Below are 71,546 nucleotides of genomic sequence, written 5' to 3'. Positions count from 1 at the left end.
GAAAAAGTGGCAGAGTACAATCTCCCAGATCTATGCTAATAGTACCCCATTTTAACTAATGCTGTGTCCACACTCAATCTGTGAGTGGGAGGAGATTGTAGCTTCAGACTGCATGCCCCAGAATGCTACACTGAGAAGAAATGCTGACCTAAATACCTTTCTGGCCTCTGTGCTTCATAACTTTGGTTTCTACAGCATGGTCTCAAATCTTTTTATTCTGTAGTGATTATAATTCTGAGGATGTTTCAAACTGAAATATTTGAAATAAAAATATACCACAGGCTGCCTCCTGCACCTGCTTATATTTAGGTAGCAGTCCAGTGAAGTGAATGAAAATACGCCTATTTACTTAAAGATTGAACCTGGTCCAAAACGGGTTGTTTTTCACATAAAGATACAATTCAGTAAAGACAAGTGGGTTTTTAATTTAATAATACTTTGTGTAGTTACTTCATTATAACGCATGGATTGAGTCACCATACTCTTGTCTCCCAGCAAACTGAAGATAGAAATGGGAGCTGGTTAGATGGGTGGGAACAGACTGTGTAAGTAAAAGAATCACTTCTGGGTTTTGTTTCAGATTCATTTGCCCTCTGTCAAGACAGTTTTGTTTACAAATCAGCGAGAACTTCTGGTGGTTATAAATTAACCTCACTTTTACTCTTACCAAGTTTCTTAACTTTTCTAAAAAGTGACCAGGTTCCCACCTGAACTGAAAATTAGTGATTCAAATAATTCTAATGTGCTTGGTGATTGTGGTAAGCTGCTAAAACTGATATTATAGTATTTATTTAACAATTGTAATGGTAAGAATAAAAGCAATTGCAATCAACATGAAAAATAGGTCTTTTCAAACAAGCCTAACTTCATTTTCTGAGAAAATTAAAAGTTTGGTTAAGGAAAGTAACCAGATAAGGAAAGTATGTAGGCTTCTGTAAATCTTATGACTATTACATAAAGAACATTATAGTTTGTCTATATGGAAAACATTAAATAATTAAGAACTGGATGATGGACTTGTCTTGCAATAGCTGTCAAAAGAGATTTTTGTCAAATAGCAATGTTTCCAGGAATGGTATATATCAATGTGAAGCCTGGCATTAATCAGTATGTTTCACTGTAACATCACTGCTATGACACTGTTGATGGCAGAATGCCAACCGAGGGCAAACCTGTCCTTCCAGGTGGCTTGGATTGCAAAGTAGGATTGGAACCAGAGGAATAAAATCTTTTGTTACATACCCAAAAGCAAACTAATAAATCAAGAAGCAGGGACTATGAACCGTGCCTGCTGATTAAAAGTGGTATTGTGCAAGCAGATACTGTGAGCACAACAACCCCAGGCAACGCTACAGGCTTGGGGATGAGTGGCTGGAAAGTTCCCCCGCAGAAAAGGACCTGGGGGTGTTGATCGGCACCCGGCTGAATATGAGCCAGCGGTGTGCCCAGGTGGCCAAGAAGGCCAACGGCATCCTGGCTTGTATCAGAAATGGTGTGGCCAGCAGGAGCAGGGAGGTGATCATGCCTCTGTACTCGGCGCTGGTGAGGCCGCACCTCGAATACTGTGTTCAGTTTTGGGCCCCTCACTACAAGAAAGACATGGAGGTGCTGGAGCGTGTCCAGAGAAGGGCGACGAAGCTGGTGAGGGGTCTGGAACACAAGTCTTATGAGGAGCGGCTGAGGGAGCTGGGGTTGTTTAGCCTGGAGAAGAGGAGGCTGAGGGGAGACCTTATCGCTCTCTACAACTACCTGAAGGGGGGTTGCAGAGAGGTGGGTGTTGGTCTCTTCTCCCAAGTGACTAGTGACAGGACTAGAGGAAATGGCCTCAAGTTGCGCCAGGGGAGGTTCAGGCTAGATATTAGGAAAAAGTTCTTTACCGAGAGAGTAGTGAAACATTGGAATAGGCTGCCCAGGGAGGTGGTAGAGTCACCCTCCCTGGAGGTATTCAAGGAGCGTGTGGATGTGGCATTGTGGGATGTAGCTTGATGGACATGGTGCTGTGTGGTGTTGGGTGGGTTGGTTTTTGGTGTGTTGTGCCTTGTTGTTGTTGTGTGGTGGTTGGCTTGCGTGGGTTGTTTGTGTGGGGGTTTTTTTGTTTGTTTTTTTTTTTTTCAGGTTGGACTTGATGATCTTGCAGGTCTTTTCCAACCGTAGTGATTCTGTGAAATGTGTTTTGGTACCAAGTGGAGAAGCAACTGAACATATGGCATATGTAGTGCAGCAGGAAATGGCATTAGAGATGGTGTTCACCTCTGTGCACGGCACGTCTGAGGCAGTGCAGGACTATAGCATGCAGTTTTAGCATTAGATTTCTAAAATTATACTAAAAATTGGGAAGATGTAGGGACTGAACAGCAAGGGAGATGATATATAGGTTCAGTGGATCTACAACCACAGGATCTATAACTGATACAGTCCTTATAGATCCTGTGTCCATGTGTGTGTCCATGCAGCTGTAAACTAGATGAGATTTTTCTCTGATCCTCATTTTGGGGAGAGCCTTAAGGGACAAGGATTCCATCTTCCAGGTTTTGCATTGTTGAGTTTTATGGTAATTGAGTCTTATTCCTCATTTCCATGCAGCACTAAGCAAAATTATTGTTCTACTTCATTACCTTGGGTCTCTCAAGGATAAAAACGAGCACAACTTAAGTGAAACTGAAGTGTTGAAGATACTAAAAGCAGTATGAGTCTTCCAATTTGAACTATGTTGTTAAAAAAAAAATTACTGCAGAAGTTGTGGTATCTCCCAGCTATATCCTGAACATCCCCAAATTCTTCTGCACTGTGGCCTGTTAAACAATTAAGTGCATGTCTGTGTAAAGGCACTTGGGAACATTAATTCACAGCTACAGTTCATTCAAATGAATTTTCCTGAGGTTTCCTGTTTAGGAAAGCCTAAATTTATTAGAAGAGGTCTGGCTAACAGCCCCAAAATGGAACTTATGTCAAGAATAAGCTTTTCTATGACATTCCTGTTACAAGCCCTCACCACTAATATTTTTCCTTGAACTCCCTGCCTCTATATCCTGGAAATAACACAGGTAAATCCCTAGTCTTTTACGCATATTGAAAAGCCTACTAAGTGAAAGAAGTACCATAATAAATGATCAAGTATAAAAAGGTACTTTGGATTAGATGTTTCCCAGAAGTTACACGACAAAATTAAAATCAACTGATTCCCTGGAAAAACACTAATATGTGTCACTGCAGCAATTCCTCAACATGTTTCTCTCAGTTTAATATAGTTCCTGGAATAGCTTTTTAGAGTGGTTTTCACAGAAATCACTGAAGGAAGGAGATGTTACCTGAATGGATAATAACAAAAATGCACTAGGCAGATGGTACAGAGCTCTAGGATCTCATTTCTGCCAGACTTCAAATATTGCCATTCAGCTGCCTTTATGTTTTCTATGTGAGGATAACAAAACCAGCTTTGGAAAACTCACATCTCTCCCTATAAACTTTAAGCAATTTCTAAGCAAACATCTGAGATTTTTTGTTTTCTTTTGACAAAGGAACGTTGGTGTTGGTCTTAGAGCTGTCTAAAATATTTTGATGTGGAGCTGCAGTACAACTTTCACTTGAAAAATTTAATTTTCTTATAGAAAATCCTTGCAGTTTGTGGGTGTTTGGGAAGTTTCCAGTCTTTTATTTTTTTGAAGAAAAGTAACATGGAAAGAGTAATTACTTTCTTCCTGAAAATGAGTAAAGATTGACATTAAATTTTTGATTCACAGTGCAGCTTTTTTTTGTTATTTCTATAACTGCCCTCTTATTTTTCTTCCCCTCTATGCACTTTGTTAAATTTTGATTCTGTGTCAGCATTTCATTATTGTTTTAAATCCCTCCCTTCCTCCCTCGTAATTTTAAACCTCTCTAGATTTGTTTGACTACTTTCCTTTCTTTTTTTTCCTTGTCTTTATCCTCGTTCTTTCTTTAATGTCTTCTTTCATCTATTTTTTGCATAAGCTCCCTTTTTAAAAATTCTGCAGTTTCTTGTATGCTTTTCTTTCCCAGTGGAAGACCAATAGTCAAGAAAGCCAGGAGAGTGCTGCTTTCTTGGTAGTTGCACAGGGAAACTGCTCACTTGGGAAAGAGGGTGCTGATGGATGGGAACTGGAGTGTCAAAATGCAGGCTGCAGTTTAACCTGCATAGAGCAAAGCAGCTATCTCAGCTAACAGATATTGAAGGTTTGGTTCTTTTTGCAGAAATGAGTTTTTTTTTTAATTGTGTATTTGAGTACTGCAGCCTGTAGATAGCAAAAGTGGAGGAGCTGGAAGTCAGAGGACAAACCAACCTGTGGACATCAAAAAGCACTTAGCTGTCTGAGTGCTGGTCAGGGTTAACATGCGTAGCTAGACATTTCAGTAGCCTCCTCTCTTAATTCTCCAAAGAACACTATTTTTATTGCCATTTCCTTTCTTAATTTGCAGATTCTCTTTCTTCCCTGATAACATCTCTGACAGTCAGTTTTGCTGTGTAGGTATGGAAATTACCCATACATTTCATCAGTGTCAGGGCTCTCTTGATATGCCCTGGAAAGTTTTGACAAATAAAATAGAGGTAAATACCAAGTGAAAAACCTGTGTCTTCCTGAGGTGGCCCTAAAACAGAGTAAGTATTTTTTCCACAGTCATAAAGATTGAAGAGCAGCCCTTTTTTCAACAGTTCAGAGCTTCCCGTTTCAGTCTTTTGAGGCTACAAACCTTAAAGTCATCACTAACTCCTGTACAGGCAGACACCTGTGGAATCTCTGAGAAATGATTCTGTTTTGGAGCAGGACTGGATGTTATAATCAGCTTGTGTTGCTGAAATTCTTTGAGTTTCAAGCTCTACTGGCAAGTTCCTGCTAAACGCCCTTTCCAATACTTAACTTCGAGATTTGTAAAAATAGGCCAAAAATGTGTCCTGCTATTCTGAAGACCATACTGTTTCTTTAGTAAAATGCATGAAATAGACAGTTCATGTGAAAAAAAAAAAAAACCACCATAAAAGAGCTATTGTTTTGAATACAAGAGGCGCTGTTTCTCTGCAGGTGTTTTGCGTGAGGGAAAGCTGTGAGGATAGCATTTGTGAGCTTTAAATAATGAGTGCAGAACTGTGTATCTTCCACAATCAAATATTCTTCCAGTGAATATGATCATGAAGGAAACTGAATTCAAAGATCAGTTTATTCCCATTGTAATTAGTGCACTCTCTGACTCTCTTACAAGATAACAGTAATTCAGACAAAATCTAAATCAAAAGCAACTTCTGTTTGTTTTTGGTGGTTAAAATTGTAATTGTACTTTGGTTATTACAAATAGTACTATTTTAGAAGCAGAACACAGCCCTAAGAGTATGTGTGACTGTGCCTTTGGAGGTAGGGACCGGATTCAGGGCTGGCGTTAATTGGTGGTTCAGCCCAGTGAAGCTAATGGCCATAGAAGCTGCCTTGGGGTGTCTGTCTGTTTATGTAGCTCCACTCTCCCCTAGGTTACTTCCTTGGCTTAATCCCTCCCCTCTCCAGGCTAGAAACGCATTTCTTTTTCTTGTTTAAGATTCCATAGACCCTTCGTATTTAATATTAGGATAAAGGGGAAACAGAGCCCCAGGAGGAAGATCAGAGTTTCTGTTCTGTTGAGGCATCGGAGTCATTCTTTCCTTAATGAAGAACAGCAGGATGGATAAAAATCAATTACTTAAAATAAATTGGATTTTTAATTTAAGTTTAAATAGTTTTACTCAAAGATTTTATTTTAAAATTAAGTTTTAAACCTATATTAAGTCCAATTTATTCTGATGTATGAAATCATTCAATGTATAAAGAAAAAAATCCCAAAACATGTTGCTGGCAAGGTTTTCGCATCGGGCCAGCGAGTCACTACTCATTAGCAGTGAAGAGAAAATAGTTCTTGTAGGTTCCACTTACTCACTTAATGTCATTCAGTGACTAAAGTCAACACAAAGAAAATTGAGATATTTGTTTTCACTGTGTACTCTTCAGTTATTTTCCTAAAAAGATAGCAATATTAAAATTTTTCCTTGGAATGAAATATATCCATTTTGCCATATCTGGCACTCAGCACTGAGTCTCTGAAAAAGCAGGATGCCTATTTTCCTCTACCACCTACGGTTAAAAAGGAAGTATAAGATGAGACCTCCTGATTTTAAAATCTTGAATGACATAATAGTCAGAAACAACCACTGCAGGTCACTTTAAGCCTTCTTTTGTTGATTAAAATTCGTTTGAAAAGCAAAATATATTGTGATAACTTTACATTTTCCCTTTGGGAAAACTTGCATTAATTTGTATTTATAAATATTGATTTATAATTAAATTTTTGTAGATTATTATCTGCTATAGTTGCTTTAATAAATGTGTATACTTAGAAAAATATGTATGCAGATATAATAAAATGGCTATACTTAGTCATAAATCAACATGTTTTAAAAGTTACCAGCCTGAGATAATCAGACTGTCTTTAGGAAAAGAACTGAGAAAGTATTGATGCAAACCAAGACAAAAATAAATCAGTTTTCTGCTTGCTGACTTAAAGGTCACAATTCTTCATTGGGCTGTTCTGTTCTAAGCCTTTATATAACTTGCTAAAAAGCCCCCAGGTCTAGCTCATCAGGGTTTAATATGTGATCAACCAAGCAGATGTGATAGCACAGGTTATTCACAGGAAAAATCACAGTGCTACCACCTTTTGGCATGTCTGTGTCAGTCTTGAAAAACAAAAGCACGTTCTCTAGAGATCTGCCACGAAGGAGGTGTTGAAGGGTGTGTGTGTGCTGTTAGGAGAAGGCTATGTAGGAAATGAGCCTGCTGTTTGATTTGCATGCATCTTTGTTTTCTGTTTAATTCAAACAACTGAGACTGCCTCTCCTACCTTAGCAAGATGCCTATCTATTTGCATTTGACCATTATCTGGGTTAGAGAACACATATAAGCAGCCCCTGCGGATAAGATATTGGTCAACAAATCTGTAGAAGCAAATTAGAAACAGGAATTGGAGGAGGAATTTGCTCAGAAGGCTGAGCAGCTCTTCACAGCACAAATTAAAATCTTGCCACTTGTTTGGGACTGGTCTTAATGCACACACACTTCATTTGATCCATGGGGTTTATTCCAGTCATTTTCAGTGTGAGTAAATGGAAACATATCCATGGTTTTAGGGCCTGAGGATGTGCTAACTGCTTTCAGTCCTCACTGGAATGAGGGCCTTTGCACTAGGGGCAAAACACACTTTGAAACTGAAAACAGTTTTGCTCTGGCAGATCTTGAAAAAAGTAATGTAAACTGTCATTCAGCACTGAAGTCTAAAGGCCTAATCTGGATTTGGATGCTGATTTTTAACACTGCTGTACCATGGTCGGGGGGAAGCTATATGTTACCTTTTTGGCATGTGCAGTGTGTGTGGATGAAAGCAAATACTATTGCACAAAGAAGTGAGGCTCCACATTTGCATGTGCAGTTGTTTCAGGATTTACCCCGATACAGATTATTGATGGGAGTAGTATTTCTACTTACTCATCAATATCCTGGTTTGTTTCTTTTGTAAAAGCTTTTTCCTCCCTCCTCCCCCACTCCCATCCCCCTGTTGTCTTTGTGCCTAGTATTTTTCCACACTTTACTTCCTAAAAGACTAGCAGGTTTGACGATGCATTGTGATTTCTTTTCTACAGGGCTTTATGAAGGAAGCTGGAGGCAGTTCTCATTAGTCTCACTGACATCTTTTATCACTTATCAGAGGAACAAGCAAACGGAGAGCAATTCCTTTGATCATGGCAAAAGTAGAAAGAGTATTAAAAAGCCTATGAAGATTCACTAAGTAGAAAGTGGAAAAGACAGTCTGTGGCATGTTTCAAAGAAGTAACATGATTTAAAGTTGCCAGATTTGCTTGTATATATTAAAGAATTGTTAATGATGCTACATTTTACATGCATCCTTAGGTTTTTGTTTTTTAAAAAGAACAGGCAAAGGAGTTCTTAGGTAGAATGGATGGATTAGATCAATCGGAAAATATCTCTAAAAGGTGAGCTGTGTCAGAGAGCAATTCTGTGGTTCAATGAAAATTCTTGAAAATAAAAATAAGGTTGTAACAGTGGCACAATGGATTGAAAAAGAAACCTGCTCTCATGGGAGAATGTTAAAAAAAATCTTAAGAATTTCTTTTCTTTTCTTTTGGAGGCATTCTGTGGTGAATCAATGTATGTTTGTAAAGACTGCATATAGGAACTGCAATGCTTGCAATTATCCATGTATACCTGACTACCTAACTCTGACCTCAGCGTGCCACTGCTTCTTCATTCTATAGAAAAATAAGGTTTTTTTGTCAGTGGTTCTGAGTATTGATTCACCTAGCATGATGCCCTCGTCTTGTGCCTTGCATTATTACCAACAGGGCAGGGAGAAAAGAGAAGCCAATATACCCTCCTACCCACAGCTATTGAGCATTATGTAGTCTAGATCTACTAGTGCTTTTCTGTACAGTTGCAGCTTGGTTATCCACTGCTTATAAATCCCTTCTTGATTTCTGCATGTGATCAGCTCATATTTCAAAGCATCAGATTCTAATGCCCTTGCAGGCCCTTGTCTTAACCTGTGAAAATACAGAGACCACAATTATTTAGGCATTTTCTTCCAGCATAGACTCTGTGCCAGCCTTGTCCCTGCAGCATTTTTTACTACCATAACTAATTTTTAACTATGTTGAATTTGATTTGGATATGATGCAGTGTGGTACATTCCTAGAGCACCTTTTATGCAAGCATCCCCAGAGCATTTTCTGATCAAGCTAAAATTAGCTCTGAACTACATACAAATTCCTAAAAGATTCATTTTAAAAAACCCAAACTGGTAAAGAGAAGGTAGAAATGTATGCACTCAGTTCAAAGTTAAAACCAGCAGAGGGGCAAGTTCTTCTCTGTTACACCAGAGTAACAGGGGAGGAACTAATTCAGTGTATTGCTTTATAACAGGCTTGGAGTGTCATTCTCCAGATTAGTGCAATGCACTGCTCAAACAATACTGACCAGAATGAATTGCATGAATGCTGTAAATGACCTGGAAGTGACAGGTGCAGCAATACATGGGTGGGTTATCAGATCTCCCTTTATGTACACATTGTTCTAACATTTGCTGCTTCTGATACGAAAAGGAAAGCCACACAATTCTTTGTGATACATGACCTCAGTCATCCAAGAGGAAGATAGTGGGAGGAATAAACAAATAGCTTTGAGGGACATGAATCATAGATCCAAAATGATACAAATCTTTTTGCCAGAGCAGGGGCTTGGAGATAGAGCAAACTCCAGTTGGTTTCTCAGGATTAAATAAAGCAGATTGTGGCCAGAAGTTGTCAGGAGGGACAGGCTGACATGCTGAGGAAGGAGGCTAAGAGTTAGATCTTTTCCTAGACCTAGAGATCTTAATGAAAATCAGACTAGCATATGATCTCTTTCATTGTTGTAAGACTTTATGTTGATCCTTTTCTTTTAAAGAAATAAAATGTTTCTTTAAGGCAGTACTTTGATCGCCATGATTGCTCCTTCATGGAAGAGAACTGTAGGGCCTGAAGATGGATCAAATGGGCTGAGAAAATTAGAAGAGGGATTGCTGCCTGAGACAGGTGGTGATGGTCTGAACTAGCAAGGAGAGAACTGAACATAGTTCAGTGGCCTTACTAATGGTCATGCATGTTTGTTAACAGCTCTGCCCCTACCAAAGGTGGGAGTCAGTCTGGTGGAAGTCCACCTCCATGGCTTGTCCCTGCTGTTTCCAGAGCAGTGAGGCAAAGGGCATCAGTATATTATGATGTGGCAACCTCAAATCATGGCAACTGTGTGACTAGTGCAGATGCTTGAGGGTCATCTGCAACAGGCAGGAAATCCTTAAATGGCAGTGAACAAAAGGAAGAGAAATTTTATAGCCATGTGGTTAGGAAAGACAGTATTTGAAGTCTGGCACTTGTTACAAAGAACGATGAAAAAAAAAATCTCTAGAGAAAAGTCAAAGTCAGGTTTTTAAATACAACTGTACAAGGAAACATAAGGTCTTATAACCACAACTAATAGATTAAGCAAGTAAGTTGCATTTTCTGTGGAGGTGTGCCTACTAACACTTCACGGCCTCAGGCTGTAGCTGAAAACTTATTAGGGGGTGCAGCTGAGCTGTACTGCAGTACGGCAGGAAAGACAGGAAGTGTGCACGTCTGGAAACTTTATCTTAGGCGGAGGTTTTTAGATCTCTAAGGCTATATTGCTTTTGTGAAATAAAGAACTTTACCGAAATAGGAAGACAAAATGTGGAGGATGTGTACATTCAGGCTACAGTGTTCAGTGAATAAATCCCACCTGGGCCTGAGGAAAGACCAGCAGGACAGGGCAATTAGGAAGTTAAGGGCACCTCTGGAGCCTGTCCTGCTGCAGCCAATCCTTTAAGCTGTGGTGAATCAGTTGTCAAATGTGGCAACAGTGAGGTGAGAGATAGTTTCTCAAGTACATTGTTTCTGATTTAGAGGCCTTTCCATAGCTAGCAAATTGATCTATTTTGCTCCAAATATAATGGCAGTGTCTGAGGTAGAGAGAATGGGATGGGAGGAAGGAGCAGAGGGAAGGTCTGTGGAGCCACATGGTGACGTTGTGAAACAGATGCAAAATAGTAGCTATAAATACATCCAGTGGAAAGATTGAACTTCTGGACTGACACACAAATAACGTGCCCAGCTCTACCACATGCTTCCTCTGACTGTGATTAGCTGTGTCATTGTTCTTTGTCTTGGCATTCCTCTTGTTGTTTGTTTATTACTTCCTCATCCTCTCTATTGTGAGCATCAGTGGCATGCTACAGTGTGGCAGAAATAGGGAAAACATACTGAGATCAGATAAAGTGTCTCCCTCGCACTGCCTCTTAACTTAGGTATTGAAGGGTTTTGGGGTGGCAGCAGCAGACAAAGGCTGTTTCAGAGGGCTCTGCCTTCCCGAAGGGAAATTAATTCCTTTCCTATACAAGAGATTTTTATGGCAAATTAGGTCAGTTATCATTAAGCTACTGCACGGGAGGACAAATCATAATTTTAAATACGTTTAAAATACGTTCTGATGCAGTACAAATCAAGCCTCTTACAGTTGCTATGTGGACCAGTTAGATGAACATGGAGCATAATAATCAAGGAACAAGTTAGCTGGGTTTACTGCTGCTTGTGAAGACTATATAATTTATACCATTGTTTATGTTTACTTACAACCAAGTATCCTCACTGCTATCTTCTCAGGATAAGAAAAATGTAAGTGCATAAATAAAAACCAGTTCTTCCTGTCAGTCTCTCTGAGTTACTGTTTTTACCTTAAAAGTCTGCATGACTCTTTGTTCTCCAGAGGAGATGAAATGAACAGAAACTTATGCCCTTCCTTTCCCAAAGTTTCCCAACATCAGCCCTAAAAATGCAGCCATCTGTTATGCAAATGACCAGCCATTTGTTTGCTTCTTCCCAGATCGCTTTTCTCTCTTCATGATTCCCAAGTAACAAACTTTTCTTCCTGGCTGTGCCTATTTTGAGTCTCCTTTTTTGATTGTCACAATTTAGTTTCATGGCAGACTTCATAATCTCATGGGCACCAGAGCCCTCTGCCAAGGTTTATGCAGATTTAAAGCCTGGATTAATCTGGCCCAGTATTTATAAAAAGTTATGAACATGTGAAGCACTATAAAAGCACTGTATATTATTACTGAGTCCATGGAAGTCCCCCCCGCTAACTCAGCACACATTTAAACTGCTGTTCCTGCAGGTGAGGTGCAGTGATAGAAACAACCAAATCCATGTGTAGTCTTCTGAGATTGTATCTCTCTCTCTTTTCTTTCTTTCTGTCTCTCTTTTTTTTTTTTTTCCCCCTTTTCCTTCCAGGATTTCTGGAAGAAACTGAATAGGAAGGAGGGATTTCGCCTCCTGAGAGTATTCTTTCAAAGATTTTTGGCATACGCTTCCTGCTTTCTGCTGCTGCTGGACTGCCCAGTTCCCTCATGCTGTTTCCTAAGTACTTTTAAAAGCTGGCAGCCTCTGCAGAAACCTTTTGGAAAAAAAATATCGTGATGCAGGGGGAAGCTGTTTTCAAACTCTGGTCTGCAGCTGGCACTCAGTGGGGGGAGAAGCCAGTCTTCAAACCCAGGCCATCCCAGCAACTTGATAAAAGTCACTAGCACGACTCAGGGAACTGTAGGCCTGTGCTAGCCAGATCTGCCGTGTTTTTCAGGGGCTGGTTCCAAAAACATTTCTATGTTTTGTTACTTCAAGCAAAGATGAAGGAGATGACTGGCAGCTACAGTCCAGGTTTAGTCATCATGTCTTCCCCTACTGTGTTACCAACAAGGGGACAAAGCTCAAAATCAAATGCCTATACGTATAGTCTTTGGGGTATATTTATGCCTTTATATAATTAAATTGATGGAGCTTTAAAATATTTTGTAGTAGTTGGACTCAAAACAGGATCAGCTCTCGTTTTCACATTTGGGAGTGCGGCTATCTAAAATGGAGTCAATAAACTTTCCCCAGCACTGTTCAGAAGGCATTATGGGGCCATTTATCTTTACTTCCCTCCCCCTGTTATTTGATAGTTCTTTTAAGAGTTGTGAGTTTTACTTGGTTCCTTTTGATCAGAAGGAAAAGGTACTGTAGGAACTGAGACACTGCAGTGACTCTGGCTTTGAACTCACCAGGTCTAAAAGCCTGCAAGAACATTTTCTCTTTCAGCTTTCTATCCAGCTCACAGAGCTGGCTGATAAAGGGGTGCGTTAAATTGTCCTGAAGGATGGCTAGAAAGCTGGGCGCTACAGTCTGAACTCACAATGGAATTGATGTATATATATTTAGTTTAATCATATTAAAATTTAAGTGTTAGACTTTAGAGTAAATTTATTAAAAAAATTTCAAGTCATTAAATCCTTTTCGTTTAAAAAAAAGTTTATTTTCCATTTACTTCAACTTGCGGGGGTCGTGAGCTCCTGCAAATGCTGCAGCTCCATCTAGTGGCACTGCAGGCAGTTGTCAGGGTGGCGTCAAGTCTTTCAGAAATGCTAGTAACGAAGAAAAACGTTAGGATTTAAATTTTGTATTTTCAGTAAAATTCTTTAAGATTTCCTTTCGGTTATCACAGTTAGAGTATACTCCAACACTGTCTGGAATGAAGCAATATTTAAATTACACTAGTTTAGAGAGATTAGTATATGAAAGTCCATCCAGTCTATTTCTCTTCAGTATTTTTCTTGCCTGAATAATCACAGACTTAGAGATGTATTCCTACTTCTAATAGAAGATGGTAGTATGTTTAAAACTATGTATGTATATATAACCATGTGGTACTTGTAAAAGTAGCTTCGATCCAAATTTCTTAAAACACTTGGCAAACGTTTATTAAGCATCAAAACATTCAAATTTGTTTGCTCTGTCCACTCATCAATCTATCTGTCCATACACCCATCCATTGTGTACAGAGATTGTGCACATGTTTATATAGACAGTAGACCTTATTCTGCTCTCAGTTACATTATAACTTAATTTATTTCAGTGTAGTTACTCTCAACTCTCACTGGTCTGACATGAAAATTAGTGTCTTCTGTATCTGTATATAGAGCAAATATATACTCACAAAGTGCGATGAACATATGTTGTAATGTGATCTTAATGTAAATAGGTTAGTTCTTTGGGGTTCTCACCTCATCCAGATGGGAATTGACATTCAGTATCTTACACCATTACAACTGTGTTTAGTTTTTCAACACATCTTGCTCCTGTCTTTGATCTAACCAGAAAATAAACATTCTTGATTTGATTTGCTCAGCTGCTGTCTGAGCCACAAAACCTAGATTTCATCTTGTGTCCTGAACTCGACTCCCATGCTGCTTGTACAAATCTGTTGAATTCAATAAATGTATTTAGCCTTATTAAGATTCAGGAAAGCAAATATTATCCTCCAGTGATGTAGCAGATAACAGGAGTTAATAACAAGTATGTGATAAAGATCACAGGATTCCCTGTAAACAAGATGCTGCATTGCACAGAGAGCATCTTGTCTGCATATGTTTCATAAGTAACTAGGCATCCTCATGGGCTTCTTTCGTTATTTTAGAAAGTTGTGTAAACAGTATTATCTACTTAATGCCCCAAATGATATAATAATTGATATGGAAATGGGGCAAAGCTCAATACATCGTAATACAACTCTCCATGGACTCTTGGAGATGATCTGCCCAGATTTTATTTAAATTTTCTTCTAGCTTGTATGTATGCAGCCTGTGGTTTGTCAGACATGCTAGGCAGATGTTGGCTGGACAATATTTTCTTTTTTTGACCTTTTTTTCTGGAAAAAAAAAAGTGAGTTTATACTTGGATTGTTATCTGTTGTAGGTATACTTCAGAGGTGTCAATGACAATGTGAAGAGTAAGATCATACTGAAAAGCTCTGATGCATTGTGTGCTGTTGTTGAGAAAAGTGGAAGATAACAGATTGCTAACATGGTACTCTGTAATGGTTGTGTGATTCTTCTTGTTTAGACCGCAAGAGCAGTGGAAAGAAATACTAGAGTTCTAAGAAATGCTTAAAACTGGAAAAATGTATTTGAAAATATTTTTCTGTTCCTTGTGGAAAACGATATTGAAGCCTGGAGATTTTTTTTATATATTCTAAAAAATCTCTTATGCAAGAATTCCTGCTTTGTTATTTTTATAAAGTAGTGGTTAAAAAATTTTCCCTATTCAACCACTTATAATCTTCGAATATATTAATCAGTCAGACTTACTCAACTGTTTTCTCTTCAATAAACACCCCATGCAATTGTCTCAGATGTATGATATCAGGCAAAAATTAAGTTGTGTTGCGGTTGTCCATACAAGATGAACTTAAGAACGTGCAACAATGATGTGTCTCTCTTTTGCAAAGCTGTGATGCCAGTTGTGCTTAACTCTTTCTCCAGACAGTTAGAGTGGTCTCCAGACCACTGTATTAGACTTTGGGAAAAATTACTTCTCTTATTTGTACCACAATTCCCCCAGCTGTAAAATGGGGAAAATGGTACATTGGAATGTACTGATAAAATAGAAGTAAAACATAGCTTTATAGAAGAGGGCAAAGCAATACTGGTATTCAAAAGAAATCTGGGATTTGATGAGACTTGATCAAGGTCACTCAGTGGGCTTGTGACATTGCCAAGATCAGAGCTTGGGTCTCCAGACATTCTGTCTGTTGACTCCAGCTGCCTTCCAGGTACAGAGAATGGCTGATGAATGTTAATAATGCAAGTAGGACAAATGCCAGCAACTGCTTGTTTCCGTTTATTTTATTAAAGCAAAGAATTTATTGTAAAAAGCACACATTGTTTTGGGAGATAGGAAATGGATGAAATGGATTTATTTATAAAACAGGCTTTTATCACTCAAATATTGTACAGAAAGGAAGAGTGGAAGTAAAATGGCTGTCTGGAAGCAGGAACCACCTGCTTACTTAATTTATGTTCTGTTCTTGCATATGTGGTAGTGCCAGAGTTTTCTTCTTCCAAAATAGCTTCATTTGATGCAGTGCTACTCACTTTTGCTGGCCCAGCACCTGGAGAGGTGGGATGTGTACTCTGGGGACAGCATGCAAACCCCACGGAGACTGCACGTTTCTCCATTGGCTTCTTACAAGAGTTAAGGAAGAGCAATAGATAAGCGAGACAGGTAGATGTGGATGCAAATGTTAGCTATTTCCTTTTTGAGCCATTCTTAAAACATTATTTTTATATCAGCCGTTAAAACTGGCTGGATGGCCGGGCCCAAAGGGTTGTGGTGAATGGAGTTAAATCCAGCTGGCAGCCAGTCACAAGTGGTGTTCCCCAGGGCTCAATACTGGGACCAGTTTTGTTTAATATCTTTATCAATGATCTGGACGAGGGGATTGAGTGCTCCCTCAGCACGTTTGCAGACGACACCAAGTTGGGCGGGAGTGTTGATCTGCTCGAGGGTCGGAAGGCTCTGCAGAGGGATCTGGACAGGCCGGATCGATGGGCCCAGGCCAATTGTATGAGGTTCAACAAGGCCAAGTGCCGAGTCCTGCACTTGGGACACAAGAACCCCATGCAACGCTACAGGCTTGGGGACGAGTGGCTGGAAAGCTGCCCTGCAGAAAAGGACCTGGGGGTGTCAATTGACAGCCGGCTGAATGAGAGCCAGCAGTGTGCCCAGGTGGCCAAGAAGGCCAACAGCATCCTGGCTTGTATCAGAAACAGTGTGGCCAGCAGGACTAGGGAGGTGATCGTGCCCCTGTACTCAGCACTGGTGAGGCTGCACCTCGAATACTGTGTTCAGTTTTGGGCCCCTCACTACAAGAAAGACATTGAGGTGCTGGAGCGTGTCCAGAGAAGGGCGACGAAGCTGGTGAGGGGTCTGGAGCACAAGTCTCATGAGGAGCAGCTGAGGGAACTGGGGTTGTTCAGTCTGGAGAAGAGGAGGCTGAGGGGAGACCTTATCGCTCTCTACAACTACCTGAAAGGAGGTTGTAGAGAGGTGGGTGTTGGTCTCTTCTCCCAAGTGACAAGTGATAGGACAAGAGGAAATGGCCGCAAGTTGCGCCAGGGGAGATTTAGATTGGATATTAGGGAAAAGGTCTTCACTGAAAGGGTTGTCAGACACTGGAACAGGCTGCCCAGGGAGGTGGTTGAGTCACCATCCCTGGAGGTATTTAAAAGACGTGTGGCTGAGGCGCTTAAGGACGTGTTTTAGTGGTGGACTGGAACCCAGTCCTTGCAGGCTGTCACTCCAAGTGGAAGATAGTAGGGTCAGTATGGGAGCAGGAATGCCATTACCTTTTAGTTTAGTAACATGTAACTGCTGAATACTCAATTTGCTGTAAAAATCAAGTGAAAAAGAATATGCAGAAACTGAGTTTTGAAATGTGAGCAAATGAAAGCAGCATCCAACCAGTCTCTGAGAGTACACAGCTAAAAAATCAGAACTGGCTGATTGCCTATGGAGCTGATGAGTCAGCATGGTCTTATTACAGTCCAGTCCAATAAATAGACAATTTTGTAACTTCTCTAGTGTATAAGGAAAGTAACGTCTGATTCTAAAATAAGACTGCATTAGTAAGAAACTATGCAATCAGCAATAAGCACACAGGTTTGGCAACTTACTGCCTCTACGTTCTCTTCCATTTCAAGATATCTTCCAGAAATGAAATAGGCTTCTATAAACCAAAATTGCCTCCATCCCAATGCACATTTCTAAGTTAAATGTTGGAGTTAACTTATTTGGTCAAGTTTCACAGCTTTTCTGTTCAGTGAGTACTGAACACCTGAATGAGGAAACTTTTCTGGGGAAGTACTGGGTGAGGAAATAGAGGCACAGAGGCAAAGTTAACTTGTGCAAAGTTCAGACCAAGTCTGTGGCAGAGCTCCATGTCCCGTGGGTCCCCATTCCTTGCCGTCACTGTACTAGCTTTCTCTTTCCAAGGATTTTCAATGTCATCTCTGAAGGGATTAATAAATCTGAAGGTCACCGGCTCTCTATTTGTAGGAAGGGAACACATACATGATTTGCTCAGGGGAGGTTGAATTGTTGGGGGAGATTTTAATTTTGTTGTATTCTAATAGTAATGAAATCATAAACTGATTTTATGAACACTGCACTTGACCCTTTGATGACACATGCTGTAGGCTCTGCGGATTCATACATGAAGTGGCTTGACTAGAAGTCTCAATGCAGCAGAAATTGAAAGCTGCCCTTTGAGTGAGGCAGATGATATGTTCTTCCTGGATAGCTCTGAAGACGTTGTGACTGACTGGTTGCCACAGATGCCCCACTGAAAAGGCTCTCCATTAAAGAAGTTCAGCGTGAGGGAATTATCCAACAGCCACGTTGTTCTTTCTTCACACCATTACAGTATTTATTTCCCCCCGTAATACAAGGAGACTGACCTCTGTCTTCTGGTGGATAGGGACGAAGTGACCTATTCTAGGACCATTTTGCTGACAAAACTCTGCTAGTACATTGTATCGAAAAGCATTCTCAGAAGAAATTTGGCTTACACCAACAAAACAGTGGGTTTTTTTGCCACTGTTTATTTTAGTGGCTTTTGAATTATGTACATTTTTCTCTTAGCCAAATAGCAACTCCTGATATTCCTAATGTGCAATACCATGCCAACAAAAATTGGTTAGCTTTGGATCAGTTAATCCTTCAGAGATGGGAAGTTATAGCATTACCATAAGTAAAGGTTAAGTAAGATCTCTTTGATGTGCCACTTTCCTGGTACTTGTCCTTGCTAGACAGCATGTACTTATGGATCCTCTAATCTTGTAGTCAGCTGTAGCGTGAGTGTTTGTGGACACAATTAGCTACTTATGTACAGTCCCATAGGAATCTGCAAAGAATCCAAGGCAGTTGTGCCTGGGATGCTGCACACAATGAGGGGCAGGAACAAAAGGGGGGAAATTATTTTTCCCTACTTTTGGTCTTTCACCAGAAACTGCTGTGGAGATAGAGCAGCATGATGGCCATGCTTCCTTTCTGCCTTAACTCCAAGTCACCTGAGTGTGACGCAGACCCCAGACATGCTTTCTTCTTTGCCACTTTGTTACTGATTCAGACATTATCCTCTAAGAAGGTGTTACCTTTGATCCATTTTAACTGTCCTACAGTATGGTATGTTATGGGAAGATTAGTCCTTAAGTCTCTTACTTAATTACTCTTAATTCTCTTACTTCTGGCATAACTAGAAAAAAAAAATTGTCAAATAACAAATAATCCACATATTTTGAGTTTAATACCTAGCTGTTAATAGCTACTTAAAATTCTAACTTTCCACCTTAGACACTCCTATTATTCTGTATTTTTTCCAAGCCATCCTTCTTGTGGCAATGCACAGCAATGTTTTTCAGGTTCAGTGCACTTTCAACTAGCTGATTCTTCTGTGTGTCTGGGCGGTAAATTAATACAGTTATTCTTAATTTATAGACAGTGTTATTGTGGAGCATGCAGTTTCTTTACCTGGAGTACAGGCCTGAAAGTACTCAGTGGACTACGTTCAGCAGAGAATAATGACCCATGCTAGCATTACATGTTAATTACAATATTTATGATCATTAATTGACTAGATTATTAAAATAAGCGTGTGGGAGAGATAATAATAGAGTTGAGGGAAATTACAGAAGTGGGTAAATAGAGACTTTTTTCAGCTCTTAGGAAGCTTTCACAGGAGCATTAGGGCCAAGACAAGCTTAGTATTTTTGTATGTGGGTTGGATCCCTGAACAAATTAGCTGTAATATCACAGTGCCACCAAGATGATATCTGCATGGTGTACCAGGCTGTAAAACTAAGGCAACGCCCAATTTACATAAACCTCTGAAAGGCAACAGGGAAGCACATGCTTAACACAGACTGTCTGTTAACCATGTGTCTCACAGCTTGATAACCAGAATTAAATGCTAGCATTATATTAGCCAGATGTTCTCCTCAACAGCATCCTTCTGTGGTTCCTTCCATTAGGTATGTACGCATGTGGTATGAATTTTCTACCCCGGTCAGAGCTGTACTTAAAGATCACCCCAAACAAGAATGTGCCTTCAATGCAAGTTATAAAACTGTATCAGCTACAAAAGGGAAATGAAGCATATTCCCTCATCTCTGATGGAATGATCATCACTTGTATTTTTTGCTCCTACCGAAGTTGATGGTAAACCTTCCCCCCAGGTCCTCCTACCCACAGCAGTTGACTTCAATGGGAACAGGACCAATCCCATCATTCTCTGAAACGGCAAGTGTTGTTTGACCAGGCTTCAGCTGGAGGAGTAAAAAACTACATTCAGTGTCTGAAGATGCATCCTTTAGATTGCATCGACTGAGAATGTATTTCCCTTCTTGAAAGGAAGTAGTTTCCCCATGAGCAAGCAATGCCTCTGATTCTGCAGATTCTTAAGTGCTTTATTCATTGTATTTTCCTATTCTGACTTTTCACACGAAATAGGCTATGTTCAAAATAAGCAAAGCATAAATGATTTTTGTTGCAAATTTAATTCCAAAAACCTTAATAAGCTTAGGTGTTCCTCATACCTGTAGAGTAAATATAATATTTTCCAACATAAATGTTAATGTCCCTTTTGAACATGAAAGATATTTAATTTTTTTCTATTAATATAAAATTATGGTAGCCAAACAGGTAATTTCCAGTTCTTACTCTTTCAAGAGTTTGTGTTTGGGAAAAGGACCTGGCAGCTTTGCTCTTTAATGAAATTGTTTCTTGTGTTCATTGTACGTACTCCCGAACTGCAAGTTCTTTGAGGGTAAAAACCCGTATGGGATCTTTTTTTGCTTTCCATTCTTCCAGTTTTTCTTGCAAAGACAGAAAATCCTTGCCAAGTTCATACGCCAAAGTGATCATTGTTTCTAATAATGGAATATAATACCTGTGGCAGGTATGTGCATGAAGGTGTGATAGAGCTTTTTCTCCATATTCAAAGGCACTTGCTGGATTTTCCAGGTCCTTGTGGCACACCACGATAGCACAGAGAGTAGGGACAACAGAGACAGGGTTGCCTCCCGTCAGCCTTTCCTGCAGACCAATGACTTCTAAAAGGATTTCCAAAGCTTTGGTGTACTGGCCACCCCGCAGGCAACCATATGCTTCCTGAAGCTCCGGCCTTGTTAGAAAGTCAATAAATTTTTTTGATCTTTGGATATATTTCATAGAATATAGAAGTCTCAGGTAGTCCTTGAAGGCTAATTTTCTCTCATTGATTATTTCTTCTGTTAAGTTCCCTATTAGAGTTTTTTTGGGAAAGGTCACATCTTCCATTTCTTCACTAAACTCCTCCAGCAGATTTCTGTGCAGTTTCTCAAAATCTGAGTAACGCCGTTCAATTACAGACTTGTTGCTGTCAAAACTCCCTGTTTGCAAAATTATGATTTTATACATCTAAACACAATAAAACAGAAAAATATGTGTGAGAAGGACCATTCTAGTCCCAGTGCAGTCAGATTTTGTCTGTTATCGCTTTGAAAAGACTTTGTGCTTGTGTATTCCATCAGCTGAAACCTTCCTGCACCAATTTTATGTGTGTAATGTCGTATACTCCTGTGGCTTGTAGCAGTGCTGCTAAATTAGTTGCTGCCTGAGATTATGGTGCGTGCTCAGTGTAGGCCTGATCTTTGAAATCTGCATCCATCAAATTAATAATTCCCACCTCCTGCTGTTTTGGACTTTTGGCACCACACTAAGCCTTAGCATGTAAATAAGTTGTAGATAAACAATATACTAACAGATCCCATCCTGCAAGGTGCTGGGAATGGTGAACTAGCATCAGACTGAAGGAAGTAAAATCACTTGCAAAGCATTTCTGTAGCTGTACTTTGTTTATAACAGCCATGGCTGCTGCAATCAATCATCTTCCGTGAACTGAATGGATTTCCCAGACTTAATACTGAATGTAATGTATTTTACATTGGTCGTAATACTCAGAAATGTTGTTGGTATCAGACATTTCTAGGGATTTGGGGGTGTTGTTAATGCTGTGAAAGAAGAGGGAGTATTTGGCAGTAGTATTTGGTGTGTGCAAAAATAAGATGGAGCAACTCTAAAGCCTTTTTTCCCCTCGAAATCATTGTCCTGTTATTCAAACTTTCTTGGCATATAAATAATGCAAAAACAAGTGACATTTCTACAAAAATCTGTTTGCTATCCAAAATCCTTCGCTAACAGCAACGGTGTCCCACATTAACAGTACTCAAGAGTATGTCTTCCTCAGCTCTTCACTAGCCTCAAAATGACTATAATAAACGTGATATTAGAAAAATAGCTGCAGAACAAAATTGTGTGTTGTGTTGTACAAATAGATTCTCTTCTGGTCTTGATCCAAACATAATGATGTTGAGGAAGGGCCGAATCCCTAATGTGCGCAAACCAGTGGAGCTCCACTGAGGCCAGTTTAACTGTATCATCGTACACCAGCTAAGGACACGGACTGTTGACCTTGCCAGCTTTTGGACAATGACCATGTTCACATTCAACTTCATCCTGTTTCCATTGAATTATACAGGAAGCGGAGCAGTTCTACTCATGCCAGTTGTTTTCTTTGCTGCTGTTGAAGGGTGCAGACCAGTACTACCACTAGTGTCTCTCTGATTATCTTCCTTGTTTTTTCTTAAAGAGAAATTCTCTCTTTTAATCTTCATAAATGATCTTTACAGGCACTCCTTGAAAGGTTTCTAATTTTGAGCTGACTTCTCTGATCTCTTTCCATTTGTAAGCACTGTGACATTTTCCTGTACTTTGTCCTGCTCCCTGCTGAAAAGTGTATATATGCCTGATGCGTATCCAAAACAATCATAAAAGCAATTTTTTAAGCTATCATTTTGCCAAGGGCAGCTAAGTGAATAATTTACAAGTAGTTGGTTTTTTATTTGTGGAGTGTGCATGGAAAAGGGAAGAAATACCATTTAATTAGACTATCATTCAAATTGGCTAAATTTTGTTGTAATGTAAATCTCTTTGCCTAGGCGTGTAACTTATGACTAAGTTTAACCACTTGCACATACACTGAATGATACTCCTGTTCTCATACAGTTATACTAAAATAATTTTTAACTATTCAACAAGTTGGATACTATTGAGTGTATGCAAGAATGGCAGCATCTAAGTAGGTGTGTATAGCATGCAACAAGATCTTAGGACAGTCTCCAGAACATCTACCTGCTTCAAATTCTACCAAGCTGCATCACCCAGTATCAGTAACACTAGTATGATTCTTAGCATTTTTCATCTAGAGATCTCAGAGGTTGTTGCAGACAAGGAAAATCCCTATCTGAATTTCACAGGAGTACTGAAAGAGACTTGCTCTAGATCAGTCCTCCTGAAGGCCAGGAGCGGAATCAGAAATAAAAAGCAAGTGTCAGTACTGTGAGTAAAGGTACAAAAATCCAACCCGTTCTGTTGTTCCTGTCCCTCATACTCATGTTTCACCTTAAAAATATGACAGAAACATGCGATCTAATGGAGCTCTAGGTGGGGAAGGGGAATGATCCCAAGCGATCTAGCTGGAGGATGTCTTAGACTTTGTCAACATCAAAGAATTTTGCACTTGTGCTAACATAAATCTCTGATGTGGAAGTTATATAAATGCAATGCAGCTGCTACAGCAGGCTAGCTCAGTGGAAGTGTAACTGTACTGATATTTTTATATTTGTGTGAATTTCCTCAATGTTGACAAGCCTCTGAGTGTTAAGGATACTGAAGCTACTAATTTACTTGATATCACTTTTCATATCACTTTTCCACTGCTGCAGATTTTGTGATCTGATTGTCGGAAGGTTTTTTTAGTGGCAGATTCCACCAGCTATGCTCACATGATCAATGAGAACAGGTTTTACTTGGTATGATCACGGCTTGCAAAGCTTGGCCCTCAGTAAGGCTTTCATGTAATGAGGCATGCTGTGTGCTGTGCAGACCCCTGTAGAGTGAATAAAAATTAATGATCTTCTTACATATTCATTTCTTAGCTTACCACATATCTAGATAAGTGGTGCTGTACAATTCTGGCTGATGGGATTTCAAAAAGGAGTTTGACTTGTCTGTGCTGGCGTTTTTCATTCCTCCAATATTCCTGAAGCTCCTTAGTGGTCATTGAAGAGTTGGGACTTAGGGATGCACTGGAATCTAAAAACAATATATTTAGTATTTTAGATTATCATCTTCGCATTTGGAAAGAAAACTCTTATGCATTTATTGTGAAGGGAGAGCCTAGAATTTCTGTTGCTGTTACAGCAAGACCTAAAGACTGATAAAATAAGTGATTTCACTGCTAATAAAAACAACGTTCAGATTCTTTGAGGAAAGCTATTGTGGTCTGAAATTTTGCAAGACACTAAATCGGCTGCAGAATACAAAGTTATAGAAAAAGTACTGGCAAGAAGTATTGTATGTCTAGTTTGTAACCTCGGGCACAGTCTGAGCAGGAGGTACGCTTCACCATCCCAGAAGTAGCCCTAAGAAACGCTGACTCAGTCTTCGGAATCGGCTGTTTCTCCAGGCTTCCTTGTTGCTAAAAGGAGGAGATAATACAATGCAGCTGCAAATTCAGACATATATTCAAATACTGACCCTATTCAAATATTGGGTTTGTGCAGTAACAGCTGAAAACGGAGAAAACATGAATATCTTGACCTTAAAGGAGAAACTTGGATAACTAGCTCAGCTGAAGGAAGAATTCTCACATCCTCTTTTTCTTTTATAGCTGAACTGATACCACAATTCAGCTACAAATATTTTATATACCTCCCTCCTTCCTCTCTCTCCCCCCACAGTCACATATACACACACACAAGTATATATACATCCGCATATATAAAAATGTAGAACAGCTGGTTGAAGAGTTTGCTTACAGGGGAATTTGATGTAGCTTTTCAAAATGGTGATTTCTCTGTCTTTGAAATCTACTGACAACCGTTTTCATCAGGTAGCATATAGGCTAGCAAAGCGGATAAAAGAAACGGAATATTTGTATTTCAGTGGGCACACCAGTCCCAGTTTCCAATCAGCAATGTCTCTGTCAGTACAGTCAGCTGAAGTTAGTCTGCAATGTATCTAACATTCAGACAATGGAGGGGAATGACCACAAATGAATGGGAAGGTAACAGCATGATGCAGAAATAGAATTGTAAAGGCACCATAGTACTCCTTCAGTGGCCCCACTTTTACATGTTCTTAATCATTTGGCCATACAGTTTCAATTATCAAGGCCTTTGGGGTTTGGCTCAATCTCTACAAAGCATATATTTGCTAAGAAACTTGGTGTTTATGACATCTTTGCAGGCTGAAAATCTTGATGAGATTATATATATTTTGGATTATATGTAACATTTTATTTAATAACAGATGACAGCAATCTTAGGCATAGTAAAAGTTCAATCCTGCCTCTTCAGAAAGGCATGTGAGAGACTACTGCTTGAGATTAGCTTCAGTCTTGGTGTCCTTGCTGATACTGCCAAGAAGTTCAGATTTTGTGATGTACAGAAAGTGCACTCTGAAGACATGCCATCTGATGATCACTGGTTTGGTCCCTGGTGTGTACATTAAATCTGGAACACATTTTAGGTGCAAGGGATTTAAGAGGAAAACTCTGTGTGTGTATATACACACCAGGATGTGCATCAGTTTCACTATTGCTACATTATTACTACAAATCTAAGCAAGGCTTATTTTCAGTGGGGTATAGCAGTGTAAAACTGGACTACTGCTGCAATAAATAAAGCAAAGGTTTTTATATAAAAGATTAATAGCATAAATAGCTACATGAAAAATAAAATTAAAGGATAGCATCAACCTTGCAGGTCATCTTTTTCTGGGTTTTCTTTTCTCACTTGACATGAAATTTCAGCTTTGGGTTGATTTTCTTCTTCATGAAATGGACTTGTGGTAGAAAATGTAGCAATCCTGCTTACAGTTTCCAAGACTTCCCTTTCTGCTGTGCAGTGTGAGTCTCTGTCCATTGCAAGCTATCACTGAAAGATTACAAAAAATACAACATTTCTTAGTAGCATGCCTTTAAAGGATCTGGTCTAGTAATCTCTTTTATTGACTTACTCATTGTTCTCCATGAACTTGTATGAGGGTAACTGTAGTTTCATAAAAACTAAAGTAATAAATAGAAATATCTACATAGCTACCAGTGAAGAACCATTCCTATTACCATTACCACTGAAAGTGTTTGGATATCTTTTTGGCAGATTAAAATCAAACATGAAAACCACAAGAAGTTATGTTGAATAAGATTAGGTGGGGAACTCCATTCTTATCTATGAGAATTTTGTCATAGACTTCAGTGGGGGCAGATTTTTTCTCCTTGGATTTTGCCCTCAAGCTTGCAAGTATGAGTTCAGATGAACTAAAATCTTGGACATAATTAGTACAACTAGCAGCCTGGCTCTCTTGTACTCCTAGAATTTACTGTTCTCAAAAATCCAAAACTCACCATCTGTTCTTAATCACAACCTGTAGGGCAAAATAGGGCGATAGCTAAAATAGTGTACTACTTTTGTCATATTTCACAGTTTCAAGTTCTCTCCAGAGACTTGTCTCTGGAGAAACAAAACAACTGAATCTGACAATGCCTAGGTGGAAGGAGAACTGAGTTTTCTAATTATTATACAGAAGCATTTTCCCTTTACTTGTGTTTTTAACCTATATACTGTGCTTGTAGTAGATCTGTATGCCTGTTCTGCTAGGACTACTATTTTACCACATACTGATAAAATGCCTAACACAATACACTCCTACTCCATAGACCAGATTGGCCATTCTGCTGCATAAATGCCCCCAGGATGTTGTGGGGTTTTTTTTAAAACCTACCTGTTACATCATTGTGTTATACTGGCAATTGAAAAAGCTCTAAGAGCATCCTAGTAAGTTTGCCAGGGCGCTGCGTTCTGTTAGCTAGCATGAGAGAAGTGCTGCTCACAATTCAGCCAATGGGTAAAAATCAAATAACAGAACAACCTACTTTTAAAAAGAAAAGTCTTCCTGCTACAAATGTAAAAATAATGCCCAAGCAGTGGTTATTAACTAATGAGAGTGTTTAGGACAGGGGATGTTACTACACATCATTTTGTCTCCACTTCTCTACCACATAGTTATGCAACGCTGGATACAGAGGTGAGGAAACTCCTTCGGCAGACCTATTGGTTTCTGGCAAACTGCAAGGCTATAAAAAGAAAAGCAATTGCTTTCCCCACTGGAAATAGTGGAAGTGCAAACCACTTTCCTCTAACAGAAACCCTTCTTTTGCCTGGCTTAGATAAGCAAGTATATACATGTTGTCATCCTCCTTAACAAGAGCATCATGGAAGCCCTTATTTTTGGACTTCAGACTAGGAGGTGAAAGTTCTCACTGTTCTTCTAGTCCTCCTTAAGATCTGCTTTTTGAACATGAAGAGTAGCCACTTACTTATTGTCTAACTGTTCAGTCTTTTGAAAATCATGAAAGTTTATCCCAAGAGAATAAAATTGCAAATATTTATCTTTAATTTAAAGGTAATCTCAAATATAGTAGATTAAATAAGGAATCTAAAAATGGCCAATCAAATTTAAATGACAACTTTTTTCTTGGTTGTGAGTCGGTATAGCCTTAAAAGCAAAATTGTATTTGTAGTGAAGATATATATATTTATATATATATAACTTTATATACATAAAATACGTATATATATAAAAATACCACTTTAAAACATGATTTACCAGAGAAACACAACACACTTTTAAATAGAAGAATGCAGAAGTGAACGTTATGATATACAAGTCTTCTGCCTTGAATATATCTGCCTTGAAAACCATCTGTACTTCATATAAACAGTTTCATTTTCACAGCTAAAAATCATTGTCATCTCTTTTAACTAAGCTACTATTTATTTTTACATATTAAAAAAAATCCAAAACAATACAAAAGCCCTGCAACAAATGACACAATTTTACTTCGAACAGACACTCATCCTGTTCCGTTTCAGGGTAAATGCCACTCCAGCTGCTTCACCGCGTTGTAAGTAACACTAGAAATCAAAGCGCACAGAATACTCACCTGGAAACTGCTGAAGAGCTTTTAGTTATAGTCTGTACAAAGTCATGAAAAGCCTGCTTTGCATTTTCAAAACGCAGAAAAATATGTCTGTGTTTTCTTCCAACAGGCACATTCTGTGTTTTACAAAAAGGAAGGAAGAAGCCTTGATTAAATCAGACTTCCTCATCCAATTGGCTCACTGGTTCAGTGCTGACTGATTACGCACGAAATTTCCTATCTGCCTTGAGCAGCCCTTGAGCTGCCTGCGGGTGAGGCACGGCCTGTTGCCCGCAGCTCCAGCAGCCGGGGCAGGTTTGCAAACGCCAGTGTCAGGATTACAGGTGCAAACACAAAGTCTGGCAGAGGAGAGTTCAACAGTAAATACAATTACAAAAATCAATGAAAACTTCTTTGCATGGATTTCTGAAACAAAAAACCCACACTTAGTGAAAGAGAGATTAGGAAAAAAGAGCCAAATATGTAAATGTACTTGTGTGGAAAAATATGCCCCTTGGGATATCTTTAAAGTACAGACTTAAGAACCAGTTCAGAGAAGAAAATGCAGATGGCACCACAATAAATAGCCCCACTCTACGTAAACTTGCACTTCTGACAGAAATCCCAATTCTGCACAGTGCTTAAACATATGATTAATTTCAAATATCTGCTTAATTAAAGTTCAAAAAGGAGTATTATCATATCTGACATGACAACTAAACTTGAAACGGGCTTATGAGTGTGCCTAAAATGAATCCTGTGCTTAAATTCTTTGTTGAACTGAAGACAAAGTGAAGAAGAATGACGCATTAATCCACATGTCCTTTAGCCCAGATGCTTCCTTTTGCAGTTCACTTCACCTTGGAAATTGCTTTAAAGCATCAGGATAGCTATTTCTGGGGTAAATAATATGGACGCTATCTTTTCTTAGTAATGTAAGTTTCCTCATTGCCAAAGCTCACTCACTGAAAAACCAAGCGATTTTAATGCAGCACAAATGTGGGAGGCAAACATCCAAAGGACCACATGGATCCTGCCCCACACATTCCTTTAGAACAAACAATTTAAAATAATGTAAAACCAGGGCCATAAACTGGCAATGCTTCTCTTCTGCTTTATTTGCAACATAAAACAATGCCAACTTTAACTTGGACTCAGTCTAAATGTGGAAGTTTTGCCAAAATAGCTGTCAGAATGATGAAAAATCACTCCCATGCAGCTACAGCCATACTGGCAAAAGCCCTAGTGTAGATGCCGTTATACTGGCAGAGCCAGTTTAGCGTGTTCCATGTGGAAAGTGATTTAAGTTACACCAGAAAAGAAATCTGTGCTTGCCAATACAGCTCTAAGGTGTTAGCTATACCAGCCAACCCTTTTAAGTGTAGACAAGGCGTGGGTTTCTGGCTCAAGTCTCATTCCTTTAAAGTTAGATTTATGGGTTTGGTTACAATTGTGAGCAAAAACGAAGGGGGCTTTCAGTGCATTTCACTCACGCTGACAGTTCACAGATGTATCTAAGCTTTGAATTTATTGAATCTGTTAATTTATGTGTTGCCAAAAAGCAATGTATTATTTCATGATGCTTAGTGGTGTTGTCCTGCTCTTGATAAAGCTAAAAGAAGAGAGGAAAGTATATTTTTCTGTATACTAAGTATTACCTCTACTTTCAATTATTTCAGAATAAGTTAAGTCCTAGTCAAATTAACGTGGATGATTAAAAAAAAGTGCAATCTGTTATTATGAGCAGGGCTGACTGATACAAAATAATTTACAAATCAAGGGTGTTCTGCAAGAATTCTGCCTGCCTCAGTAGAGCCAGCTGTTATGGTCACAGCCAGTTCTGGAACAGGTTCCCCGTGCCCAGGAGCTGTGACATCCACAGCGGGTTTAGCAGACTGCTCCTCCTCATCCTGCTCCCATGAGCTTAGGCTTGGTACAGACAGCCCCTGGCCCTTCACAGGGACCCAGTGTTGTTAGTCTGGCAGCATTTTACTTTCCTAAATGTCTACTTGATTAGTGCACTGAAAAAAAAGTCTACAGGATACAGTGGTGTTTGCTAGCAGAACACAGAACTAGTATCTTTATTTTTATATTCTCAGTTCCAGTTCCAACAGTCAAATACTGTGTAAAGGGTTAAGCAGTGGAAAAGGGGAATTTTCACAATGGCAGCACACCATTCTGAGAGATGGGCAAGCGTACTTACACCATCAATTGATTTGACTGTTCCTAAAACTGTGGTAAATTTTAGTGGAAAAGCATGTTCTGTCATAGTCAAGTGATGGAAAAGGGATCCTCATGCACCGGCTCACTCAGAGTTTGTATTCTGTGAAAGCACTGACTTTGGCATACATAAAAAGCACCGTGTTAAAATGCTCCTGCCAAGGGATATGGAAAAAGAGTGCTCTGCAATAACATAGGAGCAAGGCAAGGTTAAAATTGTAACACTGCAGTGCATAAAAGTGGTTGTCATAAGAGTTAGGTCCTCCATACTGATTTAAGATGAAAAGAGCCATTTTAGGAAGCCGAACCTGAAAGTTTACGTCTAAAACTTGGTAACCAGCCACCAAATGAGCTAGCCTTGCGATGCCATGTTAAGGATGCCTGTATTGAAAGACCGTGTCTGTGCTTTTGATAGTTAAAGAACTAGAAGGGATTGCTGCAATAGTGTAAAACCGCCGGCCTTGATTTATACCCTGATTTGGGCACTTCATGTTTTCCCAATCAGATAGATGACATAAACCTAGACAGACACAGTATTTAACCATAGAATACAAAGCTGCTATCAGCTTGAAAAATTGTGAGATAAACCAATGTTATAAACAAAGCACAATGTACTGCCAGATTTTATTCGCATTTTATTATAGGCATAGCAAGGTCTTATTCTTGTTAAAGAATGTGGCTGTAATATCCTTATTACAAAATACTCTTCAGCTTCTGTCCTAAGAAATACAGCCTCAAGTAACCTCATAGACTCTGTGCTGCTTTTCCCTCTCAGGCCCCAAACTATGTAAGTAAACCTTATTTATTTTACCAAATCATTCATTGGAACTGTAGATAATGAGAAAAAACACGAGGAGGCAGAAATACCTAACATATTTATCCAAGTCCCCTTTTATCACATAATTATTATTTAGAAAGTGCTGTAAATACCTCCCATTTCCATGTTTGAAGTAGCAGAAAAATTCAACTGTTCTGCATGAACATTCTGCACTTTTGGGGTGATGCTGTGATAAATGAATACCATACTCCTATCCTGGCACAGCACAAAATTCTGTTCCGTGCTATTTATATAATGTTTAATTGCATAGTGTTGTGTCATTCGAAAATGGAATTTGTTTACAATACGTCATTATTACAAAACATGTCTCTCTTAACAAGAGCGTGGTTTAAAGAAATAATTCTCCATTTAATGGCAAGTACCTCATGCTGGTGTTACTGACAGGGTTTTCAGCATGAAAGAAACGTAACAGGCCCATTTTACACTGCCAAAGCCCTCTTACCACTTTACAACTCCTTTATACTTCTGAAGGAGTATGAAGGAGCTTCAGAGTAAACAACAGTCTTGGCCTGCCTTTCATCTGTGGTCTGTCAGTGACACAGAGCTGTAACGCAAGCCCAGTGGGTCAATAGGATATTAACTTGGGTTAAACTTCACAAGCACTATTCTGTCTGTAGAATGACAGACTTTCTAAATGGCCTATGTTGGTCATTTTTCCTGCTGAAATCATAGAGTTAAGTACATAATTATGTGGACTAGTGAAATATTTTTAAATATTTTATTTTGAGTTATTAGGTATACCATATGTAGTCATTCCTGTCTAGTATTTTGATATTTTATTCTTATAATGTGCCTGTCCCCTTTTCTTCTCAAATATAATTATGGTGTACTTAGGCTAATACTTATAGTCACATTCCATGTGTAATTTATTTATACCCAAAATGTAAACATAATGAAATTTGGGTAACGGGATTTACAGGAGACATGCTAATGCATTTTGTAGTCGCATAAAAGGCAGCTCTACAAATGGAGGAAAACACAGCTGCTGTGTATAGATAGCCACCTTGAGGATTAGCAGAGCATGACTTGGGTTGACTGCCCTTCTGCAACATGAAGAAATGTAATGCATAAATCTTAGTATCTTTTCACTACTATTTCTTCTTTAAAAGTTGAGTTTAAAATGCAATTTGCTCTTAAGTGACTAAATAAAATGATCAGCACAAGCATTCATTCCATAGTAGATGGAATCTTGTTTTCTTGGGAGTTTCCAATAAACTCCTGCTGGTTTCTGACACTCCGACCGTGTCCTTTCCATCTTGCACATACCCACGCTAACACGAGCCTGTGTCGTGCATTCCCATCTTCCTACCAGAAGCCGTGTAGTGACCCACGTCGCTTCAGAGCTCAGAAGTGGGCACTCCAGCCCCTGTCCGGGGCTGCATCAGATCTGCTTACTGCCTCTCCAGGTTCTGGAGATCTATAGGGAACAGGATTAACTAGAACAGCATTTGATTTAGCTAATGTTGACCTGCATGTTACTAAATTACATAAAAACACGTATTAAAGGAATGCTAAAGATGCTAAGAAATGAGGAAAGTGTTTATTTGCATGTCAACATTCTTGTAACCGCCTTAGGTACATGACCACATGCTATTTTTTTTTTCCCAGAGATGCTTCTTTGTAGGAAGTCCATTTCTAGCAGCACAAAATTGCAGAAGTGTTTTTAAAATGACATTTAAAGCACCAGTTTAGAATACTACATGATTAAAAAAAAAAGTCTTCTGTGAAAATAAATGTTGTCTTCCGCAAATGCTGACTGCATGAATAGAGCCTTTAAACATAACTGTCCTGTCGAGCAGTTCTTTTCTATTCCGGAGTTCATTCTCTCATTCATTATTTAAGAAGAGCTCACTATATAGAAAAGCACTGATGCTAAGTGGATAAAATAGAACAGTATTAGATGACAGTCACAGTCAAAAGTAGGTCGGTTAAAGAGGAGCTGTATCTGGCTTTTATTAAAGCAAGTATTCAGCAGCATTACTTACATTTCTCGAGAGTAAAAGTATTTCAAAACTGGACATTGAAGCCAGACCACGTTTGACTTCACGAACAGCCTCTGGGTAACTCTACAGCCGCCTGCTTCCCGGGGGATACCTGAAATCACCCCCCGAGGTTACTAAGCGGTTGAAAACGCTGCACGCTGGGGAACGAGCGAGCAGGCTGTGTAGCAGCACCGCGACAATCACTCCTGCCATCTTCTCAAGCAACCACGGAAGGGCAATTGCATTCAGTCGGTAGTTTTAACTCGCAGAGGTTTTGACCGCCAGCTGGGCTGCGGGAAGGTCCTCGGAGTCCCGGTTTCTTCCGTCTCCACGCGTTGCGTCTGCAGGGCTGCCGGCTCGCCGGGCAGCAGGCAGCGCCGCTCGGCTCCCGAGGACGCCGGCCCCACCGCCTGCCGCCCCGCCGCACGTCTCCCGAGCTGCGGGCCGCGAGCCGGCAGCCGCGCTGCGGAGCCAGAGCGAGAGGCGGGCCCGGCTGACCCCACGCGAGCGCTGAACCGCTGCCGAACCCCCCCGCGCGCTTCCCCGGCACGCGGGCCCGAGGCCGCGCTTCGCCGCGAGCCAGCAGGCGGGACTGTCGCCCGGCGGGGCGAGCGACGCCCGCTCAGTCCACGGAGCTGGACGCACGCGCGCGCCCCTTCCAGAGAGCGCTTGGAGAGATGAGACCCGACCCGACCCGTCCCTCGGGCAGCTGAGCCCCGCGGCAGGCGCGGGCCCTGAGGGACGGGACCGGGTCTCCTGGCGCCGGCGGGGGGAGCGCCTCCAGCCACACAGCCGGCGGCCGCCGCTCGGGCCCCCCTAGCCCCGCCTCCGCCGGCAATGGGGGCACGTGCACGCACCATCAAATCAGCCCCGCCGTAGCTCCCGACGTCCCGCCTTCGCGCTCTGGACGACCAATCAGCGCCCGCAAGGGGGAGCGTTCCGCCAACCGCCTCTTTCTGACCTCCCCGCCCCCTCCTTTGCGGCTCATACAATCTTCGTGGAGTGGAAACCCCCGAATCACCTCGTCACCTGGCGGCGCTCTTCGCCAATAGCGTTACGAAGCAGTGGCGCCGTCGTGCTGTGATTGGCTGAGAGAGAGGCCGGGGGACGAGAGGGTGGGTCCGCCGGGGGCAGCAGGGAGCGTTTCGCCGGCCGGAGCGTTGGGCTCCTGTGACGACGATGGGGGAGCGGGGAGCGGGCCGGGCCGATGCGCCGGGCGCCGCGGGGCTGTGAGCCGGCGACGGGAAAGTCCCGCAGCCGGGCGGGGCGCCGAGGCCTGGGGCCGGGGATGAAGAGGTGAGCGAGGGGCCGCGGGGGCCGGCCGCGGGATGTTGCTCGGTGCCGTCAGGTAGGGGTGAGGCGGCGGCGCGGCCCGGCCCGGCCCGGCCCCACCGCCCCACGGCGCTCTCCCCGGCCGTTTCCACGGCCGCCGGCCCGGCGCAGGAGGCGCGGAGATCGCTGCGGGGCGGTGGGGCCGGGCCGCGGTGGCCGCTCGGCGGCGGGGCGAGGCCCAGCGGCGGGGCCGGGCCGGGCTGGCTCGGGGGTGGCGGTAGCTCCCGTCAGGGCTGTGCGGGGGCGCCGAGCTTGGGCCCTGCTGTGCGTTTCCGATCGTCCGACGTTAAGCCCCGAGTAGCCCCTTGCTCCGACTTAAAAAGTGTTTCGGGGCTTTCTTTCCCTGTCCTGCTCATAAACCGCCCAGAGAGGTAGAGAAAGTTCTCAAAATTGGGGGTGGGGGGTGTGTGTGTGAGGGGGGAATAATTATTCTCAAAAACTTAGACTTGCATCGAGCCTCATGATTTGCAAGTACATTATATGTCGCATTTTACCTTGCTAGGCAATAAGCAGTTCCATTGCTCTTGGCGTTAAACACTCCATTACTAAACAAAGTTAAATATGATTCGGTTTTCATCTCAAAATCTGAACACATGCATTTCATTTTATTGCGAGGACTTGCGTATCATTTCGACAGAAGGGTTGTCTGCAGAACAGTGATGATGGTGCAATACACCATCAAGTGTATACAGTGTATACTTGCCAAATCTAGTAATGTCAGAGTGTTCTGATAGTTGATAATGATTTTTGTTCTTCTTCTGAAGTAGAATATTTCTATCAAATTTATAACACCTAACAAAATTTAGTGGAGTTTTTCAGCTGCATTTTCTTTTAGAAATCATGTTACCAGTACGAATGTATTTGTATTGGACAATATTTCAACTGCTATTTTGAAGAAACAATTTATATTTTTTCCACTCATAGCTTGTATTGTAGCCATGTAATTCTGTGTACATTGAGCTGCAACTAAGGTTTCTTGCTCCTAGTTTTAACCTTCCCTTGAAAATGATTTTTGGACTGTTGAAGAACATAACTTTGCATCTCAGCTGTTTAAAACTTGGTATTTAAAGTGAGAGTTCTGTAAGAAACCGTACAATTTATTTTAGCCTGTTCATTTTATACTCTGACTCAGAGCTACAGGCTTAAGTGTTCATGCTGAAACCCAATGGCTGATTGAAACATCTCTGTATAGTTCATCTAAGGCTACTGCAGGGTAGAAACAAAGTTCTCATATTTCAGAGCAAAGTCTCTTTATGATGAGATGTCTCTGTAGTGACAACAGTGACTCAAGACGGGAGAAAAAGGAAGTTAGGGAAGTTTTGAAGTTAGGTAGCTTATTGTGGCCTACCTCTGACATTTTTTTAGATTTTTTTTTTTTTCCCCCAAAGTATCTAGTGTTGCAGTCATAACTGTGTTTTGCCTGTTGCTTCCCAAAGTCCTTTGAGCAGGAAAATAATTCAGATAGGTGGAGTAGAAGAACACAATTGAACAGGCTCTGATGCTTAAATGTCCATGGTGATGGTCAAGTCCTCTCTGGCATGCACAAAGTTTTATAGTTGCTGGTATGTTGTGCAGTGTAATGATGACTCGTTGCTAAGCATAATTTGTTTGGTTCCTAAGTTAATTCATACTGAGGTCTAATAGTTTATTCTGGTCTTAGTCCGATACACGTGTGCTGTTTGTTCAACAAGTATGCTTTACTCACAGAATAATCAATTCCATGGGAGATCGCTGTAAAAAAAAAAAAAAAAAACAAAATCTTAAAATCAGTGGTTTATGTATATATATTTCTGATAGATTGCCAGAACTTAGCATCCTTTTCAGAAAGCTTTTCTATGCTGTTAAAATACTAATTTATCATTTTTATTACTCTAAAATAAGGGGATTTGGTTTTTAGAGCTGTGTATTTTCTTTGGCAGGCGACAGTGGTGGTAGATAAGTTTTTAAAGGAAGGCATTTTATATAGTGATAATGAACTTTTTAATGATGGAAAACCTTTTGCTACTGTATTCAGTGGCTTAGTAACATCTCTGTGGATGACTAGGACTTCGGAAGACTGACCATGCATCATGTGAAGTTATCATTACATAATCTAAATGCAGCTGCTAACATGTTTTCACACTGAATTCTTTACTACTAAACATGTGAAGATTATGTAATGTTGCAGCAATGGACCTGCAAGCAGGCTATATTTATTAAAAAATAGATATGATAAATCATACTTTAAATAAAAATTTAAATTTACTTTTTTAAAGCTCTTTAGCAGACTTCTCTGTTAATATGTTATTTCCTTACATACTTATTAAAAATAAAACTAATTATTTCTAAAAGTGAAATAGGGAAGGTCATGATCCCTGTAATGGCAGAGATGCTTGTTTGCAGTATATTGAGGGTCAATGAACTTTGTGGAATGGCTCGCAAAAAGGAAAGTTAAGTAAGTGCATCAGCCTTTGAAAGCTGAGAACATAAAATGGAACTATGAAGAGCAAGACAGTATCTATTTTTTTTCCCCATGTCTGGAAAAAGTAAGGGGAGGGAACTAGGCAGAACTTGGATGGAACTCTATTTTAATATCTGAGTAGGCTTACAAAAACTGATGGTCATTTAATCATGTTTCCTTTGGGGAGGGGGAAGATTCTGTTGTGTTCTTCATCAGTTCCCATATAAAACATTACTATTTCAATCCGGTACCGATATCAGACTCTTTTGTTAATCATCAACAAATATTAAAGCCCATTTATGTGTATCAAATGAAAATGAAGAAAAATATTTTTTAACTTGAAAACAGATCGACAGTCTTTCAGACTTCATCTCAGCGAGGTCTGAAACTGTCCAGATTCTGTCCCTCAGATGTTAATTACTTTGCAGATGGAAACACTTTAAACCACATAATTCCTGTGAGCTGCTGCAGCAGCCATGTCAAAGCATGATGATGACATTGACACCCGCGTGTAACATCTGTGAAGACGAGAAGCATGCTATATTCAGTTTGAGTGGCTGCACGGTGCAAAAGCCTCACTAGGAGGCTCAGCAAGTCAGCACAGAAATGTGTGAATTCCTAGTGACTGAAAGATGCTACTTTGCATAAATTTCAGGCCTCTGTTCTTGTTACTACTTTCCTTTGAGGGCAAGAGTTCTGTTAAATACTCTTTTTGTTTAAAAACAGATGCTGAAAATAATTATAGTACTACTGGATTCCATTGCTTTCTGATAGCTTCTGAAGCTGGGATCAAACTGAGTAGGAGAAATAGCAATAGACTTTGTGGTATTTCAGTGCCATCAGAGAAAAGATCTGGAGGAATATGATCTGGACAGGCTGGATCGATGGGCTGAGACCAACCGGATGAAGTTCAACAAGGCCAAGTGCCGGGTTCTACACTTTGGCCACAACAACCCCATGCAACGCTACAGGCCTTGGGACGAGTGGCTGGAAAGCTCCCCCGCAGAAAAGGACCTGGGGGTGTTGATCGGCACCCGGCTGAATATGAGCCAGCAGTGTGCCCAGGTGGCCAAGAAGGCCAACGGCATCCTGGCTTGTATCAGAAATGGTGTGGCCAGCAGGAGCAGGGAGGTGATCATGCCTCTGTACTCGGCGCTGGTGAGGCCGCACCTCGAATACTGTGTTCAGTTTTGGGCCCCTCACTACAAGAAAGACATTGAGGTGCTGGAGCGTGTCCAGAGAAGGGCGACAAAGCTGGTGAGGGGTCTGGAACACAAGTCTTATGAGGAGCGGCTGAGGGAGCTGGGGTTGTTTAGCCTGGAGAAGAGGAGGCTGAGGGGAGACCTCATCGCTCTCTACAACTACCTGAAAGGGGGTTGCAGAGAGGTGGGTGTTGGTCTCTTCTCCCAAGTGACTAGTGACAGGACTAGAGGAAATGGCCTCAAGTTGCGCCAGGGGAGGTTCAGGCTAGATATTAGGAAAAAGTTCTTTACCGAGAGAGTAGTGAAACATTGGAATAGGCTGCCCAGGGAGGTGGTAGAGTCACCCTCCCTGGAGGTATTCAAGGAGCGTGTGGATGTGGCATTGTGGGATGCAGCTTGATGGACATGGTGCTGTGTGGTGTTGGGTGGGTTGGTTTTTGGTGTGTTGTGCCTTGTTGTTGTTGTGTGGTGGTTGGCTTGCGTGGGTTGTTTGTGGGGGTTTGGTTTTTTTGGGTGTGTTGTTTTTTTTTTTTTTTTTTTTTTTTTTTTTTTTTTTTTTTTCCAGGTTGGACTTGATGATCTTACAGGTCTTTTCCAACCGTAGTGATTCTGTGATTCTGTGAATAGGGTAGCAAGACGAGGCACAAGGACAAAGAATATTTACTTTTTATTTACTGAACTTGAATCCATAAATAATCATTGAGATTGTCCTTAACTGAATGCAAACTGTGGCATCACAGATTACTAATAGGAAAATTTACATGACAATGTATTCTTAAGTTGCATGCTACCCTTTCCTGTCTTCTTTAGAAGAAGAACAAATCCTGTTAAGGTACTGCGGATCTTTCTTCATGTATCCAGTATGAGCTAAACTGTGGAGAGAGATATATATGTGTGTATGTATTTTACTTTTGTATCTGCTACCATGTGCAATGAAGTATCTTCAAATTGTTCTTGTTTAGTTTATTGATTGTGAACTATAATTCTTAGGATTATGTTTAACTAAGGTGTTTTCTTCCAGGGTATTTTAATAACTGAAAGCGATAATATTTCCTACTTCATTGAAGTGAATTATCTTTCTAAAATGGTAAAAAGAAAAGCCTCCATCTTTTTCTTCAGAATTGCGTGTTGCAATGCTGGCACAATTTGTTTTTCATACATTGTTTATTGTTTACTGGAACTGTCCATTTCTATTATTTAAAGAAATGACTGTTATAAATTACTAGAGTTTCCATTTTCTGTTGCTCTATTACAGTGACACAATTTTCTACTTCACTAAATCAAAATGTTATGCGGGATGACAGAGGCAGTACACTTTGTCGAAATAAGTAGTTACTAAGCACGGGAAAAGATCTTCATAGCGGAAAGCTTCCATAAAATATTGTGTGTAAACTTGAGCAGGATATTTATTGCTGTTCATCTGAAATTAAGATTTCTTTTTCCTTTCACTTACATGTGTTTTCTGCATTTCATCAAGCTTTTCCCATAGCCCCTTGCTTTAAGGAACTAGAGAAGGAAAGGAAGTACACAGCAATAACAAGTAGAAATGGCTATGTCTGTGATGGCTGTTTTGAGACTATGTTCGCTGCCTCAGATTTTGCTGAACTATTTTTACTCTGTAGGAGGAGTGGGGCTGGTCACAAATTTAAATGATTTTCTGTTGTTTTACTTAAGACTAGCTGTAGTTCCCCAATTTCATTTTGCCTTTTTTTTTTCATTCTAGGCTTTCTGCTCTGGGTTTGGTTCTTTGCAAAATGAGCATTGCATTGTTTCACAAAGTTTGAACCCTCCAGTAGAATTTGTCAAGATCAGTGCACATAAATCAACAGCTTCTTTTTCTTGAAGACTTCTGTGCAGCTTTTAAAGTTTTAATCACAATGAATTCGGGCTTATGGAGTCAAGAAAAAGCAAGTTCATCCTATTGGGAAGAGCGGATCTTTTACTTGCTTCTCCAAGAATGCAGTGTCGTAGACAAGCAGACTCAAAAGCTCTTGAAAGTGCCCAAAGGTAGCATTGGGCAGTTTTTTCAAGACCGTTCTTCTGTGGGACACTCCAGAAATATTCCTTGTAAAGGCAAGAAACTGCAGATTGGATTAAAGATTCTGGAACAACCTCATGCAATCCTGTTTGTGGATGAGAAGGATGTTATAGAAATAAATGAAAAACTAGCTGAGTTGCTTTTGGCCATTACTAACTGTGAGGAAAGATACAGTCTGTTTAAAAGTAAAAGCAGGTTAACTAAAGGCATCCAAATAGATATTGGCTCGCCTGTTAGAGTACAGCTGAGATCAGGAGATGATAAATTTCCTGGAGTTGTTCGCTTCAGAGGACCGTTACTACAAGAAAGGTCCCTAACAGGGATATACTTTGGAGTAGAGTTGCTGGTAAGTTTCTTTCTAAGGGGAAGTATCATACATACATTTTATAAGATGAGCTAAAAATTTTCTGTTTAAAGAGGCAGTCATGATACATTTTTTTTCTAGAACCATCATTACCTGTAAAAATTCTGTAACCTTCAGTCTTTTCATAAGTATTGCTATTAAATACCTGTGAACACACCATATCACATCAGTCTTACATTCTACACTGTAAGTGAAGCTTGATGAGGTGCATGGGCTTGCAAAAAGTCTTGAACATACTCTGACTCTTCCAGCCTAGAAAAATTTAATTACTTGCATCCCTGTCATGGCAAATATCTGACTATTAGATTTCTGTTGAGTACTTTGTTTTTCCCTGCACGTGGCAGGATACAATCCATAAAGGCAGGTTTGGATTTTAGGGCTGTTGGTTTTGTAGAGCCCTAAAAGTCAAATGGCAACTAGTTAAGATAGAGAATGTTGCCGTTGTGTGCTCCTAGTGAGCTACTTCTGCAAAATTAATGTCAGCCATAAGCTTTTGAAGGATTAGATTCAGGAGAGTGCCTCTCTTGCATTAGAAGTATATTTTTCAAAGTCCTCTTTAAGCTTTTCCCAAATTCTTTGCAATTCCCACTAAGAACTTCAGAGAATATCAGGCCCAAGTCCTTCTGAAAATCAGCTCTATTTATTTGGTATCTGAGTGGAATTTTTGAATGCTTAGCATTAGGTGTAGTGTGAAATGGTCTTGTCTTGATATGGCAAAAATTTGGTGATTTGCACCTGAAGAAAACATGCTTCTCTGACTAAAAAGGCTTCTTGCTGCAGCTACTCTCTAGTCTAATGTCATCTTACTGTTTGTTCCCCTAAGGTAGACAGTGCATATATTTGCCACAAATTCCAGCAATAGAAATCTCCCAATATGATGATAGTTCATCAGGCAAATTCTTACTGCAATTTTTCCAAAACACTGGATTATATTACTGCTTTTGTAGTAGTCTGCTTTTGCACAAAATACACTGCCTTTTTTTTTTTTTCCCTCCCCTTTTTTTCCCTCCTCTTCTTCCTCCTTTGACATTTAGGAAGAAGGTCGCGGTCAGGGATTTACTGATGGACAGTACCAAGGCAAGCAGCTTTTCAGATGTGATGAGGATTGTGGGGTTTTTGTTGCTTTGGACAAACTGGAGCTGGTGGAAGATGATGACAATGAACTGGAAAGTGACTATGCAGCTCCAGTTGATGCAATGCAGGTAGAACTTCCTCCTCTGGAGATCAACTCCAGGGTTTCTCTGAAGATAGGAGAGAGTATAGAGTATGGGACAGTTATATTCTGTGATGTCTTACCAGGAAACGAAAGTTTAGGATACGTTGTTGGAGTGGACATGGTAAGAAAATAATCTGACTTTAATAACTTTTGCATGTGTGTTAGCTAGTAAATGACATGCAATATAGAAGAAGAAACATTATCCACAAGCTACTTCAGCGGAGGCTGACCTAAAATGGGAAATAAACACTTGTGTTCAAAGATGCCCCTTGGTGGTAATTGTTTTCTGGCATCAGGTAAATGGTATCCTATTTGATGCTAAACAGTTCAGGAGAAATACTCTTGTTACTCTGAGGAGCCTCCACTGAGCTACTTGCAATGTTAGATGTCAGTCTTGAAGTAGTAGAGTTGAGTGTTTGTCTTGTGAGACTGGTTTTGTTCTGCCTTTTAAAAAAGTAGGCTGGATGCCTTTTTCTTTGTTAGCTATTTTTACAAGCTTTTTTTCATGTAACTTTGGTTTGTTTTGACTTTGTTCTACCTAAAAAAAATGCTGAGTTTTAAGTACAAAAGTTGATCTTTCCAGAAAATGTGATGCTTGTCATTAAAAATTATTTCTAACAACTTGATTTTTTAAAAAATTAACAGCTTTCAAATTTTTGATAGTTAAAGGGTGTTTTGGGTTTTTTTTTAGATCAGGTGCTTCCATTTTCTTGGTTGCAGTAGCTGTTGCCTAACAATGCACTGGAATTATTCTAACTTGTTTATAAATAATGGATTTTAGTAGAGGAATGCTTGTTAAAATAGGAAATATTTCTCAAAAGAACAGTTTTTAAGTCTGCGTTTGTCTTCAAAGACTGTAATGTTTGACTGCGCTAAATACAAAGCTTGTTACAGGGAAAAAGTAGATGTTGTCAAACCTTTCATTTTCCTACTTTTTACATTCCTAAAGGCATATGTGTGTATTCTGTACGATGTAAATCTTCTCTTGGGATACAGGTAACATGTTTTTCTATTTTTAGGATAATCCTATTGGAAACTGGGATGGAAGATATAACGGAATACAGCTGTGCAGTTTTGCAAGTGTTGAAAGTACACTTCTTTTGCATATCAATGATGTTATTCCAGGTATGCTCTGCTTTCTTAACCAGAAGGCAGACTTTGATAACATCTCAGCCTAGGCACAGTTACATGATTAAAACAATACTGCGGAATTAATATCCTAAATTCACTTGAATTAGTTTAACCTTCTGTGTTATACTTGCCTTCAGTTTCCTATTCCTTTTGGTTACAGTCTCGCTAGTAGAAAAAGTTTAATGTCGAACAAAATTAATGTCAAATTGCATAGTATTTACAATACTACACAGTTGTATAGTATTAGTGAACATGTGAGTGGCTGTAGCGGGAATCTTTTTATTGAATGTTGTTCAGTTTACTCCAGGAGTTTAAATACCTTGAATCAGAAAGATGTTCTTTCAGTGCTTGAGATGTCATGATAGTATTATTTATGCATTCTGTGAGTAAATACTTGAAAATTCATAGCAAGGCTGCGGACAAATTCACTATCCACAGTAATTCACTGAATAGCATTAACTTGTAACCACTACATTCCCCTGATTCTTTTTCTGAAGGAAGAAAAAAGTTTCATGTAAAACTTTTGTTTGTGCTTTATCTGAAGACAGGTACTAATGAGTGTGCAGTCTTCTACAGCCTGTAGTCTGTAACCGTTGCCCTCTCTCTTTTTCTTATGTTCAGCTCCTACTTGTTGGTTTATTTGAGATGCATGTTTTTGCATGAATTCTTCTCTCTTCTCTGGAGAATTCATGGGGACTTCTCCATTTTTGGGAAAAGAGCATTTGTTGTAGAAGTGTCGGTAGAAAACAAAGTTTAGAATTTCATGCATCTGTTTCCCGTAATGGAAGCATGCACACACATTGAAGAAGGTGAAGTCAATCTGTTTGATGTGCTCAAGAAATAATGGTAGACTTCAGAGTAAAGTAATTGCTGATGTGATAGAAGCAAATCCTGTATACGTAAGATGTTGGTTATGTGCCAGACAAGGTTTTGCTCCACTCAGTTTTAAAGCTTACGATGCTAGTCCTTGGTTCAGTTGCATTTCAAGTTGAACTTCTCTGTGACATAGTAAAAGCATAGAAAAGCGAAGCTAATATTCTCTTCATATACCACGTCTTAGAGACTGTGTCACAGGACAGGAGACCTCCCAAGCTTGCCTATACCTCAAGAGGTGGTGGTGACAAAAGCTTGTTCAACCATAGTAAGCCAAAGGCTACAGGTAAGTATGGGAAGTGATTTTCTTTACCTGTGTAAGGTACAAATTTCTGTTGCTTGGGAAGAAGTGTTGCCTTGTGTTTTCTGTCACTTCATTTATTATTTCAGTTGCGTATCAAGTTAAATTTCTTTGAAGTAGAGTATTAGTATGAATTTATTTAATCATGATAAAGATGGTAGACAGTTCAAGTTTTAAGACTGCTCAAAATACCTTCACTTTAATGAAAAACAGTTTGGGGTTTAGCAAAAATTCAAGAGCACGTTACCTAGTTGTCTAATGTAACCAGTTCAGGGCTGCATTCTGTTTTTCTGAAAGTGTGGTGCGTGTTTGGTTTGGTTTTGTTTTTAATAAATACGGTTTGCTGTTGTCTTGCTTCTGCAGGACTAGAAACTTCCGAATTTTTAGCCCAGGAGCAGATCTGCTTAATAGTGAATACGTTAATTTTGCTGTGATTCAAAACCAAAATTGAATTTCTCAAAATAAAAGCTTCTTTTGACTCTGGTTTTGGCCAGCTCTGAAAAGCCTCCCAGAAAAAAAAAACCTAGAAGGCAGAAATCAAAATTCAGTGTCTTTAGTTTACTAGTGGCTATTTTGGGTTGTAGAATAATAATGACAGTATATTCTGTAAGCTTTTATTCTACCTGGCATTGGATGCTGGCAGAGATCCTCAGCGTATGTTGGCACAGGTTATAGCTGTGTGGAATTGGATCGGTAATTTATTTGCCTACTCTGAATTTTTTTTCTTTAAAAACAGAGAAAGAATATCTCCTGTACACTCTATCTCAAATGCTTTCTTGTATCGATAATCACACAGAATCACTAAGGTTGGAAAAGACCTGTAAGATCATCAAGTCCAACCATCAACTAACACCACCATGCCCATTAAACCATGTCCCACAATGCCTCGTCCACATGTTCCTTGAACACCTCCAGTGATGCTGACAATTTATAGTAATGAAAAATTTGCACTTGAGGGGTATTTTCTGCCTTCTTTTCAGGTTGGTGACTTGAAATTTCAGCTTGGAGGATTAAGTTGCTTTGGGATAAACTGCTACCTTGTTGCAAGCCTAGAACTGTGTTAGCTTTGATGAGAGAGTTTGCTGCTTTGTGGAATGGGAGTTACATCTTCAAAATACAGTAATAAATTTATACTATGAAAAAAGAACGTAACTAACTTTTTGTAAATAGAGATTGATCTCTTCAGTAAAGCGTATTGTTTTCCAGGATCTACCTCTGAACCTGGAAATAGAAACAGATCTGAAGTCTTCTACACATTAAATGGCTCATCAGTTGACTCTCAGCCTCAAACAAAAACAAAACCCCCATGGTATATTGATGAAGGTAAAGAGAGATGATAGTCTTTCATGTAGGCATATACTTTATTTAAAAAACAAACCAAAACTAGAGTGTATTGATGTTCTTCAAATACAACAAGTATGAGTTTAAATTTAAAACAGTTGCAGTATGTTGTCTTAGTGGAAGACATACTATATCATAAAAAGCATCTTGGAACCTCCATGAAAATATACTGTCTTAAGTGGCAGACCTATTGTTGTATGCTGCAGGTAGGAGATTACATTTTTGGCAATGTTTGTGCAGCTCTGTGGGAATGCATGTGTCTTGCAGGCAAAATAAAAGCTGAGGCTTGGAATGAAGATTGGAAGATATTCCTTGTAGCCAAGCGTAGAGTAATTTTATTTTGCCTGTCTTTTTGTGGTTAATGTTACAGACCTAAGGGAACTGTAATATTCTGCCATGCCAGCTAATCAGTCTGGAAGTATGTGTGTAAGTGGGGCAGAAATAATCTAAGCACACATGTTTTTTCTGTATTTTAAAAGTTATTTCTGTAAAATATCTCTCTGAATTCTTACAACTATGTGTGCATGTACCCAAAGGATCAGTAGATATTTATTTGCTTCCAGATGTAATTTTTTTTTTTTTTTGTCTGGTCAACTTTTCTAAAGTGTGGCTGGCTTATTAGTGACTGAAGGGGTAAATACTAAACTGTTAATTTACAATGGAAACCTATAGCAGTACTAGCCCCTGAATTCCATGAACTCTAAAAGAAAATGGGTTAAAATTATTCTTGGTTGCCTAACAGATGTTGTTCCAACAGCTTTGAACTCTGTTTAAAAGTTAGTTTATTACAATATTTAAAATAAACAAGGTAAATATCCTATCTAGAAAGGATTATGGAAGTAAAGGATTAAATTTTTTTTTTTTTTTAAATTTTTGGACGTTAACTTCAGTTAATAAAACAGCATGGGAAGAAGAGTTGATGAAGAAGAGGCTTTTGCTCTATGAGTTTCAGTTGTGTATTAGAGAGCATGTAGAGAGATGAGAGAAGATATAGAACACTTGTGCTATTACATCTAGTTGCGATCTCATTTATCAAGCACTGCATTAGTCATGACTTATTGAAGTCCTTTATTCTTTATAGACACTGATAGGTTCCTTGTGTTAGAACCGAAGTATATTGTCATAGAGCCAGGGGAATAAACACTTTTCTATTTGCAAATCATGTCTGCAAGCAATTACTCATCTCTGTATAAGCTGTGAACCAAATCCTTTTCTCAATCACACTGACCAATGAGTTTTTCCTAGTTTTGCCCATTACGTTTGTAATCCTTGGGGCTGTTAATTTGTATTCAAAGAAAAATTCCGATGTAGGGGTGAAAAAAAAAAGTTTTCATTCTAAACCTTCCCGCAGTTTCTGGCTAACGTCTCCTTTCTCTGTGCTGTTTGTTTGTTGTTTGTGGTAAAAGTGGTAGGGCTACAGCAGTGTCTCCTCAGCCAGTTCTGTCTCTCCAGTGTTGCTAAGTGACAAACATCTTCCTACATGTCCCCAGCTGTTAGTGTTTCCTATACAGGATGCCCATTAAATCGGATGTAGTTGCAGATACACTTAACTGGTTTGATAGCTAAGCCTTTCCTTTGGTAAGATGGGGAAAAAAACCCCCAACATTTACTAACGCCTTGGTTTTGATTTTAACAGTTGCTGAAGACCCTGCAAAATCACTTACTGATTCATCTCCTGGATTTGGGCATTCTTCACCACCACTGCAGCCACCTTTAACAAACTCTGTGTCTACAGAAAACAGATTTCACTCCCTCCCTTTTAGCTTGACAAAAACGTCAAGTACTAATGGTACTATTGGACATAGTCCTCTTTCTTTATCTGTTCAGTCAGTCATTGGTGATGTAAATACTACGGCTAACCAGGAGAGCCCATCAACAGCAGGCCCAGTGGGGAACTCACATGGTCTTGAAGCAGGTTCCTTGGCTGAAGTTAAAGAAAATCCTCCTTTCTATGGAGTAATCCGGTGGATTGGCCAGCCCCCTGGAGTAAATGAAGTATTAGCTGGACTGGAACTGGTAAATATAAATTGTAGTTCATATTAATATTAATTACACGTTACTAGTTTTGTTTCTGAGAGTTGGTGCCTGTACACTTTGCAGAAGCAGTCAGTCTGGAGGAATTTGTCCAAACAGGTTGCCATGTGATCTCCTTATAACATAGCTAAATTCTTAGATGAGCTCTGACTTTTGTGGCTGCCCTAGACCTTATTCTGTTAACAGGCTCTGAGGTGTCTTTGTGTCATAAGTGAATTTGTAGGACTGGTCACTTACTTTAAGGAGTGCCCTTTGCTTACATCATGGAGATTTTAATTGAAAAAAAGCCGACCATATCTAAAGGTTCTTTGAAATGCAGATTTACATCAAATGCCCTGGCTGTAAGAGTCTTTATTGAATATCAGTTTTTTGTTTTGGTTTTTGCATACCAGCAAACAGGCAGTGCCAGAGTTACGACTGTCAGAGTTGTAACACTGGTTTTGATAATCGATGGTAGCGATATTGTTGATTTGACAGCCATGTGCTAGATATGTTCCTATGGGCCCTTTGTAAATTCACAGTTGCTGCAAACATGAATTGCAGTTATGTACTGATACTTACTCTGTGGCAGCTGCTGCCAAGGTTGTGATTGGCTATCTGTTAAATTAATGTGTATGCAATTAGGGAGATGGGGTTCTTTATTTTGGGATAATTTTCAATAACATTTCAGATAAAGCAGTGTACAATTGTGTAAAACAACAAACATCTTTAGCAAAACAGGTGAGAATGTGACTGGAATTTCAGCTGTTACAAAACATCCTGATGCTTGTGGGTTTTTTGGGTGAAGCTCAAGCTATAGTTTGCCACAGGTGTTCTGAATCTTAGGATGCTTTGTGTTAAACTGGGGTCTCGGACTTGCCTATCACACATTTCTGCCTTAAAACCTAGCATTTGCTAGTAAGCAGGCAGTATACCTTAAATCACGTTATCAAAGATAAATAATGATAACTTGTTATTTTTTGTACCTAATTTGTGTTGTCTTTCTTTTATGTACATTTTGTGTGTTCTGAAGCAGGTATTTTTCTTGTGTAGGCCACAGTCACACTGGAAGTGTTCACACTACCCAATGCTTAGTGATTTTAATTGAGTTTTACAAGGTGCTCAGTAGTGCGTGTGTGCTCTTTCTAACTACATAAAGCACCTGGAGTGACTAGCTAGCTTAGTTAAGTTCCTGACGTTGACTAGGTTTAATACTTGCTCTCTTTTCCCACTTCCCCCAAGCTGCTTCTGATGAAATTTTTGTTTTATTTTGGATGGAGTGAAAGTTTAAGTATGAAGAAAAAAAAGTGCGACTCTTAACTGGATTTATTGAGGAAATTAAAGAACACCTCAGCTGAAGCTTTGTATACTAAAATGCAGGAACATTGTATATCAAGCTTCAGAGTACTTGAAGGGTGACTTATGGGTACATATTCTATCAAATGTCTTACTGCAGAATTCTAGAAATGAGAAAAATAGTGAATTCTCACTTGAATTTTCAGGAAGATGAATGTGCAGGTTGTACGGACGGAACATTTAAAGGAACTCGATACTTCACTTGTGCTCCGAAGAAAGCTCTTTTTGTTAAACTCAAAAGCTGCAGGCCAGATTCCAGGTTTGCCTCGCTCCAGCCTGTTTCCAACCAGATTGAACGCTGCAATTCTCTAGGTACTGAGCTTCTGCTTATTACTTATTTATCAGCTGGGAACTGACCTGGGTTTTGGTTTCATTTATTCGTGCAATATGTTCTTTGTATTGTATAACACTTGAAAATCTGAACGCTTGAAAATCTGTACAGGTATTACTTAAATGAGATTAATGAGTAGAAGATCAGTCTGTACAGAACATAATGCTTCTAGGGATTGCTTTTTTGTGCTTTGAAAAAAGAAAATGTTCATATATTTAAAGAAACTTCATAAAATTAAGGGATTTTTTGTTATAATGTATATTTTTTACTTTAGAAGTTGTAAAGCAATCTTGCTGAAAATGGTATTTGCTACTCCAGCAATATGATTGCATTATCAGAATTAGACAGTTATTTTTCTATAATGTCAAATTATTTTTTTCGAAATATTAACATAGAAAAGTATGTATTTTTATGGTGGAAGTTAGTGGTGAAAAACTCAATTTATTTTCTAACTACAAATATTTTTGATTTCTTGGGTCGTGTTGTATTGCCTGGGACAACAGCAAAGAAAAAGTGTCTGATACTTGTAAGATAGTGTGAACAGGGCATTTACAATGAGAAGAGAACTTCATTCCTACTGGATAAAATTAATTCATTGCTGCAGGCTTTCTGCAGCACTCTAATGTGCATTGTCAGTGGAATGTAAGGCCTTGTTCACTCTCTGGAAGACAGTGAGTCTCATCTATAATACAGTGCTATTCTAGTCCAGAGAAGGAATGCTTACAGTAAGGCAGCAACTTAGCTGTAAAACATTAATAGGAAAATCTCAAGGGGGATAAAATTTGAGGCTTTAAAGTGTCTTTTGAAAAAAAAAATTTCAGCCTTTGGAGGTTACTTAAGTGAAGTGGTAGAAGAAAACACTCCTCCAAAAATGGAAAAAGAAGGTTTAGAGACAATGATTGGAAAGAAGAAAGGTATCCAGGGTCATTACAACTCCTGTTACTTAGACTCCACCTTATTCTGGTAAGTTCATAATTTGTGTAGTGGCATCCCATGCTAGAAATGCAGAACACGTGATCTTTGTTTACTGTAATGACTGTCTGTATTACGGTGCAGCTTACAAAGTCATGCACTGCAGTCTTTGACATATTGCTATGCTCTTTCAATTTGAACAAGTTCTGCAGTGTTCGCTGCATAACATGAAGTGCTAATCATGTGCAAATTGTACTGGCCTTTATGTATCTATACTCTTTTTGACTGTAAATGGTTGAAGGATGAAAGAATGCACAGGCCAGGGGGTGGAGGGAGGGAAATATCTCTTATAACTTGCAGAATTCTGCCTTGGCAACTGGTTTTGTACTCTGCTGCTGAAAGGATACTGTGTTAGAGTGGATTTTTACTGTTTAGTACAGCTGTGTTGTCCTGTGTCCATAATTACATCTTTTTGGTTTTGTTTAGTTCTTTAATTCTTCCTGTGGCTTTGCTTGGTTTGTCTTATGTTGCTCAGGCATCTGGATGGTTGCATCTTCCAGAATCAAAGCAATCTTCCTTTCCTTTTTTTCTTTGTAGCCTGTTTTCTTTTAGCTCTGTTTTGGACACTGTGTTACTCAGACCTAAAGAAAAGAATGACGTAGAGTATTATAGTGAGACTCAAGAGCTGTTGCGGACAGAGATTGTGAATCCTCTGAGAATGTAAGTAAAGACGTGAACTGGTCTCTGGTCTAATATAAAAGTTATACTAGATCCTGCTGTGTATGTATTTCTATTGCAAACCTGAAAAGTTTGGCTAGCTGCTGCTGCCAGTCTGTTCTTTTTTTTTCCTTTGAGTATTTTCACTTTTTCTTCATGGTAAATTTAATCAGTGCTAACTGGAAATAGTTATTAACTGTTTCATGATAAAATATTTTCACTAGTCTCTATTTGGAAATGCAATCAGCATAAAGCTATTGTAAAATTTGTATAGGTATGACTATAAAAACGTTGATAAATACAGGTGATGTTTATTCACAGCATTTGTATTTACATGTTTTTAATGCTGCTGTTCTTGATGAGGAAGTATTTGGGTTATCTTATGTGGAGTTTCACAATTTGATAGATTTGGCGGGGCTTTAAAAGTTTCATTAATTTTTACATGTGGTCTGCAAGTGGTCAAAATGCTTTTTAATAAAAGAACTTAACATGAGCTTTGTAATGTCTTAGGCAAAATGAACAAAGGAAATATGGCAAAAATCTGCATGAAAAGTTATTTGTCTTTAGCTTCTTTTTTTTTTTAAAATGTGCAAATAATACAGTTGTAGTTCTGAAATTCTTTGGGCTGTCACTGAACGATTTATCACGAAGTTTTACTTTTGATTCCTGGAATAAAACAATGGCTTCTGAAACCTTGTTCTTGTAAGGGTGTGTGTACTTTGCTTGGTGTGTTCCAGGGTTCTGTGGTATGGGTGGTAGTAGGATACACACCAAGTAGCAGACATCTCAAATGGCTGAGAAGACTGAAAGTCTGTCTCTTCCTACCTTTCCACCATGCTTAAAACTTCCTTTGCACTTTTTGTAAAGTTTTAGAGGAAAAGATTGAATGCTCAGAACTTCAGCTTCTTAGGTCAGCAATACAGTTCTGTATCTTTTTCTCAGATATTGAAACTTCTTTTATTAACAACTCCCACAGTGCTGTTATTATGTGACATTCTGAAAACGATGTATTAAGCGGTGCAAATTAGAGTGAAAATAAATCAAAAGTAATTGACTGACAAATGAGAAAACAGTTATCCCGGTAAGTTAATGTTTAAAAAGAGCTCTTAAAGGTTATGTAAGAACACTGAGCACTGTGCTAAATTTATACTGCATTAAAAAAACTGGAAGTCAGATTGAATATGAGGAGTCAATACATAGTTTTGAAGAAATACTGTATACAGTTAAAGAAGGATCTGAGAGCCTGTATTTCAGCATTTAAGAGTTGGGGTTTTTTTCTGCTTCTTTGACTTGATCACAAACTAATAGCTTACTAAACCCATTTATCTTAGATATGGATATGTATGTGCTACAAAAATAATGAAACTGAGGAAAATACTTGAAAAAGTTGAGGCTGCATCAGGATTCACTTCAGAGGAAAAAGGTAACTGGGGAGGCTTTCCTTTCTTTGAAATTTGTAAGAATCATAATATGAAGGAACTGAAATACCTTGCTATATAATTATGCCAGAACGAAACGCACAAATATTTCTCTGTAGCAGTAATATCTCTACTAGAGATTTGAGTGACCGTTGGGTGCTAGGAAGGTCTTTTCTGCTTCCTTGGGCCTGTAAGGAACCCTAGCGGAACAGTTTCTGCTGTAACAGTCTTTCACTGACTGTCGTGGTTTAACCCCAGCTGGCAGCTAAGCACCACACAGTCGCTCGCTCACTCCCCCCAGGTGGGATGGGGGAGAGAATCGGAAGAGTAAAAGTGAGAAAACTCATGGGTTGATATAAAGACAGTTTAATAGCTAAAGCAAAGGCCATGCAGGCAAGCAAAGCAAAACAAGGAATTCATTCACCACTTCCCATCAGCAGGCAGGCGTTCAGCCATTTCCAGGAAAGCAGGGCTCCATCAAGTGTAACGGTTACTTGGGAAGACAAATGCCATCACTCCGAATGTCCCCCACTTCCTTCTTCTTCCCCCAACTTTATATGCTGAGCATGACGTCATATGGTATGGAATATCCCTTTGGGCAGTTGGGGTGAGCTGTGTCCCCTCCCAACTTCTTGTGCACCCCCAGCCTACTCGCTGGTGGGGCAGTGTGAGAAGCAGAAAAGGCCTTGACTTTGTGTAAGCACTGCTCAGCAGTAACTAAAACATCCCTGCTTTGTCCACACTGTTTCCAGCACAAGTCCAAAACACAGCCCCATACTAGCTACTATGAAGAAAATTAACTCTACCCCAGCCAAAACCAGCACAGCTGACTGGATTTCTTTTCTTGCCTTCCCGTGCCCATGTAACTCCCTTCTAGCAGTTAGGGGAGATCTAAGGCTCTTTGTCAGAAATGAAGACTGTGGTAAGGCTGGGGTCTTTGTCCTCTTTCAAAATGTCACTTTAGCTCCTGAGGAATAATCTTTCCACTACAACATTTCATTGTAGTTAGTGGCAGGAAGATAGATATACTAGAAGCCTCTTAGTGTTGGGGGAGAATAGACCTCTGGGAAGCTAGTGTTGGCTGCACTTTTGATTAGAGAACTCAGTCTCTAGTTTAGATGAACTTTGTACTATTGTGTGGGTTTTATGTAAGTGTTACTGGCGCTACTCCTCACCGCTTCTCTGCAGTTTCACTGTTTTCTTTTGAAAGCTTTTATTTCTGGAAAAGTTGTGTGACATCAAATGATTCTCTGAAATACAGAGCATCTTTTTGATCTTTACTGGAAAGGTTTATTACCCTGTTGAGCCTGTGTCATTTGTTAGGGCCATTTGACACCAAAAGAGTAAGCAGAGGTTTGTGTCATGAAAATGTTCATAGTTTGTCATAATCTTATTGTGTTCATAAAGCTGTAAAAATGAACCTTTACTTTTTTCTTATTAAAATTTTGAGAACTTTCATTTAAAATCAGTCTTGACTAATGTATCTGGTTTTTCATACTAACAAGACTTTTTTTTTTCCTCCCCCCCAGATCCAGAAGAATTTTTGAATATTTTATTTCACCATATCCTAAGAGTTGAGCCACTGTTGAAAATAAGGTGAATCTTTTTTCTTTGTTGAGCTCATCTATCTGTAGTGGCTGATAAGGAGGGAGTATCTGCTGCTTTTCAAATTGAGATAGCTCTTAGAGCACCTTTTAATTGTGATCCATGTTTCTAGTAAGATTCAATATAATAAAGTTATATTGATAAAGTTGATACTATTTCCTACCTTTTCTGGTAGGTGGGTTTTGCCTCACTGGTCTCTTGTTGCAAAAGCTCATGAACATAGTTTCATGAGAACTGAACAAAGATCCCTGTCCTAGTGCTGTCTGCTTGAGAGCCTAACTGTCTTCCTGTTAGTTATGCTGGAGAAGGGCTGCTGTAAGAGGACCCTATAGCACTTCTTAATGTGGCCTACTGCTTATAGCTACTTATTTCTGGGGTAAGCTGGAAACTGATTTGCATTTCTTCTTTAAGGCTAATGAAAATATTTCAATGGTTTGCCTTGATCATGTTTGGCTTCGCTTACTTTATCAAAATAACAGATACTGGCATTTATGTATGCCTTCGTTCTTGACTGTGTACTACAAGGATTCAGCTGTCATAACTGAGTTTAACAGAGGTAAGGATTGTTGCCCACTGCTGTCATTCTGCTAGCTGGCACCTGATACTCTCAGGTTCCTTGCCGCATTTTGTGGCAGCAGCAGCGGTGTTGCAAGGCATTTCCCATAGTTTTTTCCAGTCCTTTCCTCATCATCATAGGCATTGTATTCGTTTATACGCTGCTTTAGTTCAGTGGTGCGTGAGGTGCGTGAGTGCCCACTGTCTGTTGTGCTGTGCAGAGATACAGGAGCTAGGACACCATAACTAGAGCATCTGTGTGTAGTATCCTGTAGTTCACGGTGTAGATGCCATTTGAGTATGCTGAGGCTATCTTCCGTGGTAGTTCTGTAGGGAAACTTCAAAAAAGTTTGAAGGGATGAGAGATCAAGGCATATCATGACTTTGGAACTGCGTTCCTGCTTCTGCTTAGACAAATGTCTATGTTTGTAATCTACTGTTAGGTTAAAAAAACCCAAAGAACAAAAAACAAAACCAAACCACAACAACTAGTAACGCATGTATTTGGTCTATAGAGAAAAGTGTTTAGAGAATAGCTTGCCATCTTAAGACCCTCACAGTTGTTGTTACTGCCTTTCTTCAATTCTGTGAAATACAATGTGCTGAGAAACCCCTGTGGCCTAACGTATTATTCTGGTGAAACAGCTGGGGTACAATACTATAACTATAATAAAAGTATTTAGTATTAGAATAATAAATCTTCATGTGAGAAGGCATTTCTAGTTTTTGGTAGTTAACAGGTGTGCTGCTGTGGCAGAAATCTCAGCTGAAAGATGTAAAGTAAAAGCAAGGGAAAATGCCTCTTATTCCACTTGTACGTTTCTGCACTGTTTTCCACATTTCTTTTAATCCCTCTTTTGTAAAGCTTGACTTCCAAGGTTTTTGCCATGTCTGTGCCATATGGAGGAGAACAGAACTTATGTTCCACCATTCAGCTTTTAGCACCAACGTTGTGTGTTCTGTGCACGTACCTTAACTCTTTAAGAGCCATTCAGAAATCTTCTTTCTTTCTTTGAAAGAAGGATGAAAATTAATAACAGTAACTTTGAGCATCATACTCTTAGAATCCTCTCAATACCCGAGTACTCTAAAAAGCATTGTTGTCCTAAATGCTAGCTGGAATGGGAGGAGGTTACACAATATATTTCAATACAGAGAGGATGTTGTATAGACTGTTTTCTGGTGGATGTTATTTTCCTGGTAAAATACAGTCGTCGTTACAGTAGAACTTCAGAACCTGTTTTTTTTTTTTGTTTTTTTTAAACCTGTTTTTAGATCAGCAGGTCAAAAAGTACAAGACTGTTACTTCTATCAAATTTTTATGGACAAAAATGAGAAAGTTGGAGTCCCAACCATTCAGCAATTATTAGAGTGGTCATTCATCAACAGCAACTTGAAGTTTGCAGAGGTTGGTGACAGCTGTTGCTTTGTTAGAAGTGGTGATACCTGTATATTTGCCCATTCAGCAATGGGACAAAAGTAGGATTTCGTGCGAAAACAAAATGCGGACATATTAAATGGGAGTACTAGGTTAGTGGTACAGCTTGCCTACATTACAAAAATATTTTAAGGTTGACTTAAGGACGTGTATCCTTTGGCTGAAAAGACCAAAGTAATTTAGGTAAAGAATTCCGGAAAGAAAACTTCTTAGTTACTGCCAGTAGGTTGTCTTAAGGACTAATATTTTGAGATACCTCTGTTTGTAAAACGCTTTACAAAGGGAAGATTTTTTTTTTTTTTTTTCCTCCCCCCTGCCTCCCAGATGGGGGAGTGTAGTCCAGTATATTTAATATCATACTTGAGCATGATTGGGACTTAAAACATTTGTCAAGGATTTAGATGCCACTTTACTGGTTTTTTTAGCTGTAGTTTCTCTGAAAGACTTAATTTTGGTTTGCTTACCGTCTTATTAATTTTGAAGTCAATGGGCTGCAAGTTTAAATAACATGAATATGTTTATAGCATTAGAAGTATGTCTCTAAATTTAGGTAATTATCTATCTCAAGCTTATTACATTATATTCTGGCATTTTACCTAGGCACCATCGTGCCTGATTATCCAGATGCCGCGGTTTGGAAAAGACTTCAAAATGTTCAACAAAATTTTTCCATCCTTGGAATTAAATATAACAGACTTACTTGAAGATAGTAAGTATACAACATTGCGTTGTGTAATAAAAGAGAGTTGTTGAGAGTGACTAACAGTGAAAGTAAGTACTGCTGGTAGTTCTGGTTTTGTTTGTTTGTTTTTATTAAATATTTAACAAGGTAGTGTGAGATGCTCAGGCTGAGGAGAAAGGAAAGTTTACTGGACAGGATGCTTTTTTTCTTCATGTCAAAAGCTATAATTAAGAAGAATGTATAGAACATAACTTGCTTGATTATGTTTATTTAATTCTTGAGTATCTGTACAACTGAACTTCTTATTTCAAGACAGTGTTGTTAAAATTGAGTTATTAGCAGTGAAACAATTCATTAACATGGCAGGTAGGAAATCTTAAAAGTTAAGTATAGCACCGAGATTGGTTAACAGGTATTTACAACATTGACTACATTTCATTAGTCTTCATCAGTTTGTGCTGCTTGTTTTTAAGCTTTTTGTCATTAGTTTATCAAACTAGAAGAAGAGAGCCTGAGATTAGTATGTAAACCTGCAGCATGTAGTGGTGGTGCATTTTTTTCAACTATAAATCTTCCCTTTTTTTTGTGACCTAAATTTCTGATGTTTGTCATCCACTGAATTTTTCATTGCATTACCTAGGAAAAGACCCACCGTTTTACATTTGAGATAAGAATTAATAAAACTTCTAAAACTTATGAGAATAATAACCTCTGAAGCTGTCATGATGTTTTCTTTCACTGTCACGGCCATCAGCTTATGCTATTTACTCTTTTTTTTTTTTTTTTTTTTCCTCTGGTGTTGACAGACAAAGGGGCTAAGATAGCTGTACCAATATGATGAGAGAGAACTAACTCAATTTAAAAGCCTGTTTTTACTTGTTCATACAGTTGATACAACTTAATTTTTATCATCTTCTCTGTTGCAACTTACCACTCTAAACCTTTTTCTCTTATTCCATGTTATGTCAAAGGGAAGAAGTTAAACACAGTGGTACATTTCTGCTTTGCTTGGCAATCTGGTTTTAGCTTTTTTAATGTAGTGTTTTTCTCCATTTAAAGTGGTAATTCTCCCTCCTTTCCATACCCCTCATCTTAAAAAACAAACAAACAAAAAAACCCCAACAACTCCCCAAACAAACAAAAAAGCCTCCCCAAACTGGAGACTAATATCTCTTTAAAAATGCAGCTCCCAGGCAGTGCCGTATATGTGGAGGGCTTGCTATGTATGAGTGCAGAGAATGTTATGAAGATACTGATATTTCTGCTGGGAAAATCAAGCAGTTCTGCAAAACCTGCAATACACAAGTAAGTTGTTGTCTTTGTTATTCTACGTGGGTTTAGCCCAAGTGGTATATGCTGTAATAATCGACAGAAAGGTGTAAGAGTGTAGTGAGACTTTCTCACCAGCACTAGTGTAACTGTGCCCACCAAGTAAAGTGTAACCTTCGGTGACAAATCAGGAGCTCCACTTGACCCTGCAATGTATTCACCAACAGTTTCTTACTAAAAACATGGCAACTGCCAAATCCAGGACTGAATACAATGGAGAAGTAGTAATACAGGCAGCTAGGAATCTGTTTCCTGTCGCCTGCTTTAAATTCTAACTTTACATACATGCTACCTTGTTTGAATGGATAAATTCATGGCATAACAGTTTCATTTTGAGAGCTGTTTGGTAACTTGCATGAAGCTGTCATAGTCAAGGCTTGTTTTCAAGTCTGAGCATAGTAGAAAACTGTTGCATTAAATCTGACCTCCCTTCTAACCTAGATTTGAATTTTCTGGGCAATATTGAACTATACTGGTGGGGAAAACAACAAGAACTGTTTAGTCTGCTACTGATATTGCAGTTCCTTCTCTAATGCCATTAATCTCTGGTTCAGCAGTAATGTTCTTTTTAGCTTTGTCTGCCACTGAAACAAATAATTTTATGGGGTGTTTTTTCTCTTCTGAAATATCACTTCAATTGTAGGTTCATCTTCATCCCAAGAGACAGAGTCATAAATTCAATCCATTGTCACTACCTAAAGATCTGCCAGACTGGGATTGGCGACATGGCTGCATCCCGTACCAGAAGATGGAGTTGTTTGCTGTTCTCTGCATAGAAACAAGCCACTATGTAGCTTTTGTTAAATACGGGAGGGATGACTCCGCCTGGCTTTTCTTTGACAGCATGGCAGATAGGGATGGTAGATCTTTTATTTATTCTTACTAATGTTCTCTTAGGTTTTTTACATGTATAACTATTTTAAATTTTGGTGCCTATTTCTTAACATTTTGGGGATATTAATATCGTTTAACTTGCAGTGCTTGATGCTGGGACACTAATCTTGACCCAGCCTTACCTCAGCGCATTGATTTCGTAGTAGCCACTGATCTGCATAATCTGAGTTTCAATTAGATAAGATGCCTTAGTAAGTAGATGGTACAGAAGTAACTGCAGAAGTTTTCTAGCGGGACTCCTTATACATTTTTCTATACTTTGCAAGTTTGGCAGAGAGAATGAATTTTAAATATCAATATCAGTATCAATATCAACTGCAAGAATGTGTTCTTTCAGTCTATGTTTAAGTGGATGTACACAATTATCAGATAGTATGCAAATATTTTTATTGCTTTTGCTTAAATGACTTAGTGTAGGTGTCTTTAGAATAAAAGAAATAGTCACATTACAACATCTATGCCATTCCTTTGAATCTTTAGAGTTAACAGTGGAAAACTGTTACCCTGTAATAATACAAATGTCAGCAAAAGAAGCATTCTCTTAGATACTGCTGCATTAAATAATGTTTAAATAAGGACTCTGTTCGATTCTGGTGCCTGAGAAAAACAGTAATAGATGCAAGCGTCAGACTCGTAGTAACAGTTCTTTGCATGAAGAATTCTTGAACCCCTCTGTTAACAGTGTGATTTGGGGGGTGGAGGGAGAAGAATCTTGCCTCCTGTTGAAAATGAAAGTGCTACAGGATTAAAGTTTCTTTCTTACAACAACCAGAAGGCAGTACAGCTTTGTTTCAGAGTGCTTGAAATGTGTACAACTGAAGTCTGTGAAGAACCACTTTATTTCAGGAATGTAGATCACATGAGATAATTACTGGATGTATCTCCTGCTGATCTTACTGTATCACAAATATTTTTCTTCAGCTGGTGCTAAAAGCTAAAAATGTCTGCTGGGGAACAGTGTCGCGGATGTCCATACTTGTGGTAGTTGAATTTGCACATTTTTACATGGAAAACAGCTAGGAGCAAACTCTGCCTTAGTCTTGCAAGTCAGGTACACACGCTCATGGTTTAGAAATTCATGAGCTGTTATCAGTTGTCATGTTATTAACAAATTCAGTAGCATTTGAGGGTGGAGTATGTATTCGGGTCACTCTCCCAAAGTCATACAGAATCTTTAGTGTTTACGAACCCCCCGAGTTCTCATTCTGGTGTGGTTTTTGTGTGGGTGTTTGTTTGTTAGTAACACTACAAGATATTCTGACACCAAGTGTGATTTTTCTTGAACAATACACTTTCCAAGTAAGTTTACCGTGCAGTAGTCCAGAATGGCATATTTAGGTTTTTTTAGAAGGCATTTGCAAGAACTGGTGATGCTGCCATAATTAAAGTACATTTAGGATAGCATCTACATATATTTACTCTTTATGATCTGTTTCTCTTTCTTTCCTTATGCCTAAAAGGTGGTCAGAATGGCTTTAACATTCCACAAGTTACCCCATGTCCAGAAGTTGGCGAATACCTGAAGATGTCTCTAGAAGAATTACACTCGCTGGATTCCAGAAAAATTCAAGGTTGTGCACGAAGACTACTTTGTGATGCGTACATGTGCATGTATCAAAGTCCAACGATGAGTTTGTACAAATGAACAGTGTCCTCTGGAAAACTGAAGAAACAGTATAGAGTTATCTACTGTTGCATTTGCTGCATTTTTTGGTTCGTTTTAATGCAACCGTTGCTGGCAATGGATGCGACAACAAGAAAGCAGTTGACTCTGAGAGCAAAAGGTTTACTGTTCCAACAACTACTTGTGGAGTTCTGTAATTGAAGTATTTAAGCATTTTGCACTCTGGGAAGTGTGCTTGTGTGTGTTTGTTTTATAAACAAAGTCTAAGTGAAGTTACTAAAACTTAAAGCTTTAAGTGTGTTGATTATACACAGGCTTTTCTGAAATGTTAGAGGTGGAATTATATCAGGAGAAACCTCCTTAGTCCATTGAGAAGGTAAGGATACACAGTGTTCTTGTGCAGTGCATTTCTGTGGACCAAGGATGATGATTCTCTTGTGTTTCTCTAACCTTCCACACCCACCACTTCTCCCCACCCTTGATCTTTTTAGCATCATTGATTACCTCTCCTGAAGAGAGGGTAACTTCAGTTTCAGTAAGATAAATTTTAGACTGTTCATTGCATATTGATTCTGTTCTGTTACCTGTCTACTACATCCCTTTCAATTCACACATTTGCATCTTCAGAAATTATCGTTCGTTTAAAGATCTGAATTCCTATCTTGTGAAAATCAAGCATACAGATATGCTATCTGTTAACTTGCGATTTTTGGAGGGAAAAAGGGGAGGAGAAGAGGGTATTGAGGGGAAGCATAATTGCTGAAATAAAAAATTAGCAATGAAAGTTAACAGATGTCTTTTTCGAAGTGTCTATTTTTAAAGAAACAAAGCAGTCTGGAACAGAACAGCAACTATATACAAATGATTTGAGGACAAAACAAAAAAAAATAGTGGATTGCCTCAGGGAATGTTACTGAAGTGGATTCTAGTCCTTAGTAAAACAAAACTGACTTTTCTACAGTACCTTAAGCTACTACCTGGGAATATGTTATACATCTGACTCTTCATTTCAGGATTACTAATGAATATTAAAAATCTCTGCCTGGAAAGATGAAACTATAAATAAAAGTAAATCAAAGTTTGACTGTATACCAAGTACCTAATGAAAACTAACTTGAAAAGCTGCAAAACTTGTGTTGATGTAAAATACTATACTTTGAAGTTTGTTGGTTCCTGTTTGCAATGAAATACTGTTGTTTTAGTTGCTTTTTAGCTACTTCTGTCTACACTGACTAGCAAACATGCAACTATATATGTACAGTAAAATCTGGTTGTTCAACTTGCATATATATGAGCTGTACATTTTCAACTCTAAGATGTTTTATATGGAAAACTTCCTTTTGGGGATCAAGTCTATAGAAGGAGAGGTCACTTTGAAAAAGCCCCTGTTTTAAAGACAGTGGAGACTGATCCCATATTGTAGAAAATGTGGTTACTTTGTTCTTCTTGGAAAAACTAGAATCTTTCTTTGGCACACAGTCTACCACAGAACAGGGGATTTGAAAATTATGCTTAAAGGACTAATCTGCCTAAAGCAAGGGCTGCTGCATGAAGTGTGCTCTAATTTTTCACTCTTAAGAGCCAGAAAGCTTTATTAAAAGTGTCATTGTTGCTTTTGCTTCTAATAGTCTCCTGGCTTCCATGTGCCCCTGCCTTATTTATCTTGTCTGTGCTCCTGTGCAAAACCCTCTTGTTTCTTTAGTTTCAGTACTAATATGAGCTCTTGAACTCTTTTGCTCCTGAAAAATTTTGGTGAGGCTTTAGGTGAGGGATTCTATAACCTTCTGCCACTGTCCAGGGGCTCTTCCTTGGCTATATCCCATCCTGCAGATGCTTAGCTGTGTCAACAAAGATGCCATAGAAGCATCTTATAGGCAACATAAGGTAAAAAGACTGGCTATAGGGCTTGATTAGGCAGCTTGTATTTATTAAAATGGGCTTGAGAACACTTCAATGATCTGAGCAGAAGGTGTGATAACCCACCCTTGGCTGGACATTGAAGAGGAAGTCTGGCCACAGCCTCCAGGTACCTCAAGTGATGTTTTTAAAGAGAGCTGTTGGCCAAGCAAAGGCAAGAGGGGGCTTGCGAAAAAAAAAGGCACTAATAATACAACAGACTCTCAACTTGCTCTCTACCAAGTCTGATACCTTGTTTGATACCTTCATTCCCCTGGCCCCATCGTGATTCTCAACCTGAAAGTAGTTGCGAGCGGTGTCCCCTTCTGAACAAGGAGCCAGCATAAGGGCTCTACAAAATGAAGAAGTACAAACCTGTGTACCAGTGAGACCGATGTGAATGTCTGCATCCTTTCTCTTCCCTAGCCCTAGATTTATTTTCTAGTTTATTTTCTAGTTTTCCCAATGCATTAACTTTCATATGTCTCATCTTCCTTCCTCCCCATCCCCCTGCCCTTCATTAGGTAGTATATTGCATAATACCTAAAGTTACAGTTACCTTGCCTCTTCCTGCCTGAACTCAGAGAACAGCCATGGAACTGCCATGGCCAGAGGGAGACTTGGACTTGGCAACCATATTAAAGTTTTCTACGTGAATCATCTTGTAGCAACAAGATTCACAACTACAAATATCCAAGAATCCCACTTTTTCAGGATGCATATTCTAGATGTGAATAAAAATAGATGGGTATAAATGAACTGCTTGGCTTCTTGGCATCCAATCTTCAGGCCTTTGACTGGAAATGGAAAAGCTGTGTGAATTCTTACTGTGGTACATGTAGAGAACATACAGAAAAAACTGAGGGAGTTTAAATGCATTATTGTGCACACTTCTTGGTGACGAGTACTGTGTTTCCAAATGTAGGCAGTACTTGCAGGCTGCATATTGTACTACTTTATGTTATTGCAAAACAGTAAATGGTTTTGCAAACTATGTATGATTACATGGTTGGTTTATTGCTTATCAGTTAAGAGGACAGAGATGTCTTCTGTAGCATACAAAAGTGTTGGTTTTGACAATTGACTCGTCTTCTTTTAATCCAAAAAGTATTGCTTTATGGTGTACTGCATTGGTTTGGAGATAATCTGGCAATGTAAATGAAGTGTGATGGAAACTAACCCCAATTTTTATTTCCTTTCTCAGAAAGGAGTATACAGACAGAAAAGTAGTTTCACTGTGAGAGGAAAATTGTAAAATAACTTATATACAATGGTAAGAAACTGTTTTTAGCCTTCAGCATCTATTGTAGGGGAATTGAATAAGCTATTTTGTAGAAACAGCCTGCATTTTAAAGCATCTACTGCTGTTAAATGTAATGCCCAAAGATTCCAGTGACTAAGCACCCAACTTTTATGTGTTTAATGCATTTGCGAACCTCCCAATCAGTTCTCTCTCTTTTTTTTTTTTTTTAATACGGTGAATGTGCCCACAAATTAATAGCAATTAGATGATTGCTTCATGGTTAGGCTCTTAAGTATTGTGAACAATGGCCTTAACCTGTGAGTGGGAAAACAGGTAGAAAATACAGTTCCTGACAGCCTGTAAAAATGTAAGGTTTCATAATACACAAACTTTCATAATTGGGGAGAAAAACTGCACCCCTGTACAACTCCCAGCCCCTACTCTGCTAATCATTTTTAGAAATAGGGACTCGAATCAGTAGAAAATTGAGCAAATCACTGTGCCAGTAAACGCTTACTTATTTTGAACATAAAGAGTAAAGAGAAAAAATATTAGTTAAAGGTGATGTGTTACACATTACTAAAACAAACCAACCCCAAACCCACAGTAAGCTACATCAGAATGCTTGTCTTTTGGTGTGGGAAGTAATTGGAGGAAAAAAATACAATAAAAATGTATGTTCATAAAGGCCTTTCTAATATCTGTGATACTGATTCTGTGCTCTTGAAAAATGTAGTACTGTGTTTTACTAAGCAGCCTGTGAGATTTCCATTTGAAGCAAGTACTATGTGTAACAGGAATTACTCATAATCATAAATGGTTCATTTCAATGCACTTAATTTTCCTTGTGCACTTTATACTCCACTGAATAGATGAACTGTGTCACCATGATCCCTAACGATAGCCTGTTTAATACAATGCTAAGGCACAACATGCTGCAAACTGGTATTTTATGGTTTCAGAACTGAGTTGGTGTAAAAAACAGCTGGAAAGCTTTGTGTGTTTTTACCACTGTAACAAAGCATGTTTTAATCTGTTCTTGATGTTTTGCTAAATAAACATCCCATGTTTTGTGCACAAACAGTCTCTTAAACTTAAAAAGGCTGTCTCCAAGAATGAGTTAGGGAAACAAACCATTGTTTCAGGTTGCCCTCAACTAGCCTTAACTTGTTTTTTTCCCCCCCCAATGGTAGAGCGGAATTAGCTGCTGCTGGAAAGGAATGTACTATGTGCTCTTTCTGTATGGATATTAATTAAAAATATTATTCTTATGGCTCTATTCATTTTTGGGGGGGCTTGGAGTTTTGGGAGTGTCACAAACAATAATGAATACAGTATTGAACTAGCTTGTTTTGTGTTCTTCTAGAAGGATTTCTTTTTATATTGCTGTACTGTATCAAATCAGGTCTAAGTATACTACTTGTGTTTCACCAGTTAGTACCTGATACTATAATGGAAACCCAACGAGAAGCTGCTATAGCTAACTCTAGTTTGCCTGTAGGAAAATTAATTTATTTCTAAATGCTTAGTACACTACCTTACTGACCCTATACGATCAGCTCCTTCTGGGATCATGCTGTAGGTTAGTGCTGCTTCCGTGGCTACCATTTAGGATACCTACACACCAAGATTGCATGCATTTTCTGTCTAGAAAAATAGTGCTGTCCAGTATTTCTAGGTTTAATTTTTTTAATTTCCTGAGTATTGTAGTAATAACAATGACAATGAAAGAGTCCTACCTGGGACTTCCTACCTGTAAAAGGAATGCTGTCAATTTAAGTATTTTTAAACTCTTTATCATCTTATTGAAAAATACTTAAACACTTGTAAAAAAAATACTTGCAAAAGATATTTTCAGGAAATGTATTATCAACTTCTGCAGTGTAAGGGGTTGGGGTTTTTGTTTGTTTTTTTAAACTTAGTTTTTTCATTTGCAGTAAGATTATTAATAATTTAACTTTTTAAAAGCCAAAGCTGAGCCCTCCTGTGACTCACTGTGGGACTGGTGCTCGGAACATTTCACTCAACTTTTCTACAGCAATAACATGAAAGTTTATCTTCAGTAGAGCTGCGCTCTGCTGAGCACCCGCAGCTGGAGGTTTGCCTGTATTTCGCGTATTCAGTCACAAGAGGGCACTGCCTGTAACAGCTGGAAACCCTGCCTGTTCCTAACCCACGGCTTTGCAAAACCGAGATTTATATTCGTATGTGTTTATACAGCTATTGTAATCCCATTTTTTTTATAGTGCTGCTCTGAAAACTACTTTTGGACTAATGTAATTAGGTACATATAAAGCTTTCACAGGTTTCTAAATTTCAAACACGCACCGAATCTAATGCGATGGGTCTTCAGCTCAGAACCGCAGAATGTGTAATCCCCCCGATGGTCAAGCCCACAGACATTCCTAAACAAAGTGTCGCACGGTGAGCTCGTGTCCCCACTGCGTGCCGGAGCGACCCCAGGGGCTGGGCTGGCATCTTGCACAGCCGTGTGAGGCTGGGCAAGGCGGCTTCAGGCCCGTACGGCACCAAAACTGCCCGTGGATCTGGGGCCCAGCTGCGCAGTGCAAAGCTCCGGTAACAGAAAACTGGAACCAAGTGAAACCGCTGTTTGAGTGACTAAAGCTGATACTGCTGGGAGACGTATAATGCCTAGGAGATCTTGGGACATTTGTAGAGCTTAGTGGAAGCTAATGAAAAACTGTAACCAACTTGAATGCAGTAGTAGTTTGTCAAACCAAAAACTTTCATGCAAAACAAAACATTATAGAAAAAAGCACAGGGTGAGTCACAGTCTTCAGTCACTTCATGAGGAGCAGGTCCAGTCACGGCTGCCGACGCCGGCGGTGTGGCTGCAGCCTCCGTTCGCCCTACCTTTTTTTCTTTAGGCTCTTCCTCACAGGTCTGCTCCTGGGCAGCTCAGGAAACGGGATCTGGCTGAGGCCCACCTCCCCTGGGTGCTGGGGCAGGAATTGAGTGGTTTTGGGGGTAGAAGGCAGCCCGGCTCAGTAGGGTATGTGTTTTCAGCTGTAGCATCACTGATACTTAGGTTAGAGCACACCTTATGGTCACTGGCATCAGTTCGCTCTTTAGGCTGATTTTTGGTGGGACAGTGCTGCAGTGTGCTCAGGGCCCCAAGGCCGCCCCAGCGAGCTGCAGGAGGCAGCGCAGGCCCCTCCCCTGGCCCCGCTCCCCTCGTAGGTGCCTGCTGATGTCTGTAATGCTGGGGAGCGCGGGAGGCCCCATGGCTGCTGTCACTGACTGCCCCGCCGCTCAGAGAGCGATGCTGCAGGGCTCCTGTGCGAGCAGGGCAGCAGTGTGGGGATGCCGGGTGTGGGTTGGGCCTTTTCACCACAGCAGGGAGGGGCTGCTTGGGGTATGACGGTGCCACATAAAGCAAGCAACTATAGAAAGGGACAGTAGGGCAAAACAAAAGAAAAAGGGCTGATTACTGAGTCCCAGCACAACCTGGCAGCCACGTGCAGGCCCCTGCGGAAGCAACTGGGGGAGACCTATGGCTGCTGAGTTAGGTAAGGTCATGAGTGGAAAGGCTGCAGGCTGCCACGCCCACCTCAGCCCACAGCCAGCGCTACAGGTACTCATGAGCACTGGCAAAAACATGTGATGTATTTTATAACTGAGCGAGTAGTGCAATAAAAGTATTTACAAAAAGAAAAAAAAACCCACAAACCCAAACAAACCCCCCACCCTTTATTTTATGGCCCTAATGGTCAAGTTTTGCAGCTGATTGACCTGTGTATACAGAAATCTGTTAGTGGGTATTTTTTTATTTATTAATCAATTTTACCAATTTTATCAGTTAATTAATTTTAATTAATTGAAGAAAAATTCGGAGTTTTTTGGGGTCTAACCTCTATATGCATTAATAACTGAAAACTGCAATAATTCTCTCTGTGTGTATTTTCTAGCTCTGTCTATGCACGACTCTCTGTGGCCCCATTTATTTGTTGTCTTACCTGACAGTTGCTAAGCCACAGATTTCCCCCCCTGCCCCCTGGTTTGATGCTGCAACAGAGAGTGAGCTGCAGCCTTACTGACGCTGGTGGGGCCAGGCCTCCTGCCCGCACCACACTTGGCTCTGCTCATGGGGGTGGCGACACTCAGTGTCTCACCTAGAGCCCAGAACACACACGTGTTTTGTTACACACCTCAAAGCTGGGCACTACCTGCCTGCCTCTCTTGAAGCAACTCCTCAGCTCAACTGGAGTCATCTTATGATGGCACATGGTAGCTACACATTAGGGGTTTTCAGCGAGCAAATAAGGTGGTTGGTGGGTTTTTTCCCCCTCCCCCTAATGTCCACTTCCCTGGTATAGGCAACTGAGTACTTTGGTGGTGGGTGTAGGGGTGGAATATGGCTATAAGTCATCTTGAATTTTGCTGTGCTGTCTTCAGCCCAGCCCTGCAAAATGGCACTGTCTCCACTGCAGTGCAGCGAGCTGCCCGGCAGCGGCCCTGGCTGGGCTCTGTCTGCAGGGCAGTGACAGCCAGTACCTCCTGAAGGCAGGAGCTACATAAATACAGCTCTTGTAAGTAAGTGTGACACCCACTCTAATGGAAAGACAGCCCTAGCTTAACCAAATGCTTTGCAAACTTCCCACCTTTAGGTTTCTAATTTTTTGAGGAGTCTTCTCTTCCATCCTGGTTATCCTTCATTTTCAGGTGATGTCCTGTTCCATGAAGAAAAGAGACATCTGAGACTGTAAGGATAATTGCATGTAAGTTACATATAGTAATTTTTTTTTTTTAACAGTTTATAAATTGGCTGGGTTCACCTTCACTTGCTAACAAGACCAGTTTGTATATGCTAGCGCTCACACATTAAGATGCTATTCACTAGGTAGCATCTCACATGCCACACTGCATGTTGGGGGTTTTTTAACCATTCAAATTTCCCACCTATCAAAGTAATTTGCAAAGGTAATTTTGTTTCTACTCATCTATTACAATAAACCAATGAATAAATAAATTATAATGCAGCAATTAAATGTATAATAAGATGGGCAACAGCTATTAATAAATGCAGAGCTAGTTGCCCAAAGGTGAACAGACTTCTCCTCTCTTCTTACAAGTCAGGTAATGATCTTTCTATGATTGAGAAACAAGCAGCTGCTAAACATGTAAATGAAACCAAGGGATATATGCGTTCACACTGTAATGCTGTTCTTCAGTCTCACTATTATTGTGACATTATCGGTTCTTCTGTGACTTTTCCTCTGAATATTTAAAGACAGGGAGGGGCAATTACTTTTAAACATTGTTCTCCCAAATGACTGTCTGAATGAACCCAACCATGCTGCTGAGGTGTAGGCTCCCTTCAGTAACATAACTAACTGGGGCAGTACGACTGAGTTTTATCCCAGCAGAGCTATTACAAAACCAGTGTTGATCTGCAGGAAAAGCCAAAAGAAAATGCTGAAATTCCATGAGGAAGGAAAGTCCCTTTTTAAAAAAAAAACCCCAAAACAGCAGCATTATTAAATATCAAATCTGAACAAAAAAATACAAGCAGAGTATAAACTAGTGTATCTTCTGATTTTAAATATGGCTATAAATTATAATATCACTACTGATACTGCCATAAGGAAAAAGCAGAATGATCTTAATACCTTTTTGCCCCCAGGTTCTTCCTGCTGTAGTAGGATGCTTCAAGTTTCTTCAATTCCTGTCTATCTTCAATATTTTTTCCTATTCAAAATTAAGTGCCAGAGAGTTACCATTTCATAGGAACATGCTTATTTCTTTCTTCAATAGCCACAACAGTGGATCCCTTGTCACTTTACTGCTACTCTTTCCTGAAAGTGCGTGCACTCACTCTCTCTCTCAGCTCTCCGCGTTTGCATTCACTCATGTATGCTCCACCATCTGAGACCACATTATTCAGAAAATTTGTTTTTAAAGGAATGATTGATGCATTTACTGGTTTTGCCCCATTCTGAGCCGACTCTGGCAAGAATGATCCATGAACATGGTGCTGAGGAGATAGAGCATTGCCCAGAACATCAAGTTGTTTTATCATCTAAAACTTTCTTATATTTAGAAGAATAAGGGTTTTCTTCCCCCCTCTCCCCCCCCTTGCATACAGTTTGAGAATTTCAAGGGCAGCTCATTAGTTAGCAGAGACTTCAATGAAGCTACAATGGTTGATTTATTGTAATAGATGGCAGGAAACAGAATTATCTGAGCAAATTAGTTTGGCTGATAGGAAAGCTGACCAGCAGATAAGACGCAGTCCTGACGTCTGACCTGACCTGCACATGCTTCTGATGATGGAGTTACGCTGATTCACAGTTGAGGATGAGTCGCTGCACTTCACAGACAGTGCTCAGGAAGAACAAATAAGCCAGCCATGAATGTGGCCAGGGACTGCATGCAGTATTGCCACCCGAGAGCACTGTCCTTGAGACTGTCCGGCTGCCCTGCAGTTTCTGGCTAAGGTGGGAAATACTGGCTGATCCATTCATAGATTTTATACAATTCAAACACTCAGCAGGAGGCTGTTTCACAAAGGAAGCTGGACAAGTTTTTTTCAACTCACACACTGCAGTCACAGAAGTTCAACTGTATTTATCAACCCTAATGAAGCAATTTCTTTGGCTTTCCATTGCTGCACCTGTCTGGGTGTTTAAAACCCAGCAGCAGCTGGCACGAAGGGAACCTGTGGCAGTCAGTTGACCTGTGGAGCTATTACTGAAGATACATAGTCTTATACGGGCTCTTCCACACAGATAAAAACCAAAAGCATCTAACTCTCCCCCAACACTTGACTAACTGACTACTCTCACTTTTCCTGTTTAGGCAAGAAAAAAAGAAATCCCAAAGCCTTTAATAAGTTCACAGTATAGGTTATTTAGCACTGAATGCAGCTGTCTTCACAGTAGTGCACAGAAGCTGTTTAAAACCAGGCAGAAAAAAGATACATGTAGATATAAAAAGCTTACATTTGAGAGGAATTTAGTTTGGGAATTGTCATTAACTGCGCATACGTGCAGGCCCAGCAGGCCCCAAAGGACCCCCCTCTGGACAACTGACAGTTTTAACGTATTTCATCCTTGAGAAGCAATTACTCCCCTGCGTTGGGAGACCCACAGTTTGGTCAGGGATGCCAGCTCTGACCTCACAGACAAAAATTTCGGAGCTTAGCGGAGCAACTGGTTTTATGCATGGAGTCAAATGCCCCGTAAGCTCAAAACTGCAGAGTTGTGAAAGACCTCGTCATAGGAGCAGGCTGAGAAATGTACATGAAGTCCTGATCCCCACAGATATTGGTATCAGTGGGTGGTCAAAGCCTTGCCATTTGTGGGACACCTGGATTAACATATTTATCAATAGTGTGTAGAAATGAGGGAATAACAGGAGTTTTGCACTGTGGTTAGTAGCATTCATCCTATCTTTGCAGAGGCTGGGAAACCTGCTAGACCTTCTGCAGCCAGAACCAGCAGCCACCTCTTTTAGTCCTTATGACAAGTGTGGGGAAATTAAATGATAAACATGAAGAGAAATACAATGATAAACATGGGGGGGGGGGGGGGGCGGAAAAATGAACCCTTTCTGCAAGGTAAGAACTCAGTGATAAATAGATCTGTGCATATTTCCCAGCCTCATTCCTCACTTGCCAAGTCTGATGCTATTTTCATTAGGTCATGTTACCATACATGTCATTTTATACAAAGGTGCAGTATATCACAACTGGAGGTTGAGGTGCTTGTAGTGAACACAAATGAGCTTGTAATGGTCCATCTGCTTTGATTTTATTTAGTGATCCCTCAAGGGCTGGGAGCTAGAGTGAGAATAACAATGCTTCAACCCATCTGCTATTGTAGTACCAGCTCCAGTTGAATTATCACATGTTCTGAGTGGCTGGCATATGCTGTGACATAAAGCTACAAGAAAGTGTTGCTCTCCAGCTGTTGTGTTGACAAATACTTTTCAGCCAGTCATTAAGTTCGGCTCAATAACCAGGGGGAAACTGCAGTTAAAAGTTGATTATTATTTTATTTTATTTTAAGCATTAGAAATCACTAGTACAATATATTTTATTTAAAAATGTGTCACTAAGGGCACACATTGTATATGAGCTCTAACAATAAAAATTTCTCTGTGATGCCCATAAATTTTTGTGTTATAGGATTGGATGGCCATCTCTGTAACTGATGGTGTAAATCTTAGTAATGAAACTATGGCTAACCTTGTTTAAGAAGCAGCACATCTGAAGCTGTGTATATATAAACTTGCTGGCTTAGTGGTGCTATGGGCCATGAGCACGCCTGACCACAGAAGGAACCACTCAGAAAGAGATTGTGATCTGAGGCCACATGCAATGATGGATAACTAGATTGTCTTTAAATTGAGGAGGAAAGTAAGTAGACACCCATGCAGAGACATTTACCTGGTGTATGCAACAGGTTTGGACGGCTCATCTGGCATTGCACCTCATCTGGGCTGCAAGGTGTGACTGCTAAAAGTGGTCACTAATTTTGCCTTTACTCCCTCTTCTGCTGTTGGTGGCCTGCTGAAGAGCTCAGGACACTCTGGAGACACCCTAAGTTGTGCCCAAACAGGACACTTGCTTCAGGGCAAGTCTTGGAAGAGTATTTGTGGCTCCCTGCTGACAATGATCACATTCTCCCCTTCTTCCTCTCTCCACCATGTCCTCTCAGGGCTGCTGTGGATATGG

The 71,546-nt window shown here is 39.7% G+C and overlaps 2 protein-coding genes across 5 annotated transcripts; one reads left to right on the top strand and one right to left on the bottom strand.

Moving 5' to 3' along the window:
• Nucleotides 1-20,043: 20,043 nt before the first annotated feature.
• SNX20 (sorting nexin 20) lies at nt 20,044-25,502 on the bottom strand. The gene is made up of 3 exons (XM_009814368.2): nt 25,335-25,502; nt 23,517-23,668; nt 20,044-20,932 (listed from the first exon to the last, which is right to left on the bottom strand). The coding sequence occupies exons 1-3, from the start codon at nt 25,498-25,500 to the stop codon at nt 20,264-20,266; spliced, it is 987 nt and encodes a 328-aa protein (XP_009812670.1). The 5' UTR covers nt 25,501-25,502; the 3' UTR covers nt 20,044-20,263.
• A 13,882-nt stretch (nt 25,503-39,384) lies between these two features.
• CYLD (CYLD lysine 63 deubiquitinase) lies at nt 39,385-60,366 on the top strand. Of its 4 annotated transcripts, none has more exons than XM_009814688.2 (16): nt 39,385-39,955; nt 41,008-41,310; nt 42,209-42,314; nt 43,381-43,479; nt 44,701-44,817; nt 46,472-46,851; nt 48,351-48,516; nt 49,357-49,498; nt 50,045-50,167; nt 51,496-51,587; nt 53,112-53,178; nt 55,018-55,150; nt 55,781-55,889; nt 57,049-57,167; nt 57,835-58,051; nt 59,546-60,366. In XM_009814688.2, the coding sequence occupies exons 1-16, from the start codon at nt 39,449-39,451 to the stop codon at nt 59,728-59,730; spliced, it is 2,865 nt and encodes a 954-aa protein (XP_009812990.2). In that variant the 5' UTR covers nt 39,385-39,448; the 3' UTR covers nt 59,731-60,366. The 4 variants fall into 4 exon arrangements, with proteins under 4 accessions (XP_009812990.2, XP_059680706.1, XP_059680705.1 ...); XM_059824723.1 differs by having other exon boundaries at nt 39,424-39,955; nt 46,481-46,851; XM_059824722.1 differs by having other exon boundaries at nt 39,424-39,955; nt 42,209-42,316; nt 43,374-43,479.
• Nucleotides 60,367-71,546: the final 11,180 nt, after the last annotated feature.

Source organism: Gavia stellata, chromosome 15 (assembly GCF_030936135.1).
Source record: "Gavia stellata isolate bGavSte3 chromosome 15, bGavSte3.hap2, whole genome shotgun sequence".
NCBI classification, from domain to species: Eukaryota; Metazoa; Chordata; class Aves; order Gaviiformes; family Gaviidae; genus Gavia; species Gavia stellata.
The sequence above is the reverse complement of the archived record's forward strand: the minus strand, read 5'-3'. Positions and strand labels throughout refer to the sequence as shown.

Excerpts from the sequence above, each read along its gene's own strand:
- SNX20 (XM_009814368.2), bottom strand. The coding sequence starts at position 25,500 with ATGGACAGAGACTCACACTGCACAGCAGAAAGGGAAGTCTTGGAAACT. Across the intron at positions 23,669-25,334 it reads AGAAAAAGATGACCTGCAAG|ATTCCAGTGCATCCCTAAGT; the intron begins GTTGATGCTATC and ends TATTGTTTTTAG. Across the intron at positions 20,933-23,516 it reads ACCACTTATCTAGATATGTG|ATGTATAAAATCATAATTTT; the intron begins GTAAGCTAAGAA and ends TATTGTGTTTAG.
- CYLD (XM_059824722.1), top strand. The coding sequence starts at position 39,449 with ATGAATTCGGGCTTATGGAGTCAAGAAAAAGCAAGTTCATCCTATTGG. Across the intron at positions 48,517-49,356 it reads TGAACGCTGCAATTCTCTAG|CCTTTGGAGGTTACTTAAGT; the intron begins GTACTGAGCTTC and ends AAAAAATTTCAG. Across the intron at positions 53,179-55,017 it reads GAGCCACTGTTGAAAATAAG|ATCAGCAGGTCAAAAAGTAC; the intron begins GTGAATCTTTTT and ends ACCTGTTTTTAG.